The following is a 72,089-nucleotide window of genomic DNA, read 5'->3' as shown; positions in this document are numbered from 1 at the left end:
ACGTCCACTGTTTAGGGCTGTGACATCCATTTTACAAAGAATGTTGTTCTCAGGGTGTATATTACCCTGTTTAGAGTATATTACCCTGTGTAGAATACCCTGTTCGCAGGGCCTTAGCAACCAATTTACTCACAGTAAATTTGCCAACTTTTCTCCTGCATTCTTTAGTTTGTTCTGTTGAAATGCAATGTCAGAGTAGCAGGAATTTTAACTGGGATGTTTTGGCACCCCACCCCTATTTAGTGAGTTACTGGTAAATTGTGGGTTAAAAGTGTCGTTTAGGACAGTGGTAGCCTAGTGGGTAGAGCTTTGGGCTATCAACCGGAAGATTGGTGGTTCAAATCCAGGCTCTGCTATGCAGCCACTGTTGGGACCTTAAGCAAGGCCCTTATCCCTGTCTGCTCCAGGGGTGCCGTGCGATGGCTGACCCTGCGCTCTGACCCCAGCTTCCAAACAAGCTGGGATAGGCGAAGAAAGAATTTCATTGTACTGTAAATCTGTATATTTATATATGACAAATAAAGGATATCTCTGATCTCTATCTCTAAAAATCTTTCATTCTTCAAGGTGGAGGCAGTCAGGTTAATTGCAGAGGGTAAAGCTCCTAAAATCAAACAGGTGGAGGAGGGAGCCACCTACGAGGGAATCCAGAAGAAAGAAAATGCAAAGGTGAACCTTCCTATTTAGTTTTGTAATATGTTACTGAATTAATTTTGTAGATTTTGTATTTAGGTTTAAAAAGGACTCGTCTGTTGAAAAGCTGTAACATGATGTACATGATGTTTGAGAAGGTTTTTGTATTGATTTGTGTGTTTGTGTTTAGATTGATTGGAACCAGCCTGCTGAGGCCATCCATAACTGGATCAGAGGAAACGATAAAGTTCCAGGAGCCTGGGCTGAGGTTGATGGAAAGGTTTGTCACAACACACACACACACACACACACACACACACACACACACACACACACACAAACATGCTATGCATTTTATTCATGTAGAAAAGAGCATTATAGGCTAAAACATTGCTATTTGCTATTGCTGTTACGCCCACTTCTACACATGTGGGCACACAGACACCCACTTTTATGGTCGTAAGCTAACCCAGCCACACATGGACCAAAACAAATACACAATATGGCCAAAATTATGTAGACACCTGACCATGAGATTTCTGGGCATCCTGTTCCAAATACTTATCCATTCATGTGAAGTTACAACAGTCTCCACTTTTCTGGGGAAGCTTTCCACAAGACTTTGAAGTGTGTGTGAGAATTTGAGCCTGTTTAGACAAAAGAGCATTTGTAAGGTCAGACACTAATGCTTGATAAAAGGGCCTGGCTTACAGTTCCAATGCATGTAGTGTGATTGAGGTCAAATTCTCTGCAGACCACTGTAGTTGTTCTTATACCAAACTCATCAAATCATGTCTTTGTGTATTGTAAACCAGGCTCAGTAAAGAGACTTCCCCAAACTGTTGCTACAAAACTAAAAGCATTTCATTTTAATTTCTCTGATGGATTTCAGTGGATGTCTAAAACACCTACGCTAAATAATTAGGAAACCCTTCACACAGTTCCATATAGTGTAATTGCATTCTGCCAATCAGAACATTTGCCATAATTGAATGTCAAAACATGCTGTGTAACTGTTTAACTAGCAAGTTGTTTTCTATTCTCTTTTCTTCCTGACAGAATGTGACATTCTATGGTTCAACATTGGTAGATAACGGTTCCTCGGTTAACGGCCAGCCTCTAGAGATTCCGGGAGCCAGTCGACCAGGCCTAGTCTCCAAAAACGGCTTGATTCTGTTTGGAAATGACAACAAGGCGGTGAGAACACACACACACCCCAGTGCTGATTTAGTTATTTAGAGTAAAGACAAGAAATAACTGGTTACTTGATTGTAATTCTTCAAAGGTTTGGTGTTCAGTGTTTTTCTTTGCACTGGAAAATTAAGACCAATGTACAGTGGGGTCAAAAAGTATTTAGTCAGCCACTGATTGTGCAAGTTCTCCTACTTAGAAAGATGAGAGAGGTCTGTAATTTTCATCATAGGTACACTTCAACTATGAGAGACAAAATGAGAAAAATAAATCCAGGAAATCACATTGTAGGATTTTTAAAGAATTTATTCGTAAATTATGGTGGAAAATAAGTATTTGGTCAATAACAAACAAGCAAGATTTCTGGCTCTCACAGACCTGTAACTTCTTCTTTAAGAAGCTCTTCTGTCCTCCACTCATTACCTCTATTAATGGCACCTGTTTGACCTCGTTATCTGTATAAAAGACACCTGTCCACAGCCTCAAACAGTCAGACTCAAAACTTAACCATGGCCAAGACCAAAGAGCTGTCGAAGGACACCAGGAAGAAAATTGTAGACCTGCACCAGGCTGGGAAGAGTGAATCTACAATAGGGAAGCAGGTTGGTGTGAATAAATCAACTGTGGGAGCAATTGTAAGAAAATGGAAGACATACAAGACCATTGATAATCTCCCTTGGGGTCAAGATCTCATCCCGTGGGGTCAAAATGATCATGAGAACGGTGAGCAAAAATCCCAGAACTACACGGAGGGACCTGATGAATGACCTGCAGAGAGCTGGGACCAAAGTAACAAAGGCTACCATCAGTAACACACTACGCCGAGATGGACTCAAATCCTGCAGTGCCAGGCGTGTCCCCCTGCTTAAGCCAGTACATGTCCAGGCCCGTCTGAAGTTTGTCAGAGAGCATATGGATGATCCAGAAGAGGATTGGGAGAATATCATGTGGTCAGATGAAACCAAAATGGAACTTTTTGGTAAAAACTCAACTTGTCGTGTTTGGAGGAAGAAGAAAAACCCAAGAACACCATACCTACTGTGAAGCATGGGGGTGGAAACATCATGCTTTGGGGCTGTTTTTCTGCAAAGGGGACAGGACGACTGATCCGTGTTAGGGGAAGAATGAACGGGGCCATGTATCGTGAGATTTTAAGCCAAAACCTCCTTCCATCAGTGAGAGCATTGAAGATGAAACGTGGCTGGGTCTTCCAGCATGACAATGATTCCAAACACACCGCTCGGGCAATGAAGGAGTGGCTCCGTAAAAAGCATTTCAAGGTCCTGGAGTGGCCTAGCCAGTCTCCAGACCTCAACCCCATAGAAAATTTGTGGAGTCCGTGTTGCCCAGCGACAGCCCCAAAACATCACTGCTCTAGAGGAGATCTGCATGGAGGAATGGGCCAAAATACCAGCTACAGTGTGTGCAAACCTGGTGAAGACTTACAGGAAACGTTTGACCTCTGTCATTGCCAACAAAGGTTATGTTACAAAGTATTAAGTTGAACTTTTGTTATTGACCAAATACTTATTTTCCACCATAAATTACAAATAAATTCCTTAAAAATCCTACAATGTGATTTCCTGGATTTTTTTTTCTCATTTTGTCTCTCATAGTTGAAGTGTACCTATGATGAAAATTACAGACCTCTCTCATCTTTCTAAGTAGGAGAACTTGCACAATCAGTGGCTGACTAAATACTTTTTGGCCCCACTGTAGCTAACAAGTAATTTGGACTTCATCACCTAAAATGTTCTGTAAACAAACTTGCTTCAATCTGGAATCACTTTAGCACAATTTGGTACAATTCTTCACGCTACTGACTGGTGCTTACTCATGAACCTTCTTCCACTCAAGCAACCCAAAGATTAAAGATGTAATTGTAGTCAATAGCTGTAGGTATACAGACGATCTTTGTTCTAAAATTCATCATTTATTTAACTGACTGATTAATATACATATTACCCCTGGGATTCCTGTACGAATGCTAATGTAAAGCCCAGTGCTGTGTTTTGTAAACATCTCTGGCCCCTTGTAGACCCTTTTATTCATAAGGAATCAAACAGCCAAAACGGGTTCTACAGAAAGAACTTTGTATTACTGCTTTGGGTAACAGGTAAACCAAATCCACTTATCTGTTTGATCCTGTTTCTGGCCAGGCTTTATGTTCTCTGGCATTAGTGATAGTTGGTGGTTTGTTCCTTCATGGACAACTGTTTGTGGGTCTAAAGATGGCAACCTGTGAGCACCTCATCATCTGGTTTGGGGTGGCTTTTTCTAAACCTGTCATCAAGTTGAAATTAGTGTGTTTTCAGGCCAATTTAAATGAGAAGAGACATTTCTCTTGAAGCAGAGCTAAGTGTAATTGTTTCAGCTCATCAGTCCGTAATGAAGCTCTACTCAGCCCTGGGTAGATAGTTGGCAGAGTGCAGGGGGTCCGACTGTGAGCTGTTTTTTCTGTTCTAACTGAAAAAGGGCCTCATATTTAGGCTACAATAATACCTCCAGAAGCTAGAGAGCAAGAATAAATAGAAAAAGGTTTAGTTGGAGTTGAAAACAGGAATTAAAGATCACAACAGAGAGGGGTTGTAAAGAATGAAGAATGTAAAATAGAGAAAGTGAATAAAGCAATTTCAGAGAAAAGAAGTATTTTTGTTCTAGGAAAAACAAAAGCTAAGTTGGATTATAGTTAATCCACATGAACTCTATTTTCATAGTGCAGTAAATTCTAGTCATATTTTATTCTCTATATGAGTGTGTTTCTATTTTTGCTTTTCATGGTTGTAGCTGCTGGTAAAGAACCTGCAGTTTGAAGATGGGAAGATGATTGCAGCTGCACAGTATTTTAAATCTGCTTCTAGCTCAGCAGTTGAACTCACAGAGGAGGAGAAAAGCTTTGCTGAGCAGATGAGGGTGAGAAACTATATTGATTTACCTATACAGAAATTATTTTTCTGCTCATATAAAATGAATAAAAATCCCAGTGTGTTAGCAAAAGGTTAAGCCACCACAAGATGCCAGAACAACTTTATGCACCTGTACACTTGGAGTCATTTGGATCGTTCAGTTGTAGATGATGTTGTGTGTGTATAGTAATTAGTATTGTGTGTGTTTTCCCAGGTGGTGTGGAAGAACATCTTGACCAATGTGGAGCAGATTGATGACTCCACTGACCTCTTCAAATCCGGTGCCGCCTCCATGGATGTTGTCAGGTATGTACAGAGAAGCTTGTATAAATTGTTTTCTTTTTTTAAACATTTCATTATTATTCTAGGGTTTAGATTTATGAGTTACCTTTAGTAGTTATGAGGTAAAAATAACCCACTTTTATCAGGCTTAACCGATGCAGACAGGCAACTGCATAACTGAAGCAGACAGACTCCAAGCAAAGAGAGGAAACACATGTTAAGGCACAAAAGGAAACTAAAGAAATTCTTCAATGCAACTCCATCCAATCAATCCAGCTGAAGAATGCTAGCAGAAAAGCCAGCAAAAGCAGATAGACAGAAGGTCCAGTAGTCAGAGGATTTAGCCCCAAGCTCAGCTCCCTGGTACATTTTGTAAAGCATTGACTCCCCTATCCTCTGGACATAGTAAGTGACATTTTATTGGGCACAGGGAATGCTTTCACACAGGGAAAGTGGATTTCAAAGAGCAATGCATTATCCATCCAACTCCACCTGCCGGGCCAAAGTGAGCATGGAACATTGGGACGTTACATGTTATTTTTTGTTTGTTTGCTTGTTTCTTTTCCTGCAGGCTGGTGGAGGAGGTGAAGTTAAGAGCAAGTCAGTTGCAGCTGCAGAATGAGGATGTTTACATGGCCACGACCTTTCAGGAGTTCATCCAGATGTGTGTGAGGAAGCTGAGAGGAGAGGATGCTGAGGAAGAACTTGTTGTAGACTATGTAAGGGTTTACACAAATGAATTATCCAGTTTTAAGGGCCTTTTCATTGTTTATACATTTTCATTGCATTTAATGCTTAGAAGTCACATGCTGAAGATATTCTTTGAAATGTGTGTTCTAGGTGGAGATGAATGTAAACAATATGACTGTCCGTATGCCACACCAGCTCTTCATTAACGGGGAGTTTGTTGATGCCGAGGGAGGCAAGACTTACAAGACCATCAATCCCACTACTGGACAGGTAGAGAATAAAGGTTTCTTGGCTCTTATTTAAGTACCATCACTATGTAGTTGGACCACACAGACTACAGGTCTAGCTCCTGTGTTTAGAGCTACGTTTCAAAAGCTATTATTAAATCCTGATTGTGAATCCTCTGCCCCTTGCACAACCCCGATCTGATCAAGATGACGCCTTTTCCAACATGTATCCAATTTGTGGCTGCTTCTTATCACCTGCCAGAGTTGGGTTCTCTCAAGAACTGTTTAACACCACCCGTCCTAAATCCCAAAGATTGCATATCACACCGACCAACTGTGTTTGTGTGGATGCCCAGCCAGATTGGTGGCTCTGCTAAGATTTAAACTCTACAGTGGAAACTCGTATATCAAGGACAAATGGCACAATGAATGGAACTTACACCAGAATAATAAAGTATATAAAGCAAAACCCACTAAAAGAATTACAGTCTACCTCAAAAATCGCTGGGACCAGGCAGTGTAAACAAGATGCTGTATCGGACACACCAGAATACAACACGTTATTTGATACAAGGTGAATGTGCGGCATCCCAAACACAGATTACAATCACTTAATGCTAGAATGTGTCATGTGTCTCTTTTTTGGTGACCTATAAAAGACATATCACAGTCTTTCCTGCCATGAACATGACCCAAGGCCGCTCAGGTGGTGGAGCGGTAAAATACGCTAGCACATCAGAGCTGGGTTTTCGAATACATTGTATCGAAACTCAGCTCTGCCATCCTTCTGGGCTGGGCGGCCACATGAACAACGATTGGCTGTTGTTCATAGGGTTAGCGTCAAGCCGGATCATGGGTCCTTATAACTGGTGCAATTACGACCTCTGCTGGCTGATTGAGGGCGCCTGCACAAGGCTGAGGAATAATGCTGATGAGGATGTGGCTCTCCGTGCTGATCTGTATATATGAACTTGACTCGTGCAGGTGAAAAATGCAGTCTGTACTGAGCACGTGTTGGAGGGGGCGTGTGTCAGTTGAGAAGCGTCCTCAGTCAGCGGTGGAGAGTTGAATCAGTGGAGGATGCAGTCGGTAATTGGACACGACTAGATTAGGGGAGAAAATTGGGGGGAAAAGGTTGGAGAAAATAGAAAATTATATATACAGTACTTTACATTATCCTTCCCCACAGTATTAATGCTTGTTTTCTATACTTTTTTTTATACTGCTCGTTTGTAGATGGCCCATTTGATATCATTTAGGAGGAAATGAACTGTGTTGTTCTTCTTCACCATATATTTCCCATGTCCTCTAGTATTGTCAGATTGTCCGTTCCTAAATTTAATAACCGCTCTCTACCTCTTCTTATTTGTTCCTGTAGCCGATCTGCGATGTATCTCTAGCTCAGATCTCGGATGTGGAGAAGGCTGTGGCAGCAGCTAAAGAAGCTTTTGAGGAGGGGGAGTGGGGCAAGATGAACCCCAGAGACAGAGGCAGACTCATATACAAGTATGAGAAAACTTACTTAAATGTAACTGTGCATGTATGAAAGTGATGTGTTGAAGCATTTAAATAGAGGAGCACCTGTGAATGATAGTGGCTCTACAAATTGTGTTTTTATGCTGTTGCAGACTGGCAGATCTGATGGAACAGCACCAGGAGGAGCTGGCGACGATTGAGTCCATAGACTCAGGGGCCGTCTACACACTGGCCCTCAAAACTCACATTGGCATGTCCATTCAGACTTTCAGATACTTTGCTGGCTGGTGTGATAAGATCCAGGTCTGTGTTGTTCTTTCATTGTGCAGGATGAATGATATGCATTAGGACAGGGTTTCCCAGGGTTCATGGTTGCATTGCAAGGGGTTTATAAGCATGTAAATAAAATGCCATATGTTTAATGTACAATATATGGTCAAAAGTATTTGAACACCTGACCATGAGCCTGTTGGAAATCCCATTTAAAATATAAAATATATTGAAATAGAGTGACCAATATGTTATCTTTTTAGCTACTACAACAGCCAGATAATGCTTCTCAGAAGACTTTAATGTATTTCTGTGGCAATTTGTGCCCATTCAGTTAAGAGAGCATTTGTATAATTGGGCGCTGATGTTGGTCAAGAAAGCCTCAACTGATATTCCAGTTCATTCCAAAGCTGTTCAGTGGGGCTGTGGTCAGGACTCTTTACAGGCTACTGTAGTTTCTTTAAACCACACTTTTCTTTATGTCCTTATAGAGCTTGCTTTGTACACAGAAATGGGCTTTGCGTTTCTTAGTAGAATTGGGCCTGCTGCAACCCAGGCCAGATTAAAGCAGTTGATGGAAATGAAATGATCAACAATTTAGAGGTGCTCAGGTGGTGCAGCGGTCTATTAAGATACCCCACCACTGCTGAGATCTGGGTTCTACATAGACATGATTGGCTAAATGTGGGGTAATGGATTGGTGTCGTGTCCAGGTTATTCTAACTCTGTGCTCAGTGTACCCTGTGTTCCATAACCAGACCCACTGTGAGACCAACTAGGATGAAGCTACTGATTAACATGGAGTGAAATACAAGTTTTATTATGACTTTGACAAAGATCAGACCACATTAAAATTGTAAGTGGTGCACTGAACTGTCTTGTTTTTACCTCTACAGGGTAGCACCATCCCGATCAATCAAGCTCGGCCGAATCGCAACATCACCTTCACCAAGAAAGAGCCGATTGGGTAAAGCTTTTTACAATTGTACACACATGCAAATTTTGTCTACATGGCTACAGATGTGCTAATTCACAGGAATCAGTATAAAATAATAATAATTAATGGATGTCCATGGGTGTGTTGCATTAACAGAAGAGTTTAAAATTATTTAGTAAGTCTGCTCAAAAATGCCAACATTTCATTGTTTGACCAGTCTGAGACCCTTCTGGGCATGGCCAAATATTTTAATGGTATCAACTTCATCTAGCTGTGTCACAGAATTATAAACAGTGGTGCATCATGTGAAAAGAAGTTTAATATCCCAGCAGGCTGCATGTGCTATGTTACAGTGAAACTGAGCAACCATGCACAGGGTGTAATCATGATGCATTGGGTAGTTGCACAACACCAGGGTTCTATGGACCTGGTGTTTCTCCAGTCACTGTTGAGAGATTTGTCATGTTTTTCTCATGTCTGTATAGTCATTCTTCAGATTCTTTGATTTTTTTCTACCATTTAGAAGCATACAGAGTGAGTGAATGGATGCCTTAAGATTGATTGGCACCCTATACAGGGCGTATTCTTTCTTCACACACAATGTGTGTTTGTTTGTTTATTAGGATTTTAACATCATGTTTTACACTTTGGTTACATTCATGACAGGAACAGTAGTTACTCATTACACAAGATTCATCAGTTCACAAGGTTATATCAAACACAGTCATGGACAATTTAGTATCTCCAATTCATTTCACTTGCATGCCTTTGGACTGTGGGAGGAAACCGGAGCACCCGGAGAAAACCCACACAGACACGGGAAGAACAAGCAAACTCCACACAGGAAGGACCTTGACTGCCCCACCTGGGGATAGAACCCAGGACCTTCTTGCTGTGAGGCGACAGTACTACCCACTCAGCCACCGTGCCGCCCACACCCAATGTTATGTTAAGTATCGTTGGACCTATTGCATCCATGATCAGAATAAAATAATAAAAACGAGTTGAGCTAGCCTATTAAAGATCTGGGGAGGTCTGGGGTTCAAATGTGAGCAATCCTGTTGGGCGTTTACTCAGATATGATGGGTTATGTATGGCGGAGGAAAGCCTAGCCATCTGGATATGTATTAGTCAGTGTTCTCTTAGTGACGGTCCCAAGCCTGGATAAAATAAAAAGGGTTGTGTCAGAAAGGGCATCAGGCGTAAAAACTGTACTATATCAGGTATCAAAACCAGAATGATCCACTGTTGCGACTCCTAATATGGGAGCAGCCAAAAGAAAAAAACAGTTACATTAATAAGCAGTTAGTCAGTTATATGAAGAGTAATCAGTTTGTGTTTGTGTATTTTCAGCGTGTGTGGCATTGTGATTCCATGGAACTATCCTCTAATGATGCTGGCCTGGAAGACTGCAGCCTGCCTGGCAGCTGGCAACACTGTGGTACTGAAACCTGCACAAGTAAGACTCAGCAGCTCAAACAAACTACAGTTAATTGCACAACACTTTTTTGAAACTGCTTACTCATTGACTAATTGGGTTTAAGCCGCGTCCTGTTTACTTAACTCTAGGTGACCCCATTGACTGCAGTAAAGTTTGCCGAATTGGCAGCGAGAGCAGGTTTCCCTAAAGGAGTCATTAACATTCTGCCTGGATCAGGTATGCTCAAAAGTTGGCCTGGTTAAGTGAGTTCATTCTCTTTATTATTTTGTAGTAAATTGAGTAGCATCAAACAGTATCAAAGAGGATTTTATCTTTAAAGTTGATGTGTTAGAAGCAGGAAAAATTTGACAAGGAGCGAGTTTGACAAGGGGACGACTGGGTCAGAGCATCTCCAAAATTGCAGCTCTTGTGAGGTGTTCCCGGTCTGCAGTGGTCAGTATCTATCAAAAGTGGTCCAAGGAAGGAACAGTAGTAAACCGGCGACAGGGTCATGGGCGGCCAAGGTTCATTGATGCACGTGGGGAGCGAAGGCTGGCCCATGTGTTCTGATCCAACAGACGAGCTACTGTGGCTCAAATTGCTGAAGAAGTTAATGCTGGTTCTGATAGAAAGGTGTCAGAATACACAGTGTATCACAGTTTGTTGCGTATGGGGCAGCAACAAGGGGACCACCACAATATTAGGAAGGTGGTCATAATGTTATTCCTGATGGGTGTAATCTATACTAAATAAATGGGTGTTTGTTATTTTTTTATTTCATTTGTTTAAAAATGTACAGTTTTTTTAATGAATTTACAAGAACTATGTTAGATTAGAAATACATTTCAATTAGGCAGATGTGAGGTTATGTACCTCTAGTGTACTGTGTAATGTATAAAAAGTAATCAGTGTAATTAAGCCAGTGATTACCTCTTTCAACTTGTGCATGTGGATTTCAGGCTCTTTGGTTGGCCAGCGATTATCAGATCACCCTGACGTGCGTAAACTGGGCTTCACTGGTTCTACTGAAATTGGCAAACAGATCATGAAGAGGTTGGTGAACTCTGAACTTCAGCTTCAGATAGTGACTACAAACAAACACTGATTTTGCAAGTTGTTTTAACTTTTTTTTTATGGTTTTGTGTTTCAGCTGTGCCATCAGCAATGTGAAGAAGGTCTCTCTGGAGCTGGGTGGTAAATCACCTCTGATTATATTCAGCGACTGTGACCTGGATAAAGCAGTCAGAATGGTCAGTGCCTCCAAGTTTATATCCACCCTGAAATATGGCAGTATTGTATGGTGGATATACAGCGGTAGAGTTTTGATTCAGGGTCATAATACTCACTCACTGTGTCTGTGCAGGGAATGAGTTCAGTGTTCTTTAACAAAGGGGAGAACTGCATCGCTGCCGGCAGACTGTTTGTAGAAGACTCCCTTCATGATGTGTTTGTCCAAAGAGTGGTAAGATAGCAGCAATGATGTTTAATTTCCTTTGTTTTTACATGACACACTTTTGCACACTTCATGCAAGACTGGAAAAATCTCCTAAATCATAAATGAGTTTAAGTTGCTTTTTAGCTGAAGCTGTAGTTCCCAAACTTTTTTGTAGTTCTGAACTCACTCGGATGACTTTAAACCTTCTCCTGGTTGCCCCCTCTTAGCTCTGTACGCACAGAAGTACACATAGTGCTACTTTACACACTTAATACAAATACAAATAACCTTGTAATATCAAGACCTTACTTTCTTATACACATCTGAATGCCGTTTATAGTGAGGAGGAGATCACCTGCCTTATCTAAGTCCAGTGGTGAGACAAAGTAAGGAATACTGGGGACAAGGTTGGGCGCCCACAACCTAATGCGTAATTCACACTACACAGTTTTTACCCTGATTTTCACTCGCCGACTATAAATATCTAGCTTGATAGATATCTGGATATGAGTCGGCCGACTGGCAATAAGTGCTGTGTCGAACAGCCAACCAGAACGCAAGATACGGGGTGAGGGGAAATGCAGGAGAGGAGTTGTAAACAGGTGGGACAGAAGCAGGGACATTCACTCAAGTTTACTGTATTTCTGACCATATCGTTTTCTACAAAACATAACAACAACGTTGCATTGCAAGTGTGAAACCCCCTATCGCCGATCAGCCGTGGAGTGTGAAAGCCACACCGACTTGAAAGACTCCCAATTATAAGAAGTGAATTTGGCATAAGGTGTCACATAATGCACACGTGTTTCCTCAATCAAAATAGCCCCTGTTTTGGTAATAAAGTTGTACTATTGCTTTTTTTTGCACGTTAAGGTAAAATTTCACCCTGTGAATGGCTGCTGAACCACTAGGGGGCACTGCTGCTCTGCTAAAATAATAACATGATCACGCTCTTTCTGACAACACAGATCTACAGTACTGTCCTTCTGTATGTAATTAGGCTGAAGAAGTGAAGAAGATGAAGATTGGTGACCCTCTGGACCGCTCCACTGACCATGGCCCCCAGAACCACAAAGCTCACCTGGACAAACTGGTAGAGTACTGCGAGAGAGGAGTTAAAGAGGGTGCTACGCTTGTGTTAGGAGGGAAACAAGTTAATCGGCCAGGTAAGGATAGGCGTGTGTCTGCATAACAGTGTTTACTTAAAACATGTTTTAAGCAAACACTTTGACCACAGCTTGAATCTGAACAGTTTTAGACTATTGAAAATAATAAAAACAATTAAATGTTTTATTTATTTACAAACCCATTCAGTGAAAACAAGAATCTCTTGGACTTTTGTAAAGTACCAAAAGTACAAAGAACCGAGTTCCAATGTTTTTACTGATCAACTGCATTGTATTTTGTAAATATAAACAAATTTAGAAAATTTTCACCCAATCCAGTTGTGGCTAATTGGAGCTTAAGTCTGTTTTGTCACTGCTGCCACCCTTACCCCTGTTTGAGGAGTGCCAAGGCTGTCACATGCCCCCTCTGACACATGCGCAGCCGCTGATTACCTCTTTTCACCTCCCGGGGTGGGTCTTACAGAGGGCAGTATTGTGTGCGTTGAGCCATGCACTGCCACCTGTAATCAGACACCCCCATGCAGGTGCCCCGACTGGTCAGCAGAGGTCATAATTGCCCCAATGACAGCTGATGGCTAAACTGAAATGCGAACTTGAGAGCTTGAGACCTTAACACTGGTGGGCTAGCGTGTTTTACCAGTGCGCACCTTTAGAATTTAATGCCTGCAACCTTAAGTTGGGACAAAGGCACATCTACCACTATGCAGAAAAGACTGTTGGTTTAATAGTAAAAGAGTAATTTGATGTTTTTTCTCCCTCAGGTTTTTTCTTTGAGCCCACCATGTTTACTGATGTGCAGGATCACATGTACATTGCTATCGAGGAATCGTTTGGTCCTGTCATGATTATTTCTAGATTTAAAGATGGGTGAGTACAGGTTATCACCTGCCATCTTTTTAAAGCTAATCTTATTAAAACCTGGTGTAAAAACATAAAAGTTAAGACTCGGCAAACATTACACAGTCATCTACATGGTAAATACTGTTTGTCTCAGGGATGTGGACGGAGTGCTGCAGAGAGCTAATGCTACAGAGTATGGTCTGGCATCGGGTGTGTTCACGCGGGACATCAGTAAAGCTCTGTATGTGAGTGAGAAGCTTCAGGCTGGAACCGTGTTCGTCAACACTTACAACAAGACAGATGTGGCTGCTCCGTTCGGTGGCTTTAAGCAGTCCGGCTTCGGCAAGGATCTGGGTAAAACTGAAAAGCTTTTGTTTGTGCCAAAAGTATTTGGACACCTGTACATGAGCTTGTTCAAAACTAGTGGTATTAAAATAGAGTGATGTCTATGTGATCTTTTTAGCTGTAACAACAGCCACTCTTCTGAGAAGGCTACTTACTAGACTTTGAAGAATGTTTAGGGGAATTTGTGCCCATTTAGTCAAAAGAGCTTTTGTATATCTGATGTTGGTCAAGAAAGCCTCAATTGATGTTCCAGTTCATTCCAAAACCGTTCAGTGTGGCTGAGGTCAGGGCTCTGTGCAGGACACTGGAGTGTCTTTATAGATCTTTGTCATGCTGGGAGAATAAACTGGTCCCTAAACTGTTGCTGCAAAACTGAATGCATATTATTTCCTTTTAGTTGTTGAGGCTAAAACACATAAATTCAATAACTAGAATGGGTGTCCCAATATTTTTGTCAATATACAGTGTATCACAAAAGTGAGTACACCCTTCACATTTCTGCAAATATTTCATTATATCTTTTCATGGGACAACACTATAGAACTAAAACTTGGATATAACTTAGAGTAGTCAGTGTACAACTTGTATAGCAGTGTAGATTTACTGTCTTCTGAAAATAACTCAACACACAACCATTAATGTCTAAATGGCTGGCAACATAAGTGAGTGCACCCCACAGTGAACATGTCCAAATTGTGCCCAAATGTGTCGTTGTCCCTCCCTGGTGTCATGTGTCAAGGTCCCAGGTGTAAATGGGGAGCAGGGCTGTTAAATTTGGTGTTTTGGGTACAATTCTCTCACACTGGCCACTGGATATTCAACATGGCACCTCATGGCAAAGAACTCTCTGAGGATGTGAGAAATAGAATTGTTGCTCTCCACAAAGATGGCCTGGGCTATAAGAAGATTGCTAACACCCTGAAACTGAGCTACAGCATGGTGGCCAAGGTCATACAGCGGTTTTCCAGGACAGGTTCCACTCGGAACAGGCTTCACCAGGGTCGACCAAAGAAGTCGAGTCCACGTGTTCGGCGTCATATCCAGAGGTTGGCTTTAAAAAATAGACACATGAGTGCTGCCAGCATTGCTGCAGAGGTTGAAGACGTGGGAGGTCAGCCTGTCAGTGCTCAGACCATACGCCGCACACTGCATCAACTCGGTCTGCATGGTCGTCATCCCAGAAGGAAGCTGACGCACAAGAAAGCCCGCAAACAGTTTGCTGAACACAAGCAGTCCAAGAACATGGATTACTGGAATGCCCTGTGGTCTGACGAGACCAAGATAAACTTGTTTGGCTCAGATGGTGTCCAGCATGTGTGGCGGCACCCTGGTGAGAAGTACCGAGACAACTGTATCTTGCCTACAGTCAAGCATGGTGGTGGTAGCATCATGGTCTTGGGCTGCATGAGTGTTGCTGGCACTGGGGAGCTGCGGTTCATTGAGGGAAACATGAATTCCAACATGTACTGTGACATTTTGAAACAGAGCATGATCCCCTCCCTTCGAAAACTGGGCCTCATGGCAGTTTTCCAACAGGATAACGACCCCAAACACAACCTCCAAGATGACAACTGCCTTGCTGAGGAAGCTGAAGGTAAAGGTGATGGACTAAACCCAATTGAGCACCTGTGGCGCATCCTCAAGTGGAAGGTGGAGGAGTTCAAGGTGTCTAACATCCACCAGCTCCGTGATGTCATCATGGAGGAGTGGAAGAGGATTCCAGTAGCAACCTGTGCAGCTCTGGTGAATTCCATGCCCAGGAGGGTTAAGGCAGTGCTGGATAAAAATGGTGGTCACACAAAATATTGACACTTTGGGCACAATTTGGACATGTTCACTGTGGGGTGTACTCACTTATGTTGCCAGCCATTTAGACATTAATGGCTGTGTGTTGAGTTATTGTCAGAAGACAGTAAATCTACACTGCTATACAAGTTGTACACTGACTACTCTAAGTTATATCCAAGTTTTATTTCTATAGTGTTGTCCCATGAAAAGATATAATAAAATATTTGCAGAAATGTGAGGGGTGTACTCACTTTTGTGATACACTGTAGTGTATTAAAACATTCATGTGATACCTTCTGATAGACATTAAAATTAAAGCTTCTGTTTCTCTCCTCAACAGGTCAAGAGGCTCTTAATGAGTATTTGAAGACTAAAGCTGTGACGATTGAGTACTAATTCATCTTCAGCGAGAAGGAAGTTTCACAGATAAACACTGACTTCGATAAAATACTCAACTTTTTAAAAGCACATTACACCTCTGTTGTAACTGAGCCTTTTATACACGTCTTTTACATTTTTCATGCTTGTTCGGACATGGTTTGAATGTTAATTCATTTAGTTATATTATAAACCACATTCTAACTAAAGCTGATGTTAAGAACACTGGAAATACATTAAAATAGAAGTGCAGATATTTATATTGCAAATATTGCTGTCAGTGTTTGGCACATTGTGTGACCTTTGTGGCCATTTGTATGTAGATCTGTGTATTTTTGTTATGGACAGCACAAATACTAAATTGAAGCTAATATTTTCTCAGTGTCTAATATTTTCTTTTGTGATTTAGCTGTTTACACTTGCTAGTACTATTTACTGCATCATTGACATCTGCACTCTGGTCAAGATGCTGGCACTAGTGGCAGAAGAACATTTGAAGTCTTGGAGCCTGACGCTGCATTTCAAGTTTACCTGATTAAATTTTGATCCAGTTTGCCACTGACATTTTCAAAGTGCCTCAAAAGAGATGAACTGTGTGATATGAGGTGGTAAAAGTGACCCAGAAAGTACGAACAACGCTTAACATTAAAAAATAAAACGTGACGTGGCTTGTTTAACTAAAACGAGTGATGAATTTGGGCAGTACAGAGCACTTATAACCAGTAATAACGGAGAGAAATGTAGTGTTTCTATGTCGTACTTTTAGTACATTAAGCCACGTTACGCTTTTTTACATGAGCTTTTTCAACTCTCCCGAGAAGCGGCTTCAGAACCACTACACGTGAAGTTAATACAGCTAAACACAAATACATGTATTGTATTTTAGACTGGGTTTGATTGTTATTTAATGTATCCATGTGTATCCATGTACACACATCATACAGTTTCTCTCTCAGCTCAGAGATTATCTAGTCTTGGTGTAAACATATAAACAATAAACACTTAGACCAAAATAATAAAGTGATTCATTGCAAATCTTAATTGGCAAAAATTAACATCAACTATAGCTTTTTCTTTATCTCTTTTATTTCTTAGGGTTCTTTTATAGCCTTTTTCCTTTATTGTGGGCTCCTTTTATAGCTCTTCCATTCTGGTTCCTTTTTTCTTTTCAAGACAGCTAAATATAAAGCTATTGTCTGGTGCTGTCTCATATTGTTTGGTTTCTTACTGTCATAAGCTAGCTTCTCTCCACAAATAACACATATAACACATGGCCGAGTTCTGTCCTGTCCTCCAATTAAACCACAGTGAAGGAAACTCTTGAGATATAACCATGTTATTTTTTACTTTATTGAACATGTGCAGACAGATTTTCTGCTGCATATTTGATTTTGCAGTTTTTTTTTTTACGCTGGATACCCTTCCTGACACAACCCTACTATTTATCCAGGCTTGGGACAGGTAATAAGGGTGCACTGATATGTGATCACCAATTGCTTGGTTTACATAACACCATGCACCTTCTGCATAAGAGCAGCATGGGATTTAAACCCCCAGGAACTCGGGCAGCGTGGCTTTTCCTATTCAGCACAAAAACTTTATACACATACAAACACACAATGGTGTAATAGTTGAATTGAATCTAGAAACACTTTTGATAACTTACAAACCTTTTATTTTCTTTTAAAATCTATATAAATAATACTTAGAAGACTTTAATAATTTTAATAATTCACGTCTATAAATGTTGACTTAAATCTTTACTTTAAAGAGATATGGATCCTACATTAAAGCAGCATACTTTTTTTTTTAAATGATCAGATGTTTTGTTTTACATAGGCACTGCAGAAAGTAGAATTTTCTTTTTACATTCTCTTTCTCTTTACATTTTTAGAACCTTACATTCACCGCATTTACCGTATGCTTTTACCCAAAGTGAGTTAAATATATTTACCAAATGTATTGCAAACTATTGAGGGTCCCAACAGTGGCAAACTAGCAACCTTTCAATTAAATGGCCAGTGCCTCAACTACTAAGTTACCTCTTCCCTTTCGAAGTGTGGAGGTGTAATACAATGTTCCTGGAAATGTTCCAAAAGGTTCCAAGCTTTAATTAAAATGTTGAAAGCAGAGATAATTGTCAAAAACACTCATCCTTATCAGTAAGCTATTTTAACCCATATGTATAATTTATCCCACTATATTCTTGTACACACACTATGGTTTTACAAATATTCTAATAATAGTATTTAGTTACTTTTTTAAATTTCTTAACAGGGACAAATTATAGGGACAAATATTATTGACAAATGGGTGTGCATAACGCCAGTGCATGGACAAGCCTTCTCCCAGAGACTGCTGTCCACTACACAACAGACAAAGCATTTAGCTTTAGCTTAGACTGAGGGCTCAGGTGTTACATTTAGGGGCATTAATTTAACTCTATCAAAGGTTTATAGGATTCTCACTTTACTGTATTAATACTACAGTATATTAATGGACACTAATTTTGGAGTTTTCTACAGAAAATATGAGCAGAATGTTCTATGCAGAGTTCCAGATCACTGGAAGAACAACAATCAATATTATTATTTATTGGCCTAAATACTGGATTCAGAACAGGGCTAGTTTGAAGGTTTGAGGGCCTGTTGATTTTTAGAGATGTTTTAATTTTACAATGCCTGCGGAGTCATCCTCAACCATTGGTCAGCAGGTGCTGATGCCTTTTTTATTTGCAGGATTAGGAATGGTCATGGCTGGGATGGTGCTGGATGTTGTACAGGTTAGTCTTTATTCATTTATGTATTTTATATTTAAATAGTACTTTATTTGTCTGTTATATTAAATTCAGATTCTTACTGCAATCATAATGAATTTTGGACACTACATGTACTGTTGGCAACTTGGCATGCCAGTGTTTATTCAGAGAAAAAAGCACAAGATGTCATGATCACCCTGACATGCCGTCCTGGTGTGACCCAGTCTGAGCAATTCTGTCTTACAGACAAACACTATGGAAACAATTTTATAACTTTTATAACAGCTGTAATGGTTTATTTGCCTGAATTTATGCATGAGTTACTTATAAAATGTGGTTTGAGTTTTTTTCCCAGTCATAATAACAGGCCATCAGTTGTACTTACTGCATGGGCAGTGGAAGCTCAAAAGCTACAGTAGCTATTTAAGCTCCACCACTGCCAGGTTGTCTTTGTTGGGCCCTTAAGTAAGACCCTCTATAATTGCTTGAATAGTATTCGGTCACAAATGTAAACAGCCATAAAAGTACTGGTATAAAAGTACTGGTATAACAGTACTGGTAGAACCTTTTTTAGTGGCAATATTCTTTCCCATGGCTGCAGATCAGACACAACAATGAAGAGTTAATATTTAGGAGACACTTTCTTCCCACAAGCCATCTCCCTCCTAAACAAATAAATAAATGACTGATAATACAGACTTGAACGCAACAATATTCACCTGCTGCCAACTGACTAAATATTGTACTCATCCTACATGCTGTGCACTGTGTTATTTTTGTAAATATTCCACACGCTGCTTACTTACATCTGTATATCACAGTATATTGCCATTGGTATGTTACCATATATTGTGTACCTCAGTGACATTGGTCACTGAATACTGCACATACATACATGCACACGTCCATACATTTTTCTATATATTGCTTGTATATAGTCTTATAGTTTGTATATTTTTGTGTTTAATGTATACATTGCTTGTATACTGTATTTCAACTAGGAAGATAAGGAACTAAATTCCTTGTGTGTATGTACATACTTGGCCAATAAATAAATAAATGATTCTGATTTAGGTCGTGCCATAGCATCTCGGTTGGGTAAAGATCTACACCCTGACTTGAGCCTTGTTTTTTGTAAATACAATAAATAGCTTAGAAATTGCTTAAGCAACACCCAATAACACTACTTATTATTTATTTACACTAGAGAATAACCATTAGAATTGTAAGTAACTTTAAATATGAAATGACTTTATTACTGTTGGAATTAGCAGTAGTAGTGATATATGGTGCCATGATGTTACTGGTTCTTTAAGGTTTATTAACTCCTGTACATTGTGAGTTGGGTTGTCCTAGGATAAAACAGTATTTGTTAATACAGGAAACAATTTACATTGTTTTAATGTCCAGTTTTAACACTCACATGCTTATTGTTGGTGTTCAACAGTGGACTGAGGTCAGTATGGGCACTTTTACTAGCCTATAACTAATTGTAAATATGAAATTGTAAATATTTACTGCCATCTCGGATAAGTTTGAGTCCCACATGTCTGTGACGTTTCTGTATGTTGTTGATAAATGGGTTCCGCCTTTCATATTAATTGATTTGTAGATGCAGGGTGTTATTTTTTCTATTTTATTTATGCATTTTCCGCTGCTGGGGGATCCCCGATTGCAGTCGAAGTGGGTACATTGCTGCTCACGCCTCCCCCGACCCTCATGCAGCCCTTAACTGAACCCTTTTTTACCCATGCATTCTGCACAGGCACCTCTCTATCTGCCAATCATGGTTCTTACACAGCATTTGAAGACCCCACCCACATAGTCCGGGCATCCCTCCCTGCAGGCACTGCCAAATATGCCCGCTAGATGGCGCCCAGCCGACCGGTGGCAACGGCGAGTTTCGAACCGATGCGTTCAGAATCTCAGCGCAGGTGTGCTAGCGGAATATCCTGCTGCGCCACCTGGGCGCCTGGCAACAGTTTTTACAGACTAGAGTTTTACAGGATTTCCAGGTATTTCTGAGCTAATGCGTTTATATTTATTACAGAGCCACGTCAGTTTTTTAGATCACATTTCCAGCTACGGAATCAAACTGAATACTGAATATTAGTTTTCAGCCTTGCTATTAATTCAAGAATTTTTACTATGGGCTGTAGATGGTGATGTCCCAGTCCTTTTAGTGTGTTGTGGGCATCAGGTTGCAGTGGACATTTGCAAAAGCTTTTTGTTTTCATTTGCATTTTTTCACTGTTCCCAACATTTTTTTATTTGACATTGTACTTAGTGTGTACTTAGGATAGGGAAAGGAACGGACAGTCTGTGTGCATAATGTGACCTACAACAGCATCTGCGTCGTAACAGGTGTCTTTGGTGCAGTTTGTCTTATTACGTAACACATCCTGACAGTACCAGTCACCTTCAATAAACCTGCACATACTGCATTTGGTGATCCTTTAAGATCATTTAGGAGTTTCTTAACAAATGCATTTAGGTGAAGTGGTGAGCATGGAACAAGGTTCCGAACACACAATCATCACATCTGCAGTGGGAGAGAACACAGCTGGCTGTGACTCATGACATATCTGCTGAATCACTCTCTGTCCTATAGTCGTCCTTTGTGTTCAAGTGGGGAGAGTGTCCTTGTTTTATCTGATTATGTGTTAAATAAATGTATAAAAATAAATAGGTGGATTGAAGGAAACGTAAAATGCGGACTAATGAGATGTATCCACTTAAGGTGGATGCATAATTATGTGCACACTTGTGTATGCACATGAAGTTTCACACATCCCTGAAGGACAAAATGTAGAGGACACTATAATACTGTTGAGGTGGGTGGGGGTTGGTAATACATAGAACAGAAAAAGCTGTCTTTGGAAAATGAGGCATCAGTCAACAGTTTGCTTCCACACACACACACACACACACACACACACACTGACATATAGGTAGATTGAGAGAGGAGAGAGAGGCACTGTTCAGAAATTTCTGGAGGAATAAACCAAGCAGCATTCTCCCACCTGCATCACAAAATCAACCCCTAATAGAAGATAACCAGTCCATTAACTAAGAAGAAGTTTTACTTAAACTGCTGGATTGTTTAACATCTGTACTTACTGTATTGTGGCTGTACGAAGATGAGGGGAGACCTGCTGCAGAGTGTGACCTCACAGCACCAGAAGACGCACTCGTCAGAGAAAAAGCTGGCAGCCTTTTGGGTGTCTCTTTCCCAGCGTACCAGAATGTTTTTCAGACTCGGACAACGTGGTGGATTTCACAGGAGTCCGTCGGTAGCAGGGCTGCTCAGGGGTGAAGTATAAAAACGTATATGCATGGGAGAGAGGTTAAGAGGACGATCGATGCTGTAGTAATTCTTGTAGTAGGATGCTTTTCTACATAGACACCTGTTTGTGTGTAGATGTTTTTGAGTGTGTGTCCGCTAGAGAAGGATCTTTACTGCTCAAAAACAAATCTGCTTAGACACAATGACATTGAAAGAGATGGAAAAAGGATGAAGACAACAGGACAGGGAATCAATAAAAGCACCACTTATGTGTCATCTCATCAGCAGGATGTTTCTGTGATTCTCAGCAACTCTGCATCATCCTGCATCAAAGTTTCAGCAGATCTGGATCTTATTACAAAATATGCAGCAGATGGAAATGTGACATCATAGTTTTGATCCTAGGACAGGTTGGACTTGGAACAGAAACCTGGGAATATCTTCACGTCACTGACTGTGGCTTTTGTGCACATGGACCTAGAGATTTGTGCAGGGTTGACGACTAATTTTCATATAGCTCCATGCACATCAAAACTCAGGTGCTGCTATCTTTACCTTTTGGCATGATTTGGTGTGTGCGTGTGTGTGTGTGTGTAAGGGAGAGATTGTTTGTTTGTTTATTAGGATTTTAACATCATGTTTTACACACTTTGGTTACATTCATGACAGGAACGGTAGTTACTCATTACACAAGGTTCATCAGTTCACAAGGTTATATCGAACACAGTCATGGACAATCTAGTATCTCCAGTTCACCTCATTTGCATGTCTTTGGACTGTGGGAGGAAACTGGAGCTCCCGTAGGAAACCCACATGGGGAGAACATGCTCCACACAGAAAGGACCCAGACCGCCCCACTCTTCTTACCCCTTAATTCTGCACAGGCATCTCTTCCGCCAATCAGAGTCCTTACACAGCATATGAAGATCCCACCCACACATAGTCCGGTCATCCCACCCTAGCAGATACGATGGCCAATTAGTATCTGCTGCAGACACTGCCAATTATGCCCGCCACATGACGCCCAGACGACCGGTGGCAACGCCGAGTTTCAAACCGAAAAGTTCAGAATCTCATTCATGACAGGAACGGTAGTTACTCATTACACAAGGTTCATCAGTTCACAAGCAGTGATGGCATAGTTACCTTGAAAAAGTAATCTGATTACTGATTACTGATTACCCCTTTAAAAAGTAACTTAGTTACTTTATGGATTACTTGATTTTAAAAGTAACTAAGTTAGATTACAAGTTACTTTATTAGTTATATAATGCGGAATATTTCAAAGATATTCCTTTGCAATACTTTATCATTTGGCTGCCAACTTGTGTGTACTGATGAGACTCAATTGAATCCCAGAACATGCTAGTGTGAATGCATGGAAAACAAATTTTAATTTTCTTTCAAGAATATGATACAGACTGACCAACACTATTACGCTAAATCAGCATTGAAAATTGACTTTACTTTTAATAGCCTTCTACAATGCTGGAGCTTCTTAAAACGGAAGATTTTCTTTTAAATAGAAGTGTTATTTACCTGCTATTAAATTGTTTTCCAACAAAATCCGCCCAATTTGGCGGATAATCCCCCAATCTGGCAACACTGGAATGCGCAGAGCCAGCTGGCGCTTTTACTCGTAGCACGCCACGAATACTACTAAATAGTACTACTGTACTTCTGTAATGGTGTTGGTGGTTGACATTTATGTTGAGTGTATTACTGCACTGTTTTGGTGAAGAACTACTCATCTGAGGTGCGCTGCTCCTGCGTGCAGAAATGCTTCCGCAAAAAAATCGGCAAAGCGGTGGTGGGGGGGGCCAGAGGGGTGGCCGAAGATTACTTTATGGTGGCCATGGAAACCACTGGCCACCCCCTGGCTCCACCCCTGCCAAGAAGAAAGCAAAAATATCTTTTCACTAAGGAAAATGACAAAAATAGTAACGCACAGTAACTTGGATAAGTAACTTTAATCTGATTACTGGATTGGAAATAGTAACGCGTTAGATTACTCGTTACTGAAAAATGTGGTCAGATTAGAGTAACGCGTTACTAAGTAACGCGTTACAGACCATCAGTGTTCACAAGGTTATATCAAACACAGTCATGGACAATCTAGTGTCTCCAATTCACCTCACTTGCATGTCTTTGGACTGTGGGAGGAAACCGGAGCTCCCGGAGGAAACCCACGTGGACACGGGGAGAATATGCAAACTCCACACAGAAAGGACCCGGACCGCCCAGGACCCAGGACCTTCTTGCTGTGAGGCGACAGTGCTACCCACGTAGGTAAGGGAGAGAAAGAAGAGAAAGTTGCTATTTCATATTACAAAAAATATGGGACAGTAATAAAATGTGTGCATTACAATAGGCACTGATAGTTTGCAAATCCTATTTATTTTATGAAGCATCTTTTTCTTTGTCATCTGAATGAGATGAAGATCACAAGCATTCAAATTTGGTTTTCATACAGGGATTGTATGAAATTGTCAAAATCTTTTAATACTGTATGTACCGTAGATGGTGAAATCCCTACAGTAGTTGCATGTGTGCATTATAAAACATTATTCTTAATCTGTTAGATTATTTGCTTACATAGATTTTAGCAAAGTGGCAAAGCAGACCCTTCTGTTTGTACTTCTTTTTAACCATTTATGAAAGCATCACTGGACTTAATTCATCTATTAAACTGTGCAAAGTTCCAAAACAGGTGTTTTTATGCATTTTCCTCATGATTTAGCACAGTCAATTTGTCTTCCACTGCTGAGGGATACCAGATTGCATCCGAGGAGAGCACGTCGCTGTACACGCCTCTTCCGACACGTGCACAGCCCTCCTCTTCTCGCCCCTTCATTCTGCACAGGCGTCTCTTCCGCCAATCAGGGTCCTTACACAGCGTATGAAGATCCAACCCACACATAGTCCGGTTGTCCCACCCTAGCAGATACGGTGGCCAATTAGTATTTGCTCCAGGCACTGCCAATTATGCCTGCCAGATGGCGCCCTCTGACTGGTGGCAACACCCAGTTTCAAACCGAAAAGTTCAGAATCTCAGAATATCCAAACAGGTGTATTCAATCCTTTACCAAACTTAAATTGCCCCTGTCCCAGCTTTGATGTGTTGTAGGCATCAAATTAAGAATTAGCGCACATTTATAGAAATAAATTGATTAGGTCAGTTGCAATAAATATCTTCTTTGTGCTATTTACCAACTGTCCCAACTTTTTTGGAACTGTGTTTGTAGCATTTGTTGTTCTTAATCAGTTAAATTTTAGCCAGCTCTTTCACTAGCTGGATGTGCAAATCAGTTGTTTTATCTGCTCCTTAATTTTCCACTGAAGTCAAAGTCAAAAGTTTATGTACACTTGTAGGAGACATTTATATTATAGCAGTCTTGGGATTTTATTTATGTTTGTGACTACTGGTTATAAGTTCAAAATCTCCTTTGCTCTGAGAGAAATGAATTATTTCTAAAATTATTCATAGTTTTTTTTATTTTATTATTATTTTTTAAATAAATTTTCTCCCTTTTTCTCCTGATTTTTTAGCGCATCCAAATTTTACCCAATTGCGTTATGCTTCCTCTCTACTGGTGCTGACCCCCACCCCGACTGAGGAGCACGAACTGACACACGCTCCCTCCGATACGTGTGCATTAGCCGACTGCATCTTTTCACCTGCACGAGGCGAGTTCATATGCGATCAGCCTTGTGCACGGAGAGCCACACCCTGATCATTGCATTATTTCTCGACTCTGTGCAGACGGCATCAACCAGCCAACAGAGGTCGTAATTGCATCAGTTATGAAGTCCCTATCTGGCTCCCTCCCTTGATGAACAACAGCCAAACGTTGTTCATATAGCCGCCCAGCCCAGCCGGATGGCAGAGCTGAGATTCGATACGATGTATTCGAAATCCCAGCTCTGGTGTGCTAGCGTATTTTACTGCTGCGCCACCTGAGCAGCAAATTATTTATAGTTTTGAAATATTCATTTTGAAAATGTTTTCTTATGTTTACTTACAGTGCCATAGATCAAACCCCTGTGGTGTTATACAGGGACGTTTTACAACATTTCTGAGGCACAAGAGGCATTTGTTCACGGTTTTGTTCATTTCTAACCAGATCACGTCTGGAACGATTATTCGTAATAGTCAACCCCTTGAGACTAACTTTATAACTACATATTTATTGATTCAGGCTTTATGTGTCTGTGTGTGTTTCAGCACTGGGAAATGTTTAAGGAAATCTCTGAAGTGTTTATCTTGATTCCTGCTCTAGTGGGATTAAAAGGAAATCTGGAGATGACGCTGGCATCCAGACTCTCCACCGCAGTGAGCAAACACACACATACATTTACAGAATACATATCTGGAAAACTAGTACTGACACTGTCATTGTCAAATGGAACATTTTTAACGTGTTGTTTCCCCTTTAAGCCTAAGCTATAGTAATGTTTCAGCCAGTACTTCTTGCCTGCTCCTTATCCAGGCCAACACAGGCCAGCTGGACAACCCTAAGCAGCAGATGCTGATTGCCTCAACCAATCTGGCTGGAGTACAGGTTTGTTTTTTCTCTTTGACTGTTACAAAAGAGGGTAAAGATGATTAGAATTCTTTTTTTCAAAATGCTACACAAGTCATGGCCGCTCAGGTGGCGCAGCGGTAAAAACACGCTAGCACACTAGAGCTGGGATTTCGAATACATCGTATCGAATCTCAGCTCTGCCATCCGGCTGGGCTGGGCGGCTGCATGAACAACGATTGGTTGTTGTTCATAGTGTAGGATGAGCTGAATAGGGACTCCTCATAACTGAGCGAATTACGACCTCTACTGGCTGGTTGATGGCGTCTGCACTGATCGGTGTATACTGTCACAGTACTGTGTATTTCTTCGAGTCGAGGAACAATGCTGATTAGGGTGTGGCTCTCCGTACACAGAGCTGATCCGCATATGAACTCTCCTCGTGCAGGTGAAAAGATGCAGTCGGCTACTGCACACGGGTCGGAGGGGGCGTGTGACAGTCTCGCTCTCCTCAATCGGGGCGGTGGTCATCTCCAATGGAGGGGAAGCATAACGCAATTGGGTAAAAATTGGACATGCCAAAATTGGGAGAAAATGCTATTTTAAAAATGCTACACAAGTCATTAATAGGTAGATATTATAGTGCAAATATTTAGGCTGTTTGTGCTGCCATAGACAATTCAATTGAGGTCACACTGAATAAACCTAAATCTCCCACAATGCAATGTGCCAGACTAGTTCTTTAAAACACAGCAACCCATTAAGGTTTTCGTGTAAGTGCTATTAACAGTATTAACAGCAGTCAGAACTACAGAAAGGATTATTCAGATTGTTTTGAAATGAGAGAATTGAGAGTTCATACACAGAGCCTGGCACATTTATAGACCTCAGTCAAGTAAAATCAAGCGTCGTCTAAGCAGTTGTGTGATCTTACTGTTGTTTGTGTGGCAGGTTCAGGCCACAGTGATGAGTTCTCTGGCTGCACTAGTTGCAGTAGGGTTGGGGGCATGGAGTAAGGGCAGCGTGGACCTTCAGCATGCCGCTGTACTGTCTGCTAGTGGTGTGACCACAGCCTTCGTTTCTGCACTCAGTTTGGGTCAGCTTAACATCTTATTAACTTCTTTTTTGTACTGCAACCACATCCTGCTCTAAATCAGATTTGGAACTGGCCTTTTTCTTTCTTGTGGCTTGAACAAGACTGCAGAGATAAATTGAACAATTAGCACAGCAAGAATTAGTGAAGGTAAAAGTCTGAAAACCAACTAATATGTCACACACTACTTTTTCTGTACTGTGTGTAGGATTGGTGATGGTAGGGGTAATTATTGGATCTCGGAAGCTAGGCATCAATCCTGACAATGTGGCTACACCCATAGCTGCCAGCCTTGGAGACATCATCACACTTTCACTTTTGGCAGAAATTGGCAGCTTCTTCTACAGATTTAAAGGTAAGCTCTTTAAACAGGTCTAATGTCTTTCCTTTAAGGTTTAGATGTTTAATCCAATCTTTTATTTCTTAAGATTTTTGACCTCTGGAGATCACAATATATATTTATTAACATATAAATCCTACATGTTGCACTTATAATGTGGACAAAATAATATAATCTGACTGGTTCCACTGTTTTATCTGTATTTAACCCACAGTTTCCTGTTCTGTTTCAGACATGTGGTATGTTCTCCTGCTGATATGTGCAGTGTTCTTCTTGCTTATACCTCTCTGGCTGGTCATTGCTTGTCGAAGTTCATCAATCAGAGAGTTACTGAGGTCAGGCTGGTATCCTGTAATCATCGCTATGCTAATCAGCAGGTAACTGTTTAGTATAAATAATAGTAAAATATAATAATAGATATTTCCCAATTGAGTCTATAGTAAATCATTTCATTGGTAAAATGTGTAAAAGCGTCTAGACTTACAGTTTTCAACCTCATAAATACTTTTCCTATTAGTTTTAACATACTTACCTAATAATGCATGATTTTTACTAAATAATCTGCCTAAAAATACTAATATAATAACTAAGATTCGCCACTCAGGTGGCGCAACGTTAAAACACGCTAGCACACCAGAGCTGGGATTTCGAATACATTGTATCGAATCTCAGCTCTGCCATCTGGCTGGGCTGGGCGGCTATATGAACAATGTTTGGCTGTGGTTCATTCAGGGTTAGGAAGCCGGAGAGCGACCTCATAACTGATGCAATTACGACCTCTGCTGGCTGATTCGCATATGAACTCGGCTGGTGCAATTGAAAAAATGAAGTCGGCTACTGCTCACGTTTCGGAGGGGACGTGTGTCAGTTCGCTCTCCTCAGTCAGGGGTGGGGGTCAGCACCAGTAGAGAGGAAGCATAATGCAAGTGGGTAAAAATTGGACGTGCTAAAAAATTTGGAGAAAATGCAAAATTAAATAAATAAATAAAATAAAATAATAACTAAGATTCGAGGAGTTTGAGATTACCCAATTATTAACCCAATTATAAAGCATCACAAATCAAGCTGGGTGTAAAGTGTCAGCTGTATTGTTTACAGCACTGGAGGACTGATTCTGGATCACACTGTAACAGACCCTCGGTTTAAAGGAATGGCCATGTTCACGCCCATCATTAATGGTAGGTCCACCAGCCTTGGAAAACATTTTCTTTAAGCTTTGCTAAGTAGACATTGATATAAAGAAAGAGTGCAAGATGTTTAGGACAAGCCTGGTCAATAAAAATAAATCTATTCCATTATCACATTGACTAATTTTTGTGCTTTCAAAAAATACATCTTAAAATCTGGTTTTCCCGGACTGCTTGGGTGGTGCAGAGGTCTAATACACTAGACTGCAGAGTATTTTAATTATGCTGGAAAGAGTTCAGGCACTGTGTCTGAGGGAGGGAAGGTAAAACATTTATTTAACTGACAAAAGTACAAATCACAGATTCTTGTTTGTGTTGCATTTTACAAAATCTCCCAACTTTTTTAGAAATGGGGATTATAGACATGAAATTATCTAAGCTTTTATCCTCACTGAGCTATCTTTGTTTGAGGCGTAACTCTAGGCCCAGAATTAAAAAAGAGAAGTCAGTTTAAATTTAAAGCAATTCTTTAAGGAAGCTCCCACAAATATCACATTTTACATTTGAGTGTGTGAAGGAGATGAGATCACAGATCTGGCATTGTAATTCTGGCTTGTGAAGTTAAACAGCACAGCTGGGAAAATATTCTTTGTACAGTACAATTAAATTCTTTCTTCGCATATCCCAGCTTGTTAGGAAGCTGGGGTCAGAGCGCAGGGTCAGCCATCGTACGGTGCCCCTGGAGCAGACAGGGTTAAGGGCCTTGCTCAAGGACCCAACAGTGGCTGCAAAGCAGAGCCCGGATTTGAACCGCCAATCTTCCGGTTGATAGCCCAAAGCTCTACCCACTAGGCTACCACTGTCCCTTTTAACCAGAATTATGGTATTTCCTATTTTTTATTATATTTTATTAATATTTAGGTTCATGATGTGCTTGCCACTGTCTGAAAACACTGGCTGCAAAGCAGAAATACATCATGGACATTGTGCCTGTCATTTTCTGTGCAACATTCACTTACTCATTCACACCTAAATAAAACCTAATATGCTGCCACTACTTGGACAATAGAATAAAATATGATCTTTATTATTTTTTAATGAGATGCATGTTCAGGCAGGTCATGCAGGATGTAATATCATCAATATCAGAAAAGGGAAAAGCAGTCTTGGCTGTCATTGCCTCAACAACATTGGACAGCTTTATGATAAACATTTGTATGTATGTCATGGTGGATCTGGTGGTAGTAATTCAGTAATGGACAGGACATCAATCCATTGAGGGGTCTCAGCCACCCTCCTCAGACATAACTTTTGTATGTAGATGCCTGACTGGCTGAAAGCGCCGCTGTGGATTCGAACCCTGGATCCCGGCGTTAGTGAGCTAGCTTGACTTATCACTGCACCACCTGAAATATGGTCACTGGCTTAGTAAGGTCAGCTGGTTTGTTCTCCAAAGAGCAAGCAGAAGGTTGATTGGTTTTTAATTGTCACCTAGGTGTGTCTGTCTGAGTAATTTAATAGCTAAATGTGTTTATCTCTGCAATACAAATGCACACTGTCCTGGGTGTTTTACTGCCACACACCCAATGTTTCTGGAAAGGTTCCAGACAGCGTCACTCTGATAAAGATGAAACAGTTACTGAATATAAATGAATACTGATTTTATATGAAACTTTAAACACTCTATTACTTGACCTATTTCAGGTCTTGTTTACATCCGACAGCAAACATCACAAAACAGGACAGAAATGTTCAGAAAATTAGGAACAATTCAATTTACCAGGCAGAATGCTGGGTAGCAGTATTCCTGATTAGCATTTTAAATCCTTGATTTGTAATTTGGATTAAGATGTGTTTCCAGGTTTCATTCTTGGCTCTGCTTACTGTCTGTACTTGTACTGGTTTTCTTCTCCTCCCAAAAACACTTACAAGAGAAATGTCTACTGTAAATTGCCTACTGGTAAACAGCAAACTGGTGCCTGTCCATAGTGTATTACTATCCTACTTCACACACAGTGACAGACTGCAGAACCACTTTAACTCAGATCAGGGTAAAAGGTTTGCTAAATATGAATGAGCTGAAAAAAGGTAGATAATATTTGGTAGGAATATTATTAATACTTTTTTATATGTGTGATATTTGCAATGCATTTGCATACATGATTATAATGCTGTGTCTCAGGTGTAGGTGGGAACCTAGTGGGCATTCAGACCAGCCGTATTTCTACCTACCTGCACTGCATCAGTGTGCCTGGAGTCCTACCCATCAGCACTAAAGCGCTCTGCTCTCATCCTGTAATCACCTTCTGTTCCTCAGGTCAGAGGGCAGTCCAAATAATCCTTTGTTACTGAATATCACTAGACAAACGCATTAAAGCATGATTTTTAAAGTACAGTACACTAGCATCTGAAACCTGATCTTAGTCTTAGATCTACAGCATCTGTAATTATTATTATTTTTATTTTAATATAAAATGCTAACCTAAAATCATCCATAATGAATGTCTAGAAATGTTTGGTTCAGTCAAAAATGTTTTTAGAACTATAATGAACTATATGCCTAGGGAACTGCACTTAATCAAAACCAGTAGATAAAAAATATCCACGGCCTGAGGTGGGAGTTAATACAATGCCCTAGAGGGTCGAGCACACAAACGCTACAGAGAGCACCAGCCAACAAGCAATCCGGCAAACAGATAGATCAGGCAAATCCAAAGCCTGAAAGCAAACTGGTGGCCTGTCCATGGTGTATTACTATCCTACTTCACACAGTGACAGGCTGCAGAACCACTAAAAAGGTTTGCTAGATAAGAGCGAGTGGAAAAAATATATTATTTGGTAGGTATATTATTAATACTTTTTAAATGTGTGATTTCGAGCGGGGTGAGCCAACTTGCAAATCAAATCAAACAAAAGGCTAAACTAACTGAAGCTATTAGGAGAGAGTGCTAAATGGAACTACAACCTGGATCTGTACATCAGGTACTCGGTCCACCAGTGCACGACACAGATCACAGCTCGATGCTTCACCCCCGGCCCTAACTAACAACATAGTTAGGAATTGGTTAGAGTCGGCTCACGGAAATGACTCTGGGAGTCACTGAGAGAAATGGTGGATATTTAAACAAAGGCGCAGCACCCAGATCCAATTTCTTATTAGTCGGTTATAAAGAGAATTCGATAATTATATTAGCCAGAAAATGCAACATCAACTGTAAACCTTACCTGATGGGGCTGGCACAAGGCAACGACTCAGTGTCAGCCTGATCGCTGGGCTTTTTTGACACAGGAGTTAGCTGACGGGTTGCCAGATTGCAATAGTGGTTTCCAGCCAAAAACCTTTTCAAAATCCGCCAAAATGCATGAAGAACTGTCCAAAACAACACAGGATAAAAATAATAAACCAGTTAAACCACCATGACCCACAAATTAATATCTTAAAATGTACAGATCAGTAATTATAAAGGACAAATTATTTTTGCTTGAATGTCTTTGAAGTGGCCTACCAACTTTTTAAAATGCATTATATATCATAGGAGACACCACCCTTAGTAAGTAAATAAGACACCACCAAGTAAATAAGAATAATGAAAGAAGTTTAACCTCTCGTACATATAAAACTTGCTTACCTTCATATTCAACTCAGCATCACTTGTCATTCCAATTTCCAACAGGAGAACTATGTACAGTTATTATGATATAGCTATGTACACAAGTACACAAGCCAGGTTAACTATAAATGGATGAATCAAATCTGCCAAATATGCAATTGCCGTCTAACATATGAATCACTGTATTGATGGGCATGGTAACGATGTCTTTTGGGTTGGAAAGAATAACCTGTCAATCAAACTTTTGACAACGGAATGGATGTGGTGGGAGAAGGTGGGCTGATTTATATTCCAGCTGCTTTAAAAAGCAAAAGTTTTTATTTATATTTTAAGCCACCAAAATTATTACAAACCAGCCCAAATGTTGTCCACCCACCAAAGGGGAGTGGGATTTGCAGTTCTAGTGGAACTACTACTGGTTGTCCTGCGCATCTCCCTGGTGGTGGTAGACGGTATCGCAAGACAGTTTGTTACAATTATTCATGTAATTTTACTTTGCTTCTGCTTCTACATATTATAAGATTTTTCTACAAGTGCTTTAGATTTATGAGAAACAAAAAAAGCTGGAATGTTTTTTAAGCTAGCTGTTGTGTGTTGTGCATTGATGGATGTGTTTAGGAGTGAATTCCAAGTCTGCCAGAGTTCTTCTGCTGCTGGTGATTCCAGGCCACCTTCTCTTCCTTTATACAGTCTACCTGCTGCAGGGTGGCCATGCTGCCATCAATGCTACTTTCATTTGCTACTACCTGTGTGCAGCACTACTGCAGGTTTGAGTTTAAAACACACACACACACACACACACACACACACACATTCAGAATATTCCATTACATCTTTGAAAAACATTAAATGTCGATTCCTAAGAGTCTTTTTTTTATCTTCATTAACAATAGAGAAATGTGGGTAGAGTGAGTTCACAGATGGATACACAAAGCTAGGTTTGGTCCTTCTGCTATGTGCACCACTAATAAAGGTGTTACTGTTACTAATGCCTGGCGCATATTCAGCTGCAAACAGAAGCCATATGCAAGTGAAACTGGAGGCTTGTAGCCCTTTACAGCAGGACACAGAACTCCACTGTCTGATTCCTTCCTTCTGCAGGTGCTGATACTGCTGTACGTGGCAGATGTGTTGGTGCGGCTAATTTGGCGACATGGTCTGGACCCAGACAGTTTTGCCATCCCCTGTCTGACTGCACTGGGAGACCTGCTGGGCACCAGCTTTCTTGCGCTGACTTTCAGAGCAACCTAAGCTGAGATTCCTGTGACTATGCTGATTAAAATAGTGCACATGTTCAAATACAGATGTGAATAGGATTTTACTTTTGTTCTTTTGAAACTTTTTGCTAGTCAATTATCACATAACCAAAATATAATAATCTAAAGTATCTTAAAGGTTTCCACCTAATGTTATGTTACCACCAGCACTACATACTGTAACTTTAATTTTGGTAAATGTAGAGTGTTCGTGATTAATAAAAGTAATTAATATTTAATTCAATTACTAAACCACAATAATTAATATAAATGTTGTCCTGGAAATGTAGCTTAAAGATATAACCCAGACTATATTGGTATTGTCCACAATGTCGGCTCTGGTGTGCTAAAATATAACCTCACAAAGAGCTATGACATTAATCCCATCGAATACTGGGGATTAAAAGAATCTCAGACTGCTGGCAGATTTTATCACTCAACATCAGTGCTCACATTCACTAATGCTTTTGTGCAGGCTGTTATAGCAGCAAAGGGGGGATTCCCATACAATGCCAATGATTTTAGATGTGGTGTACATTACAGAGTCTGAAAGTAATTAAAAACTAAAGTTGTCTCATTCCTCTAGTCATGTAAAATGGGAGGTCTAGGGATTAAAATGCTGCAATTTTGAAACTGATATTTATATAAATTAGAGGTGAATGTCTAATGTCTAACTTTGTCTGCTTCATTTCAAAGCCAATGTACTGTATTATAAAGAACAAACAACGAAGATTGCTACTTTCTTATTTTTTATGAATGGCACCACAGTAATGATTATGATGTAGTATAATGTAGTATGATTATGATGTTTAGTGGAGCACATTTCCTGGAAGTGAATTAGAACAGGCCTTACATATGGCAATGAAGGTAAAAAGTTACTCATCCAAGCTCCACTGTGAATAGCTGAATAAAAGTTATGAACTACACTTAAAAACAGACAGCAATCATTTGCTCCAGTAATTTTAACTGTGGACCAACCAGTCTACCACCTGTACTGTCTTACTATGAAGTCAGAACGCTTAGCCATTTATAGTATCTCATCTATTAAAATGTTATGTAAATGTTAAGTCTGTAAAAATGCTTTTCCAATTATTATAAACTTAAATGGGTGACACAATGGTGCAGCAATTAGTGTTGGTGCAAGACAGCTTTTCAAGACCAATTATATGAAATAACATAATCAATAGTGGTTAAATACTTATCTTTTACAACATAAGCCTGTTATATTAATGTATTAATCTTCCCTCATCTGTGTGTAAAATATCTGATTTCACTAAATGTGTATGTACTGGGCGGGACAGTGGCTAAGTGGGTAGCACTGTCACCTCACTGCAAGAAGGTCCTGGGTTCGATCCCCAGGTGGGGCGGTCCGGGTCCTTTCTGTGCAGAGTTTGCATGTTCTCCCCGTGTCTGCGTGGGTTTCCTCCAGGTGCTCCGGTTTCCTCCCACAGTCCAAAAACAAGCAGCTAGGCTAATTGGAGACACTGAATTGTCCTCTAGGTACCTAGCCACTAGGATGCATAAACCAGTGCCCCAAGGTCCCAAGCCCGGATAAATAGGGAGGGTTGTGACAGGAAGGGCATCCGGCACGCCGGCGACCCCTAACTGGAGCAGCCGAGAAAATAGAGACTAAATGTCTATGTAATAGGTTAGAAAGTGATTTTTTTTGTAGTATTTCATTTCTTTATGAACTCATACACACACAATTCTGCTTGTTTGGTTTATTTGTAGAAAAAAATAATCAATTGTATGTTGATTCTGGACTGGATTTTGGAGTGGTTCTCCAATCTTAGACCTTATAATAAATAAGGGTTATACAGATAGTACAGAGTGTGTATCACTGTTATTTTAAACAGTAGTTGCTCTCTTTCACAGTTTCTTGTGCTTTAAATCCTCCATCTTTAAGGCCCTCACTGTCCCTTGTTGCTTTTTTTTTTTTGCATTTGTTAATGGCAGTCAGTAGTAGCAACATGAAAACGCTCATCAGTCAAGCGTCAAGCTTGGACTGTGTATTTCCCTTCATGTCTTAATCCTGTGTAAAGCACAGACACTTTAAAGGTGGAAGACACTCTTCAGGTGACAACACGATGGAAAAGTGCACAACAAAGCATTCTATTCTTCACTTTTTTAAAGGATGCCCCAAAATGGTTTTCTTTTCATCTGGAGTTTAAAGGGAAGCATGATGTGTTCTCTCAACGTAAGTCCAGACAGAATGAACTGACTATCAAAACTTAAACAGGAGAATTTCCTTATCATATTAAAATCCAAATTCATTTAAAGACAGACAATAACTGACTTACAATGAACATGAATGTCATGCAACGTTAAATCTAGTGCTACAGGCAGGCATTGCTCTCTTATGCCTAGTTCACCCTACACTATTTTTGCCCTGATTTTCGCTCGGCGAGTGGTCGGCGCTAGATTTGCCGGCTCGGGAGCAACTCAGCGTTTGCTTGGCAATCGAAACTCGGCTCTCAATCGCTATGTGTGAACTACTCAACAACTCGATCCGAGCGGCTTTAGTTATATATCTAGCATGTCAGATATCTGGATCTGAGTTGCCCGACTAGCAATGAGAACACAAATACGGGGTGAGGGGAAAAGCTCAGGAGCAACTCGACGCTCACTCGGCAATCGAAACTCGGCTCTCAATCGCTATGTGTGAACTACTCAACAACTCTACCGAGCAGCTCGCCGAGCGCTCGGTGACCGAAGCGAGATTTCTAGCATGTCAGATATCTGAATCTGAGTTGCCCGACTGGCAATGAGTGCTGTGTTGAACAGCCAGTGAGAACGTAAGATACGGGGTGAGGGGAAACGCAGGAGAGGAGTTGTAAAAAGGTGGGACAGGGGCATAATATAGTTTATATCAGAATACATCGGCACACACACACGTTTTACAGTATTTCTGACCTGATCGTTCTTTACAAAACATAACACCAACGTTGCATTGCAAAAAATATTTATTAACCTCCAACTCACTACAGAGCAATCCATGCTGCTCGCTTAGCCAAATCCACTCAGATTCATTTATTTTTTTCTCCTTGATTTTACGCTGCACATCAGCGCACAAACTTTGAACGCTCGCTACTTGTTGACGTGCATTTTTGGACGTGGTATCATTAAACCTTCCGTCACTTCTCACAATTGTTGTGACAAAACGTAGTTTGGGAGACCAGAGAAGCTCGCCTGCGATTCCAGTTGGTGATAGATGGTGCAGTGTGAAACCCCCTATCGCCGATCAGTCGTGTAGTGTGAAAGCCACACCGACTTGAAAGACTCCCGGTTACAAGAGATCCAGTTGTGTAGTGTGAACTGTACAGCGACCTGATGACTTGGAAAGTCGTGTAGTGTGAACTTGGCATTAGGCCAAACCCAAAAAATCCTTAATATCAGAGTGTGAATTATACAGTAAAAATTTTGGGAATGATGTGTTGGAGTGGGAGTCAACCTTATATATATTTGCTAACTAACAAACCCCCTAACTGTTGTTTAACCTTTTTGGGGGGGTCCAGGTATTAATTATTATTACCTCCCTCAATTCATACCATGCTTAAAATTGTCCAAACAACAAATAACTTGTAAGACAACTGCTGGCTGCATCCCAAACTGCATTCAATATCCTACAAAGTGTGGAACTATTTTTAAGACACAACCGTTTTGAACGCCGGTGATATTTTGAGCTCCGGTTGCAGAAGACACAAATTGGCTTTTATAATTTAAACAGAATGTTTTTTCGCTAATGAGTCTTTTTTCACACAACTTATGTCCAAAATCACATCTTTATTAAAACGTGGTCACATTAGAAACTGTTTTTGCCTTTTCCTATACCTGTCACATCCAGTTTTTAATACCAATCATTTGTTACATCCACTCACCGAGCAGTTTATTAGGTACACCTAACTGATATGTACATTACAAATGCACTTTTGACTAAATGGGAACCAATTTTAAGAGATACAGTTGTAAATATTGTGGTCTGAATGGCAATAGTTTTGGAATGTGATCTTTTAACAAGCTCTCGGACAGGTGTCCACATACTTCTACCTGTAACTGACAGCATATTGGTATTGGTTGTGGTAAAATTTTCTTTTATAGCAAAGCTGCTACGATCAAATTTGTAATCTGCCTAGTTGATACATTTTGAGTAATAAGATGAGCTACACTGGTTTCTGACTGACTTAACAACCATAAACAGTAAAAAGCACAAACATACAAGACTTACGTCATGAAATTTATTGGGTAGTTAAGTGGGTAGCACTGTCACCTCACAGCAAGAAGGTCCTGGGTTCAATCCCCAGGTGGGGTGGTGGGGCATGTTCTCTGCATGGGTTTCCCCGTGAATTGGAGACACTAAATTGTCCAAGACTGTGTTTGATATAACCTTGTGAACTGATGAACCTTGTGTAATGAGTAACTACCGTTTCTGTCATGAATGTAACCAAAGAGTGTAAAACATGACGTTAAAATCCTAATAAACAAACAGTCTACAAGTGAATTGTTGCCTACAAAAGAGGTATTAAAATTTGCAGTCAAGATTGTATTTGTATGTAGAGCTTCATTGATTGTTCTTTTTATTGATCATTATTTTTTCACTTTAATAAATATGGTTTGCTTCTAAATTATACTGACAAAAAGTTAGTATGACCACGGGCTTAACAGTACGATAAAATAGAAATAAAAATATTTTAGTATAAGACTGAAAAACCAACAACACAAAATCTCCTTTGAACTAAAACATAATGGATAAATCAGCATTCACAGATACCATAAAAAATAAAAATCTAATAAAACCTTTTGGTCTCTTTGTGCTGGTAAAAGGCACCAGGCCTCATGTGAGTGTTAGGTAGTCAGGCATCGAGTAGTTAAAAAGTAGAAAATCCATCTTGTAAAGGTTGTACAGCCTTTTCTGATAGACTGGGCTGATGTCCTTAAAATAGCTGGCGACCACATCCGCCGTTGTTCGTGTGTTTTTGGCCGAGCTGGGAAACGTGACCTCATCATCGACACCAGCCAGCTTGAGTACGTATCTGGAGTCCTGCTGCAGCGTCTCGTACTTGCCCAAAATATTGTAGCGTATGAGGCAGGGGTGGCATAGTGAGTACACACGCTCCCAGTGCTCATTGAAAGGTTCCTCGCGCTGTGTACCCGGGTCTACCAGGTACCGTACAAACTCAGAGAACGAGACGTCGTCCCCGCGCTCCAGCGCCTCAGGACTCGCCTCGGCCCGGTGCCTCCGGATGATCTTGGTGCCGTAACGTTTGTGAAAGGCCGTGTTGTAGCTGCGTGTGAACTTGTTACGGTATGCCGAGACCAGTCGCTCAAAGGGCTCACGCACGAACACGAACTTCAGGTAGTTTCGTAAGCGGTAATTGATCTCAGAGGTCGAATACTCAGAGAGAGTGCGCAGGGTGCCGGGGATGTGCGCCTCATTAGCGGGAATCTGAAGTGGGTCTCGTCCTGAATCACCTGTCAGGACCATCAAGACACGTTTCCAGTTCGTGCAAGCGACTTTAGGCACATAGCAGTAAAGCAGACCATGATTATCATCAACAATCAGGTGCTTTAGGTCCTCTGGAACTAGGACACGGCGTTTACGGATGTAGGATTGGCAAACATCTTCTACCAGCTCGCGCCGACCTTGGTGCATCAGCTGAAGTGGAGACAGTTCTGTCTGAGAAAGAAAAGTCCATAATATAAATAAAAGATGTTTTTGAAGGCGGTTTTTGAGATAATGAACATGACTGGACCTAAGATACACACTTTAAGAACAAAAGAATTGGGACACCCATTCTAATTATAAAAATTATGTTTTTGAGCCACAAAGATTGCTAACAGAAGTAACATAAATAAGTTACATAAAATGATATGCTTCCAGAAACTTTGCAGCAACAGTTTAGGGAAGGCCCTTTCCTGTGCCCCTGTGCACAAATCAAGCTTTATAAAGACATGAAGAACAGCTTGAGCCCTGATCTCACCCCCACTGAACAGCTTTAGAATGAAATGGAACATCAGTTGAGGCTTCCTTGACCAACATCAGTGCCCAACCATACACATGCTCTTTTGACTGAATGGGCACAAAAATTCCCACAGAAATACTTCAACATCTTTTGAGAAACCTTTATAAAAGAGTGACTGTTCTTATAGCTGAAAAGATCACATAGGGGTCACTGTAGTTTAATAGTTTTGAAATGGGATGTCCAACAAGCTTATGATCAGGTGTCCAAATACTTTTGGCAATATAGTGTATAGGCAGGCATTTTAGCTATACGGACAACTGCATTTACTTACTCATTGCTGCAAAGAATTCAGCTATAACAGCAGCCACTTTTCTGAGAAGGCTTTTCACAAGACTTAACACATTACACCTATACCACGGTTCTGTTCAGGTTTCTCTGAACCTTGGTGTTCTGTAGGGAACCGACGCGCGTTTCCACCAGTTTTTGAGAACCAAGGCTGCGTCATCAGCGGTGGGCGTAACTTAACAAAAGTTAAGAGCAGTAATATCATATTGTACTCCCTACTGTGCTGTTGGTGTTCAGTATTTATGCACTTACAAATGTTATAAGCAAAGCAGTGAGGCATTCACATGATGACTCTCTAAACTCACTAACCTTATGTACACCGTCAGCCATAACATTAAAACCACCTCCTTGTTTCTACACTCACTGTCCATGTTATCGGCTTCACCTACCCTATAGAAGCACTCTGTAGTTCTACAATTACTGACTGTAGTCCATCTGTTTCTCTGCATGCTTTGTTAGCCCACTTTCACCCTGTTCTTCAATAAGGATCCCCACAGGATCACTACAGAGCAGGTATTATTTGGGTGTTGGATCATTCTCAACACTGCAGTGACACTGACATGGTGGTGGTGTGTTAGTGTGTGTTGTGCTGGTATGAGTGGATAAAACACAGCAACGCTGCTGGCGTTTTTTACAAACAGCAGCAATAAATGAGCGATCGTCTCTGACTTTACATCTACAAGGTGGACCAACTAGGTAGGAGTGTCTAATAGAGTGGACAGTGAGTGGACGCGGTATTTGTCTGATCCACTCATACCAGCACAACACACACTAACACACCACCACCATGTCATTGTCACTGCAGTGTTGAAAATGATCCACCACCTAAATAATATCTGCTCTGTGGTGGTCCTGTGGGTGGTCCTGACCATTGAAGAACAGGGTGAAAGCAGGTTAAAAAAAAGTATGTAGAGAAATAGATGGACTACAGTCAGTAATTGTAGAACTACAAAGTGCTTCTATATGGTAAGTGGAGCTGATAAAATGGACAATGTGTGTAGAAACAAGGAGGTGGTTTTAATGTTATGACTGATCAGTGTATGATATTAACCATACCATGTCATTTTATTTATTACTGTTGTTTTTGACTGCACAGTAAACAGAAGGGAGTTTCACAGATTGTAAAATACAAACTGATCCTGATCTCTTCATTTACTTTGCAGCTTTGTACACAAATGAAAGTGTTCATTAACATTAATGACAGTCATGATTACTGGGAAATTCCCACATTAGTAGCAAGCCCAGCTGTTACCCTGTCATAAATGTCACCACGCATCTCTGTGGTAGAGCGAATAAATTATAGCGAATAAATTATAGCGAATAACAGCTTTAAAGTGAAAACTAACCCAGTCTGTCATTATCTCAGTGAGATGCTTTATCTTTAATTTGTGTGTTTCCCCTCAGTTAGTGAGTTTAGGTCAGAAGACTTGCTTTCTTTCTTCATGGCTACTTAGAGCAAACACGTGCCTCTCAACAGTGTGTGTGGTAATATGAAAGAACCAGTCATTGCTTGTGTAAAGGTGGAGGAAAAAGTGGCCACGTGGGAAAAATACTTCCCTTATGTGCTGTCTGGCGTGAAAGTACAGATGAGTTTGCTATTAAACGGTGCTTATTAGGCATTGGTGAGAAACCTGAGAAGTCGGTATAACTTTTTCCTATTCAGACTGAACAGCCAGATAGAGGGCGGGATGGAAAAGGCCAAGCAAGCTTTAGCATCTTAATGAAACCTAAAAATGTCATCAAGATAATAAAGGATGATTAAGTTTAATAAACTTCGTATTTTGTTCCTCTTTGCACCTACTGGTGCTATGTTCCTACGCTTTTCTGGATCTCATGAACATCATGCACGTTTCCGTCTTGCTTTCCCCCCCCCCCAATTTTCTCCCCTAATCTAGTCGTGTCCAATTACCCTGAATGCGTCCTCTATACTGATTCGACCCTTCACCGCTGACTGAGGACGCCTCACAACTGACATACACCCCCTCCGGCACGTACAGTCAGTACAGACTGCATTTTTCACCTGCACGAGTCGGGTTCATACACCGACGGGCACTGTGTATGGAGGGCCACACCCCCATCAGCATTATTCCTCAGCCCTGTGCAGGCGCCATCAGTCAGCCAGCAGGGGCCGCAGTTGCACCAGTTATGAGGACCTATGATCCGACTTTTTACCCCTAACCCTGAACAACAGCCAATCGTTGTTCATGCTGCCACCCAGCCCAGTCGGAAGGCAGAGCTGAGATTCGATACGATGTATTCGAAACCCCAACTCTGGTGCGCTAGCGTACTTTACCGCTGCGCCACCTGAGTGGCTCCCGCTTGCTTTTAATTTTGGATGTGCTAAATTTACCTGTGCACGCTGGCAACCTCACGGGTGGTCTTAGCAGGGCCACGTTTTCTCTCAAATGTGTAAAACCACTGCATCTTTACACCTGCCTTACACCTGAAAGAGACTTTCAGCCTGTACAAACAACCACGCTACTATTTCTGTATTGTAGCGCCACTCATGCCGGAACCTCAGACAGACAGTAGGAGTCACTGTTGCAACAGCAAACATATGAATCACCACATGGCCTCGTCTGCTTCAAAAATGGTTACTTGTGTCTGTTGAGCACCCGGACAACTCAAAGATGGTAGGCTAAGATAATAGACCATGTTTTTTTCTGGATTCCACCTTCTTATCTCCCAATCTAGACATTTCCAATTCCTGCTTGTGAATCAGCTACCGTGTTCAAAACCCCCGACCTGATCAAAGAGAGTCAGATCACAGCATGCCCGCTCTGACACGTCAAATCAGAGGGATTTTACGTCAAGCCAGAGTTGGTTCCCACACAGAGCTGGAGAGCCACGCTAAGCTCTATGTGACCCTCCACATCCCGGACCAGTCCTGGAGATCGCACATCTCAGATGCAGCAGAAAGTAGTACCAGCAGATTGTATTTGTGTGACTGTCCATTGTACACTGATCAATCATAACATTAAAACCACCTCCTTGTTTCTACACTCACTGTCCATTTTATCGGCTCCACTTACCATATAGGAGCACTTTGTAGTTCTACAATTACTGACTGTAGTCAATCTGTTTCCCTGCCCCTTTTGTTAGCCTGCTTTCATGCTGTTCTTCAATGGTCAGGACTCTCCCAGGACCACCACAGAGTAGGTATTATACACTGACATGGTGGTTGTGTGTTAGTGTGTGTTGTGCTGGTATGAGTGGATCAGACACACCTCACTGTCCCTGCTGGACTGAGAATAGTCCACCAACCAAAAAATATATCCAACCAACAGCGCCCCGTGGGCAGCGTCCTGTGACCACTGATGAAGGTCTAGAAGATGACCAACTCAAACATCAGCAGTAGATGAGCGATCGTCTCTGACTTTACATCAAGGTGAACCAACTAGGTAGGAGTGTCTAATAGAGTGGACAGTGAGTGGACACAGTATTTAAAAACTCCAGCACCGCTGCTGTGTCTGATCCACTCATACCAGCACAACACACACTAACACACCACCACCATGTAAGTGTCACTGCAGTGCTGAGAATGATCCACCACCTAAATAATACCTACTCTGTAGTGGTCCTGTGGGGTCCTGACCATTGAAGAACAGCATGAAAAGGGGCTAACAAAGCATGCAGAGAAACAGATGGACTACAGTCAGTAATTGTAGAATTACAACGTGCTTCTATATGGTAAGTAGAGCTGATAAAATGGACAGTGAGTGTAGAAACAAGGAGGTGGTTTTAATGTTATGGCTGATCGGTGTACATTGGTGTGCTAGTGCATTTGACCGCTGCACCACCCAAGTGTGCCACTCTGTCTTTTTTGTATTATTAAAGTGAATAAATTTTTTCCATTACCAGTTTAGAAGACTATTATTATATTCAGGCTCTTTTTTTAATGATTTTAGAAATATACACCGCTTTGTCATTGTACTTACAGGGTCAGTGGTGTAGAGGGCTTGAAGGGGACTCCTGACTGATTTCCTGGGTCCTCTGGCCTGCCCACTGTCCTGTCCTAAACCTGTACATAAACAAAGATCTTATTAGCAAAAACACTGTGCTGAAATGGACTAGCTAAAACATTAAAATCAATATATGAAGTGAAGAATGTAGGGTTGTGCATATTCCAAGCAATCCATACATATTAGAGGAGAATTTGATCTCATAGGCCAAGAAACTATTCTGGATGTTCAACAAGATATCTATTGTATACTCTTTAATAACCCACATACACAAAGTTTAAACTTCTCCCAAATGATGTTATTTATTTTTCTCTATATAAAAATATCTTAACGCTGTCTAAGCATCATGAGTAATGGAAAATAACGAGTGTCTGAAAATGTGGTGTATGAGTAAGAGTTTACCATGAAACAAACTCACCACAAACGCTCACTCACTCTCAGACTATGTGTCTCATACACACAGTCAAGGAAAAAATGTAAGTTAGTTTAGGAGCGACAAATACCTCAGATCTCCTCCGAACAGAATGAAGTCATGGAAAACAGGAGCAAAACCATGAGGTTTGCAATGGGGTGGACAGATCGGACCTAGCAATTTTCCCTCTTTTCTCCAAATATAGTCATTTCCAATTCCATATTGCAATTCCTCTGCCACTTACACCATCCTTTCACTGGCCAAGAGGGACAGTAAATTAGCACCTGATTCCTGCATATTTTAAGTCATCGGATGGTTCTTGACACCAGTCAGTGGTGGAATCTCTGAAGTATCACTGTCTTGTGTGTTTCTTCATCACTCAGTGTGCAAAATGAGCCTGTTTCTGAGTTTCTGATTTCCAGCTGGATACAAGATGCATAATATTCAAAATCAATTACATGTCCGACTGACTCTTGATATGTACAGTAAAAAAATTTGTTAAACGACGTCACAAAACGTATTGCTAATTATACTTTGTGCTGAAGTAAATCATGCTAGGTGTAAACCTACAGTGTGAATACAAAAAGTCAGGAAGAAATTTTAAAAAAGCAACAGCAGAAGCACAAAAAACTAAGTTATCATGGTCCTAATATCAGGACTACAAATTAAAATAGCTATAATTAATAATAATAATAATAATAGTGTGTCCTAAATTTATCAGAACCTATACTCGAATTATCCTTCTACTCACATTCACATGAATAAAAGGGATTTGTAACTTTTAAGAACATTTAAACATTATTAATTACAACCCCAAATCAGAAAAAGTTGGGACAGCATGGAAAATGCTAATAAAATAAAAATGCAGTGTTCCTTACATTTACTGACTTTTATTTGATTGCAGACAGTTTGAACCCAAGATTTCATGTTTTGTCTGCTCAACTTCATTTTATTTGTTAATATACCTCCATTCCTGCATTTCAGGACTGCAACACATTCCAAATAAAGTTAGGACGGAGCAATTTAGGGCTAGTAATGAGGTGAAAAAACTAAATAATGATGCGATTCCAAACAGGTGATGTCAACAGGTGATTGTAATCATGGTTTGGTACAAAAGCAGCATCCAGGAAAGGCTGAAATGTTTAAAAACAATGAACCTCAAAGAAAGATTGGAAGGGATTTGCATATTTCTCCCTCTACAGTGCATAATATCATTAAACGATTCAAGGAATCGGGAGAAATTTCAATGTGTAAAGGCCAAGAGCGCAAGCTTAAGCTGAACGCCCGTGATCTTCGATCCCTCAGACGACACTGCATCAAGAACCGCCACTCAACAATAGCTGATATAACCACATGGGTGAGGGATTACTTTGGCAAACCTTTGTCAAGCACTACAATACAGAGTTACATGCACAAATGCCACTTAAAACTTTACTGTACAAAAAAGAAGCCTTATGTTAACCATGTCCAGAAGCAGCGTCGACTTCTCTGGGCTCGGAGGCAAATAAATAAGTAAATGTAAGACACTCTGTGTTCTTTTATAATTTGCATTTTCCATGCTGCCCCAACTTTTTCTGATTTGGGGTTTTAATTAATTAATGACTTGCTAATGACTAGCTGGAAATTGCTAGTGCACACTTAAAGTAACACCCAGCGTGACCGATGCAAGGCGACAGTGGCAAAAGCTCCCCCTCGTGCCTTGCTAATCATTAGCAAGTGACTGTAAGTTACAGACCCAGTTATATTAAATGTTCTGCTGCCTCACAAATCACACTGTTCATCCATGCCTTTATAGAAATACCATTTTTATGAATCAGAATCGAGCACTGCTTATGACCAAAAGCAGAAAGCGTTAGCGCTGTGAGCAAATCCCTGAGCAAGCAGTAATCACTTCTCCAGGAATCTCTGAGCATGAGAATGTGTGTGAGAACTGAATTCTGCATTATTTCCCCTGTGAATTGGCTCTTGGCTGGAATAACACTCCTGAACATTCCAGCTGATGTCAGTAAAGAATCTTTCCAACTTATTCACAAAGAGAGAATTCGGGATTCAGTTTCACCAGAACCCAAACTGTGACGTTCCCACTTTCTATCCACACTGTCTCTTTCAGGCTTGCCCTTTCTACCTGCTTTTATACACACATGCTAGGCTGTCTTGCTTTCTCTCACTGGGCTTAGGAGAGGATAATGTGGGTCCCTGTGTCTGCTATGAAGGCCCCGCTGTACAGAGACTCTGAGGGCAGGAAGGGCCTCTGCTAAGCAGAACAGCTACTGAAGGACTAAGGACTACTTATTGAAGTATGTGCTTTTTGGCATCTCTAAAATGTTTCTATTTTTTGTTGTAGCGTAAGTTGTCATGTGTAATGTCATGTCTGGTGTCAGACTCTATAACCAGCACCGTCTCAAGCACAGACAATCATCACCATCACAATAATTATATGGTTTTTATATCTGCACTCATTTAAAGCATACTTGAAGCATGTGCAATACCTGTTTAAAACAGTGAAACATTGTTGAACTTTGTGCAATACCGGTCAATATGCGCAATATCTGTTAACTTTAGTTAATATATTCTGTTAATTATAATTCTTACAGTTCTATTTTTAATATATGTATAAACTAGGGATGTAACGATGCACCACAAGACAGTTAAAAATCGGTGCACATGTGCCACGATTCGAATCAGTTAATAATTTAAGATGAATCGATATTCACTTTAAACAGCAGAGGGCACTGGCGCTATTCACCTTGCCTGGTTGACGGCACTTCACAAAGTTGCCAGGTAGGGGGATTTCCAGCCAAATTTATTTATGTGAGGATACTTTATTTGTATTATTCATTTATTTATATAACATTGGACTTGTTTTAAAAATTCATTTCAGTTTTTTTTTTACACAATAAGCATTATTTGGCAGAAATAAAAGGGCATTCATTATTTAGATAAATAAAAGATAAGCACAAATACAATATATATATTTTTAAAATATTTTTGCTTATACATTTTCACCCCTTTTTCTCCCTTTTAGCGCGTCCAATTGCCCGATTGCGTCATGCTTCCTCTCCACCAATGCCGATCCCTGCTCTGATTGAGGAGAACGAAGCTAACCCACGCCCCCTCCGACACGTGGGCAGCATGCCCAATGCATCTTATCATCTACACTTTGACGAGTGCAGTGCAGCTCAGCACTGTGTACGGAGAGACACACCCTGACAGCACTCTTTTCTCATCTCTGTGCAGGCGCCATCAATCAGCCAGCAGAGTCGTAATTGCATTAGTCATAGGAGAGAGACCCCATCCGGCTTAGTCCCGCCCATATCTGAACAACAGGCCAGTCATTGTTCATGTGGCTGCTCAGCCTAGACGGCAGGCAGAGCTGAGATTCGATACGATGTATTCGAGATCCCAGCTCTGGTTCCAGTGTGTGTTTTTACCGCTGCGCCACCTGAGCGGCCCTTATTTTATTTTTTAAAGAGAAATAATAAAAGGAAACTTAATTTGTCTTCAATTTCATTTTGTTTAAAAAAATCAGGGAAAAAAATCGTATCGTGAACCCAGTATCGTGAATCGTATCGCATCATGAGTAGAGTGTATCGTTACATCCTTAGTATAAACACTTACACTTACAGTTACATGTAACCCTTAGCTTACAGTTTTCTTGGGTTGTCTGTGAAAAATGAAAAAAAAAAAAACTAGAAAACATGCCGTCACACGTTGTATGTCAGGGGAGCAGTGTAAAAACAAGATGAAACTCCCAAGCGGTACCGCTGCACTTACAACTAACAGCATAAAAAAAGAGTCATGTCAGCAGCAAGGGCCAAATGTTAAATGAGAGTAGTAGGAACCAGTGGAGGAAAATTACACAAAACAAGTGTAAAAATATCAGACATAATCTAGAAGTGCTTTGCCAGATGGTAAGCACATACTTGTGAAGTAGACGGTTAAATCAAAACTAAAATGATTTTCTTTTAACAAATGCAATGCTGCAGTGCAGTCCAGAAATAACATGAGTGAGTGGACACGGTATTTAAAAACTCCATCAACGCTGCTGTGTCTTATCCACTCATACCAGCACAACACACACTAACACACCACCACCATGTCAGTGTCACTGCAGTGCTGAGAATGATCCACCACCCAAATAATACCTACTCTGTGGTGTTCCTGGGAAAGTCCTGACCATTGAAGAACAGGGTGAAAGCAGGCTAAAAAGGTATGTAGAGAAATAGATGGACTATAGTCAGTAATTGTAGAACTACAAAGTGTTCCTATATGGTAAATGGAGCTGATAAAATGGACAGTGAGCGTAGAAACAAAGAGGTGGTTTTAATGTTATCGCTGATCAGTATATACTGTATATGATAAATAAAGGCATTCCTCTTCTAAAAGTGAATGGTCATACTGATTATTCTGGGATGTGATTGTTTAAAACTTATTACTGTACCTTTCTGGCTAATGTACCAATTAATAGAATCCTTTGGCCACCAGTCTAGCATAAACTTTTCTTGAAGCTCCAGCCTGATCCTAAGGTCCATTTTTTTTGCTTTAAAGCTACATCCAGATGGGTGTTTGTTAGATTTAAGGAAGGTATAGTGAGCACCACAAAGTGTGGTCACTTTGCTGATTCTGAATAGAAGTCTACAGAGAAACAAGCTTAATACAAGTCTATGATTAGAAATCTATAGAGACGATGCTTTATTTTACACTGTTTGACTGTCTGAGGCGGTCACGTTCACCCATTTCAGAAAGAACCTGAGTCGTGCTGATCGAATCCTGTTAACATCAATTTGACATTTTATTATCAGATCGTTGCTCATACATTTCCCCTCAACATCTTTTGCTGTATTTCTGAGGAGCCCGGCATTTTAACAACCCTGAGAATTGTCGGTCAGGCCAGCGTAGAGGCCATATCATGATGAAACACCTGGCTGGAGGCCTGAATTACAACCATTTCATCACGCTGATCACTCCAGTCACCCTCATAAATCAGTCCAGCTTTCAGGCTTTGTTTTGTCCCTCTCTCCCCTCAGCCTGTCACATAATGCAATAAGGCTGTGCTCAAAATACGATTTTGAAAATATTAACTATTCATAGACTGACCTTATAAACCACTTTATGATCACAATAGAAAATGAATTGAGACCCATCACATCCTAACAGCTGATTAAAGTTTATGGCTGTCAGTGTTGGATATAAACATTGACAGAAAAGGTCAGCAAAAAGAATGGGGTCTGTGAAACATCTAAGCTCTCAGTTGTTTTACTACTTTCTTTTTATAGTTTTACCAGCGGATGTGTCATAAACTACAGAATGCAAGTTGGTACATGTTTTGGATATATGTGGTCTCAAAATGGTATGCATATTTCTAATTTATTTCAGGTAAGATACTGTATTTAAAACTAGCAACATGATGCTTCATACTCTTCTGTTTGGCTTCATGCATTGTGCATTTTAGGCAGCACAGTAGTGGGTCTAAGGGTTTAAGGGTGGGTGGTAATAGAATGCAAGTATTTAAAATAATGATTCAGAAAATAAAAAGTTTGTATTCAAGGCCTATACAAAGATAATTGAAAAATACAGTGGGGTCAAAAAGTATTTAGTCAGCCACTGATTGTGCAAGTTATCCTACTTAGAAAGATGAGAGAGGTCTGTAATTTTCATCATAGCTACACTTCAACTATGAGAGACAAAAAGAGAAAAAAAATCCAGGAAATCACATTGTAGGATTTTTAAAGAATTTATTTGTAAATTATGGTGGAAAATAAGTATTTGGTCAATAACAAACAAGCAAGATTTCTGGCTCTCACAGACCTGTAACTTATTCTTTAAGAAGCTCTTCTGTCCTCCACTCGTTACCTGTATTAATGGCACCTGTTTGACATTGTTATCTGTATAAAAGACACCTGTCCACAACCTCAAACAGTCAACCATGGCCAAGGCCAAAGAGCTGTCAAAGGACACCAGGAAGAAGACTGTAGACCTGCACCAGGCTGGGAAGAGTGAATCTACAATAGGCAAGCAGGTTGGTGTGAATAAATCAACTGTGGGAACAATTGTAAGAAAATGGAAGACATACAAGACGATTGATAATCTCCCTTGGGGTCAAGATCTCATCCCGTGGGGTCAAAATGATCATGAGAACAATGAGCAAAAATCCCAGAACTACACGGAGGGACCTGATGAATGACCTGCAGAGAGCTGGGACCAAAGTAACAAAGGCTACCATCAGTAACACACTACGCCGAGAGGGACTCAAATCCTGCAGTGCCAGGCGTGTCCCCCTGCTTAAGCCAGTACATGTCCAGGCCCGTCTGAAGTTTGCCAGAGAGCATATGGATGATCCAGAAGAGGATTGGGAAAATATCATGTGGTCAGATGAAACCAAAATGGAACTTTTTGGTAAAAACTCAACTCGTCGTGTTTGGAGGAAGAAGAATGCTGAGTAAACACCATACCTACTGTGAAGCATGGGGGTGGAAACATCATGCTTTGGGGCTGTTTTTCTGCAAAGGGGACAGGACGACTGATCCGTGTTAAGGGAAGAATGAACGGGGCCATGTATTGTGAGATTTTAAGCCAAAATCTCCTTCCATCAGTGAGAGCATTGAAGATGAAACGTGGCTGGGTCTTCCAGCATGACAATGATCCCAAACACACCGCTCGGGCAACGAAGGAGTGGCTCCGTAAAAAGCATTTCAAGATCCTGGAGTGGCCTAGCCAGTCTCCAGACCTCAACCCCATAGAAAATTTGTGGAGTCCGTGTTGCCCAGCGACAGCCCCAAAACATCACTGCTCTAGAGGAGATCTGCATGGAGGAATGGGCCAAAATACCAGCTACAGTGTGTGCAAACCTGGTGAAGACTTACAGGAAACGTTTGACCTCTGTCATTGCCAACAAAGGTTATGTTACAAAGTATTGAGTTGAACTTTTGTTATTGACCAAATACTTATTTTCCACCATAATTTACAAATAAATTCTTTAAAAATCCTACAATGTGATTTCCTGGATTTTTTTGTTCTCTTTTTGTCTCTCATAGTTGAAGTGTACCTATGATGAAAATTACAGACCTCTCTCATCTTTCTAAGTAGGATAACTTGCACAATCAGTGGCTGACTAAATACTTTTTGGCCCCACTGTACACAGATCAGCCATAACATTAAAACCACCTCCTTGTTTCTACACTCACTGTCCATTTTATCAGCTCTGCTTACCATATAGAAGCACTTTGTAGTTCTACAATTACTTACTGTAGTCCATCTGTTTATCTACATACTTTATATGTATAGGCACACTTTAGCCTGCTTTCACTCTGTTCTTCAATGGTCAGGACCCCCACAGGACCACCACAGAGCAGGTATTATTTAGGTGGTGGATCATTCTCAGTACTGCAGTGACACTGACATGGTGGTGGTGTGTTAGTGTGTGTTGTGCTGGTATGAGTGGATAAGACACAGCAAAGCTGTTGGAGTTTTTAAACAACTTACTGTCACTGCTGGACTGAGAATAGTCCACCAAACAAAAATACATCCAGCCAACAGCGCCCCGTGGGCAGCGTCCTGTGACCACTGATGAAGGTCTAGAAGAACTCAAACAGCAGCAATAGATGAGTGGATGTCTCTGAATTTACAACTACAAGGTGGACCAACGTTTCCCGGTGCCCAGGTGGTGCAGCGGTATATTCCACTTACACACCAGGACTGACATTCTGAACTCCCGAATTCAAACCTCAGCTCTGCTACCGGTCAGCTGGGTTCCCTCTAGTGGGCATAATTGGCAGTGCCTGCAGCAGACAAAATTGGCCATTTAAAGTCTGCCGTGAGGGTCAAAGACCGGACTAAATTGGGTGGGGTCTTCGACGCTGTGTAAGGACCTTTACAGGACGTGGAGGAGTGCGGGGATCAGTGAGTGGCTCTCTTTGCAATGTTTTATTACAAGCACTAAAAAATATTACTGACTACATTTCCCAGACTCCATTGCTTTGTTTACCCTTTACAAGACAGCTGATAAGTGAGTAATAAAAATTACTTGTACAAAGAATTTCCTAATAATTCTTGATAATAATTTACTGTCCAATAGTTTAAATATTAATATATTTATAGCTTTTTTACAGACTGTGGATTTATTTTGTGTGAGTAACTAGGTCTGTGTTTGTTGAGAAGTGAGTTCTGTTGGAAATGTGATAACTGTGTTTACTGTTGCGTTTGTGAAGGTTCACCAGACAATCAAATAACACTGAAAGAACTGAAAATGGTGTAGAAAAGGTCAAACATCACATATGTTGGGTTTGTAAAGGGTTTAATTTAATACCAGTTAAAAATAATGTCCCGACTTTTTTTTCTTTATTCCAATGTATTCCAACACAGCATGTTATACATTTTAGGACACTTTATTCAGCAGTCAGTCAGCAACGCATGTTTACAGTATTTTGTCCAGATCTGATTACGCTTATCCCTGCCTGCAGTAATAACCCAGAATAAACGAATAAATGCCTCCATGCAGAAGGTTAGACTGAGGACAGGAAAACTCACTGACTATCAGCTTCCTGTCTTGCCACTCACTTGTCACATTTTCAAATAATACGAGCTCTGCAGTGAAGGGCTTCTCAGTCAGTGCTGGGTTTACGAAAGCAAGCAACAAGCTCGATCTCAATGGCTGGCACTAAGAGCATCAATTCACCAGAATCCAAGGTGCATCAAGGTCAAACTAAATAAGCAGAGGCATTTTTTTTCTTATTCTTTGTTTTAAAGCAGGTATGAAACACTTTTACCTAAAAGAACCTTTTAGTGAATGTTTTTTTAAACAACATTTGGTAGCTGCCTCAGGAACAACATTTGGCTTGACCAAGAACCCATTAAAAGGAACTTAAAAGAGTTCTTTATCACCTGTTTAAAAAGGTAGTTTGTATATTATTTCATTTAATACAGATCTGTCTTATTATTGATCTCTAACTGGTTCTTTTAGGAACCAACCCCACAAGGTACTTCAGATTCCAGATCCTTCTTTAAAAGCTTTGTTATGAAACAATGCACTGGACCTTAATGTAAGAATAATAAATAAATAATACATGGTCTAAGGTATGTGCAATTTTTTTAATGCATTTTCTCCCCATTTTCCTCCTGATTTAGCACACTCAATTTGTCTTCCGCTGCTGAGGGACACCCAATTGCATCCGAGGAGAGCAGGTCGCTGTACACGCTTCTTCCGACACGTGCACAGCCCTCCTCTTCTCACCCCTGCCATCTGCACTTCTGCGTTCTTCCGCCAATCAGGGTCCTTACACAGCATATGAAGACCCAAGAGTAACTCTGGAGTAACCGGAGTAAAATACCCACACATAGTCCGGCCCCCACCCTGCAGATACGGTGGCCAATTAGTATCTGCTGCAGGCACTGCCAATTATGCCCGCCAGATGGCGCCCAGCCGACCGGTGGCAATGCCAAGTTTCAAACTGAGGAGTTCAGAATCTCGGTGCTGGTGTGCTAGTGGAATATCCCACTGCGCCACCTGGGTGCCAAGGTATGTACAAATTATGTGCAAAAAACAATAACTTATTGCATATGTAACATAGGGTGTCATGTTGGCTCAGTGGGTAGTGCTGTTTCCTCACATCAAGAATGTCCTGGTTTCATTTCCCAGGTGAAGCAATCTGGGTCCCTTCTGTGTGGAGTTTGCTTGTTCTCCCTGTGTCGTGTGGGTTTCCTCCGGGTGCTTCGGTTTCCTCCCACAGTCCAAAGACATGCAGTCAGGTTAATTGAAGCTACTAAAATTGCACTAAGTGTGTGTGTGTGTGTTTGCCCTGTAATGGACTGGCAAATTGTCCAATTGTACCCACTGCGACCCTGAGTAGGATAAAGCATTGGTAAACTACATGATGAATGAATGAATATGTAACATAACAAAGAGGCCCTGTTGGATTTAAACCTGTGGCACCCTCACTTCTGAAATGTGGAGAACAATGAGCTATCTGTAACGGGGCAGGTCACGCCTGGCCACTGAGGCGCCAGGTGAAGTTTCTGCATTGGCAAGAATTTAAAGTGAACCCAGTTTGCAGGATGACTAATCAAGGTAGAAAAGGATGAAGCGGAAACAGAAGCAGCGGCCAAAATAACCAAAACAATATAGTAACAAATTCAAAACACAAAAACATTCGCAGCCCGCAACAGAGAAAGTGGATAGAAAAGGGAAAGAGCAGAAAAGAAAACTAGTTGTCACAATATGGCAAACTACTCAAAGCACCTGAGACAACAAGTTCTGGGAAATAAGATGAAAGGAAGCCCAGAACAAGCCAGGGATGGCAATGTACAAGTAGCACCCCACCCTACCAACTACATTCTCAGCATGGATCCACACATGGGTCCCGCTCTGGAAAGGGCCATAACACCACAATTGGGGCAGCTCGCTCATTCCTCATTACTTCATTGCCAGCCATAAATGGCAAGTGACTGCCATTTATACCGTGTCCACCTTGTGGATGTAAAGTCAGAGACGATTGTTCATCTATTACTGCTGTTTGAGTTGGTTATCATCTAGACCTTCATCAGTGGTCACAGGACGCTGCCCACGGGGTGCTGTTGGCTGGATTTTTTTTGGTTGGTGAACTATCCTCAGTCCAGCAATGAAAGTGAGGTGTTTAAATACTCCATCAGCGTAGCTGTGTCTGATCCACTCATACCAGCACAACACACACTAACACACCACCACCATGTCAGTGTCACTGCAGTGCTGAGAATGATCCACCACCCAAATAATACCTACTCTGTGGCGGTCCTGGGAAAGTCCTGATCATTAAAGAACAGCATGAAAGGGGGCTAACAAAGTATGCAGAGAAACAGGTGGACTACAGTCAGTAATTGTAGAACTACAAAGTGCTTCTATATGGTAAGTGGAGCTGATAAAATGGACAGTGAGTGTAGAGACAAGGAGGTGGTTTTAATGTTATAGCTGATTGATGTATAATACTTTAATAAATGTTTTCTTTCACCAAAGAACCCTCAACAAAATGAAGGTTCTGTAACTATTAAATGATTTAAAAAATAATTTAGCCACTCTTTTAAGAGTACAGAAAGTATTTTAATTGGTAAGTCATGTTAATTAGACCAATTGAATGTGCCCTGTATTTCCACACTGTCTGCAAGGGCAAATCCGAACATTATACCCCTTCTATTTGAAAGCTTTCATTGTGTTAAATTGATGTGACTGCAGACGGAAGCAGGTTGACAGGAAAAGTCTGCACAAAGACAAACATGAAATATCTCATATCTCATCCAATAATGAATTTATTGTTAGTCAGCTCAGAGCCCTCAGTATTACAGAGTTTAGTACACATACCCTCACACACAGCAGTAAGAGAGAGAAATACCACACTCATTAAACAGAACTCCACCCTCAGAAATTTCCACATGGGAAATGCTCCAGTGAGGTGTTGGCCGCCTCTAGTTCCACTGCATTCAATTAAACACGAGAGTAAACAGTGGTCTAAATCACTAGTTCTACAACTGTGGTATGTATACCAATGGTAATATGTAAGTCATCTACAGGGCTTACTCCAGAGTTACTCTTGGAAAAGATTTAATACATGTACTAAAATAAAAAGAGCAGTTTTAAATGTATGTGTGTTTTTAATCTGTAATGTAGATCTATTTTGACAAAATTAATGTGTCACCATGTTTTGTTATAAACCAAGACTCAGAGACTTCGATTTTTCAGAATAAATGAACACAACACAAAAAACAACAACATTGAGCCGCTCAGGTGGCGCAGCGGTAAAGCACACGCTGTTCACCAGAGCTGAGATCTTGAATACATCGTATCGAATCTCGGCTCTGCCTTGCCAGCTGAGGCTGAGTGGCTACATGAACAACGGTTGGCCTGTTGTTCAGATAAGGGGCAGGACTAAAGCCAGATAGGGACTCTCTCTCAGACTAGTGCTATTACGACCTTTGCTGGCTGGTTGGTGGCACCTGCACGGAGATGGGGAAGGAGTGCGGTTGGGGGTGTGGCCCTCCGTGCACAGCGCTGTACCTGTTTTTACATTTACGTTTACATTTTCGGCATTTAGCAGACGCCTTTATCCAATGCGACTTACATTACAGTTACAATTGAGCAATTGAGGGTTAAGGGCCTTGCTTAAGGGCCCAACAGCAGCAACCTGGCAGAAGTGGGGCTTGAACCAGTGACCTTCCGATTACTAGTCCAGTACCCTAACCACTAGGCTACGACTTGCCCCACAGGATGGGGCGGGTAGAAATTGGATGCGCTAAAAGTGGGAGAAAAAGGGGTAAAATAAAAAAACATTTTTAAAAACATTGGTCACCCAGGTGGAGCACCGGGATATTCCGCTAGCACACCAGTGCTGGGATTCTGAACTACCCGAGTTCAAATCTCGGCTCTGCTACCAGCAGAATGGGAGCCCCCTAGCAGGCACAATTGGCAGTGCCTGCAGCAGACAAGAAATTGGCCACAAAGCTACTGGGTGGGAAAACACCGGACTAAAAAAAAAAGAGGGTGGGGTCCCTGGTTAGTAGCCTGAGATGCCTGTACAGAAGTGAAGAAACACAGAGCAGAGTGTGTGACTCTCTGTGCGCAAGACTGGCCTCACATGTGAATCTACCAAAGTATGGGCAAATAGGAGGTATGTGGACTGATGCAAATATACTCTCCTCGGACGTGATCGGGGTCCCCAGCAGCGGAAGAAGGGAAAAAATGCAGACATGATGACATAAAATCATACTGGAAGAGAATGATACCAGGAAGAAGGATGCAGCTCTGATAGATTAGTGGAGTTTTACATTGGCTGCTTACAGACATCTCATATTCTCATCACATAGCCTTCTAGTGTTAGCAAAAGCTGAGAAAAGGCACATACATAATGTTAATCATATACCAAACAATAGACCAGTATATCAAAATGTATCTACTGTAATTTTGGTATTTATACCATGACTGAGAAGTAACCAAACCGCAATGCTAAACCGGCTACTCACCGAAATTCGAGCTTACAGCACATATGGTCTATAGTGTGAGTGTGTGTGTGTGTGTGTGTGTGTGTGTGTGTGTGTGTGTGTGTGTGTGTGATGCCTCTGCTCCTATAAAAAGAATTATGGGTGGTACTTGGATGTTTTGGTTTGCCCAGGGGGTAAATGATCTCAAAAGTTAAAAAACTTCCAGACTAAACAACACAATGGCAGAACAGGTCGCCAATCCATCACAGGGTTTTAGCCATCTCTACCCCCCTCGGACATAGGCATCAAGTCTGTGTAGACGCCCGGCCAGCCAATAACACAGATGGGATTCAGATTCTCTGGTGGGCTAGACAAAAGGAATGCTAATGTTTATTTTTTCATATGAAATGTGTACAAAACATGACTATGCTCATTGAAATGTGGCTCAGCTTTATATGGACACCAACACAAACTACTGCAGTGCTAATTTTTTTTCCCTTTTGTGAAGAAACGTTTACCTGCTAAATGTGAGCACATTGGAATGAGAGTGAGTAAGGGAGTGAGTAAAAGACTCATCCATAAGAAACTTCTAAGCATTTTAACAAATGAAGATCAGCTGTTACTGTGATTAATGAAGCTGCCAGTGTTAGAGTGTTGGCACGGACCATGCTACTCCCTCCGTATTTTTCCACCAATGGTGTCAGTGCCTTGACCAGACAGTAGGAGTTTCTGGTGCAGATCTTAAGTCTAAGCTCTAATACCAACTATGAAGTGCAAAAGCCCTTAACATACCTAAATTTCCATGAGTGGCTTAGTTGATTGAATTGCTTGACATGGGCCACTGTAGCTTAGCGTTTAAAGGTGCTGGACTAGTAACTAGAAGGCCACTGGTTCAAGACCCACCACTGCCAGGTTGTCACTGTTGGGCCCTTAAGCAAGGCCCTTAACCCTTAGTTGCTTAGACTGTACAGTGGGGTCAAAAAGTATTTAGTCAGCCACTGATTGTGCAGGTTCTCCTATTTAGAAAGATGAGAGAGGTCTGTAATTTTCATCATAGGTACACTTCAACTATGAGAGACAAAATGAGGAAAAAAAAAATCCAGGAAATCACATTGTAGGATTTTTAAAGAATTTATTTGTAAATTATGGTGGAAAATAAGTATTTGGTCAATAACAAACAAGCAAGATTTCTGGCTCTCACAGACCTGTAACTTCTTCTTTAAGAAGCTCTTCTGTCCTCCACTCGTTACCTGTATTAATGGCACCTGTTTGACCTCGTTATCTGTATAAAAGACACCTGTCCACAGCCTCAAACAGTCAGACTCCAAACTCAACCATGGCCAAGACTAAAGAGCTGTCGAAGGACACCAGGAAGAAAATTGTAGACCTGCACCAGGCTGGGAAGAGTGAATCTACAATAGGCAAGCAGGTTGGTGTGAATAAATCAACTGTGGGAGCAATTGTAAGAAAATGGAAGACATACAAGATGATTGATAATCTCCCTTGGGGTCAAGATCTCATCCCGTGGGGTCAAAATGATCATGAGAACGGTGAGCAAAATTCCCAGAACTACACGGAGGGACCTGATGAATGACCTGCAGAGAGCTGGGACCAAAGTAACAAAGGCTACCATCAGTAACACACTACGCCGAGAGGGACTCAAATCCTGCAGTGCCAGGTGTGTCCCCCTGCTTAAGCCAGTACATGTCCAGGCCCGTCTGAAGTTTGCCAGAGAGCATATGGATGATCCAGAAGAAAATTGGGAGAATATCATGTGGTCAGATGAAACCAAAATGGAACTTTTTGGTAAAAACTCAACTCGTCGTGTTTGGAGGAAGAAGAAGAACCCAAGAACACCATACCTACTGTGAAGCATGGGGGTGGAAACATCATGCTATGGGGTTGTTTTTCTGCAAAGGGGACAGGACGACTGATCCGTGTTAAGGGAAGAATGAACGGGGCCATGTATCGTGAGATTTTAAGCCAAAACCTCCTTCCATCAGTGAGAGCATTGAAGATGGAACGTGGCTGGGTCTTCCAGCATGACAATGATCCCAAACACACCGCTCGGGCAACGAAGGAGTGGCTCCGTAAAAAGCATTTCAAGGTCCTGGAGTGGCCTAGCCAGTCTCCAGACCTCAACCCCATAGAAAATTTGTGGAGTCCGTGTTGCCCAGCGACAGCCCCAAAACATCACTGCTCTAGAGGAGATCTGCATGGAGGAATGGGCCAAAATACCAGCTACAGTGTGTGCAAACCTGGTGAAGACTTACAGGAAACGTTTGACCTCTGTCATTGCCAACAAAGGTTATGTTACAAAGTATTGAGTTGAACTTTTGTTATTGACCAAATACTTATTTTCCACCATAATTTACAAATAAATTCTTTAAAAATCCTACAATGTGATTTTTTTTTCTCATTTTGTCTCTCATAGTTGAAGTGTACCTATGATGAAAATTACAGACCTCTCTCATCATTCTAAATAGGAGAACCTGCACAATCAGTGGCTGACTAAATACTTTTTGACCCCACTGTATGTTGTCACACCTCCTTGTATCTACACTCACTGTTCATTTTATCAGCTCCACTTGCCATATAGAAGCACTTTGTGGTTCAACAATTACTGACTGTAGTTCATCTGTTTGTCTACATACCTTTTTAGCTTGCTTTTACTCTGTTCTTCAATGGTCAGGACCTCCAGAGGACCACTACAGAGCAGGTATTATTTGGGTGGTGGATCATTCTCAGCACTGCAGTGACTATGACATGGTGGTGGTGTGTTAGTGTGTGTTGTGCGGGTATGAGTGGATCAGACACAGCAGCACTGCTGGAGTTTTTAAATACCGTGTCCACCCTACCTAGTTGGTTCACCTTGTAGATGTAAAGTCAGAGACAATTGCTCATCTACTGCTGCTGTTTGAGTTGGTCATCTTCTAGAGCTTCATCAGTGGTCACAGGATGCTGTTGGCTGGATATTTTTGTTTGGTGGACTATTATCAGTCCAGCAGTGACCGTAAGGCATTTAAAAACCCCATCAGCGCTGCTGTATCTTATCCACTTATACCAGCATAACACACACTAACACACCACCACCATGTCAGTGTCACTGCAGTGCTGAGAATGATCCACCACCCAAATAATACCTACTCTGTAGTGGTCATGTGGGGGTCCTGATCATTGAAGAACAGCATGAAAGGAGGCTAACAAAGTATGCAGAGAAACAGATGGACTACAGCCAGTAATTGTAGAACTACAAAGTGCTTCTATATGGTAAGTGGAGCTGATAAAATGGACAGTGAGTGTAGAAACAAGGAGGTGGTTTTAATGTTATGGCTGATCTGTGTATATTAGGTGTTTTTGGTGAATGAGTTTCCATTAATAATTAAGTGTTCAATGTTCCCAGGTTAAGAAGACAAACATTTTACACTCTAAGTTGTAGGATGTAAAATGAAGGTGTTTTAAGCAAGGAAATGGACATAATAGGATTCAAATCCCTGCCAGAGAGCCACTGAAATGGGCCCCCTTGTGAAACACTCATTTGTATTCATTTCTGAATGGGATCCTGTCTCAGAATAATGTGTGAATCACTGAATCGAACACAAAACTCACCTGGTTTCAAATGACTCTGAAAGTAGAATATGAGCATGACGAAGGATCCCAAGCACATGGCCAGAACCATGCGGTTGATTTTTGGTTTTCTCATGTTGCACCCCCTCTAAACCTCTGTACTTCATGCATAAAGGTCTGTATACGGCTTCCCTCACTGTCTGGATCGAGTCCGGGAGTCGCGTCCCAAAGCGAATCGACTTCTCTTGACTCTGAACGGTCTGGATTCACTTCTGCAGTCCAACATCGCGCTGTTTGTTCATGTGTGTGGTCCGAACCGGCCGGGATCCGAACATAACAGCAGTAATGCGGAATGAAGACGCAGCAGCAGCAGTCGATCAGGAGTGTTCTCTCGGTACGGACAGATGTGTGAGCTGGCTGTAATGTGACATGGCAGCTTGCTGGAGCTTCTCGGGTTGAAGTTGGAGCTGCTGAATGAATCGGGCTGTTGTTTGGTGGTACAGTCAGCGGTCTGTGTTGCGCTTTTTCTTCCTCTCTCATAGCTGAGGCGGAGACCAGATTCAGACCAGCCCAGGACACCCACTACTCCATATAAGACATGCCTTCCACACAAATAATAAAGATTACATTCATTTCATCTATTTTTAGACATTTCTGTATTCTGGTCAGGGTCACGATGGGTTCTGTACCAGGGAATACACCCTGAAGAGGGAACCAATGTATTTTTGGAATCAGTCATATCAAAGCTGTTTATATATTTACAACCAAAATCAGAAAAAGTTGGTACAGTATGAAAAATGCAAATTAAAAAAAAAACAGTGTTCCTTACATTTATTTTGACTTTTATTTGATTGCAGACAGGATGATCTATCTATCTATCTATCTATCTATCTATCATCTATCTATTCTTGTATATAATAAAGTTCCATTCCATTTGTTTATATAATTTCATTCCATTTGTTTACTTATACTCAATCCATCCCCATCATTAATAACTGCTCTGTAGTTATGCAATTTATGTAAAACTCAGGTTACCTCCAATCTTGGTTATGTTTGTGCTGTTTTTGAATTTATATTGTTGAATTTATGTGTGTATTTGATATGTAATGCTACTGGGACTAATTTCCTTTGGGATCAATACAGTATCTATCTATCTATCTATCTATCTATCTATCTATCTATCTATCTATCTATCTATCTATCTATCTATCTATCTATCTATCTATCTATCTATCTATCTATCTATCTATCTATCTATCTATCTATCTATCTATCTATCTATCTATCTATCTATCTATCTATCTATCTAATCAGTATACCTCCATTCCTGCATTTCAGGCCTGCAACACATTCCAAAAAAAGTTGGGATGGGGCAATTTAGGGCTAGTAATGAGGTGAAAAAACTAAATAATGATGCAATTTTAAACAGGTGATGTCAACAGGTGATTGTAATCATGGTTTGGTACAAAAGCAGCATCCAGGAAAGGCTGAGTCCTTGATGAGCAAAGATGATCAGAGGATCTCCAGTTTGTCAACAAATGCTTGAGAAAATGATTGAAATGTTTAAAAACAATGAACCTCAAAGAAAGATTGGAAGGGATTCGCATATTTCTCCCTCTACAGTGCATAATATCATTAAACTATTCAAGGAATCGGGAGAAATTTCAGTGCGTAAAGGCCAAAGGCGCAAGCTTAAGCTGAACGCCGGTGATCTTTGATCCCTCAGACGGCACTGCATCAAGAACCGTCACTCAACAATAGCTGATATAACCACATGGGTGAGGGATTACTTTGGCAAACCTTTGTCAAGCACTACAATACAGAGTTACATTCACAAATGCCAGGACCAAAAGACCAAAAACCCCAGTTGAGCGAGCCAAGTGCGTCAGCGGCAAGGAAAAACTTTAAATTACAGGAAGACACCTTGAGAGGAAACAGACTCAGCAGGGACCCATTCTCTACTTAATAGGATCTCTAAAGTTGTTTTGAAATCATTTTTATTGTAAAAAAAAAAAAAAAAAAAAAAAAAAAGAACAGAAATACATTTGATATGCCTTGTACACTCAAGATTATTGGAATGATTGTAACACAGATTTCGTAATATGTAATATCATGATGGGCTAAAAACTGGCATGACATGGCATGTTATGAGAGCAAGACACATTATATATTGTTAGTGGAGACATAAGATTTGTAATAGGCTACATTCTGACAGTCACTGTTGTGACCTTTCACGGCAGAACATGACATTTGTCTTGATAGGTTTATGGCTTTATGATGTCACTGTTTTGATGGACAGTTCAGGTTTTACTATTTTTGTATGGTGCCAGTGCATGCCAGGCTCAGCTGCCTTCTTCTTGCTTTGGATTTTTTTGACTTATCTGGACTTATCCGCTATCTGTTCTCTCTAGTACATGTTCTTCTCTCTAAGCAGTAAATCTCCTGTTCATAAATTTCATATTCTTTTCTATTTTGCTAAGCACACTTCAATCATACTACTCCACCCTACTGAAATACATGTTTCATTTACTAAATATATCTTTTAGGGGATGCAGTTTTATCACATAACAGGAGCCTTTACTGGAGTTGTGTTACATATACATTTTCAGCATTTAGCAGATGCTTTTATCCAAAGCGACTGACAGTATACAGTATACTCTAAGCAATTATGTGTTAATGGCCTTGCTCAAGGGCTCGACAGTGGCAACCTGGCAGTGGTAGGGCTTGAACCAGCAATCTTCTGAATACTAGTCCAGAGCTGCGTCCGGAATCGCATACTTCCATACTCAATAGTACGCGAAATGAGGACGCGAGAGCAGTTAGTATGTCCGAATACACAGTATACAGAAAGAGGTACGCGAGAAGTACCCGGATGACCTACTTATTGGGCAGCCATGTTTGAGTATGCAAGCGATGCACACTTGCGGTCCGCTAATGTATCCCATAATGCAACTGGAGCTGCGAAAGAAAGATGGCGGAAAACATCTGAAAAGTCCTCTGTTCACAAGTGTAAGTAAGATAAATAAAATAAAACATTTTAAAGACGAATAAATAACAAAAACACAATAAATATCCAAAATTTTGGCGAGTGGGGTTTGTAATGAGTCTGTAACTATGGTGATATTACGTCATCACGTCCTTACGTCATGACTTGACGTTGGCAAGATGGCGCATGTAGTACGTAGCGGTGTTGTGTGCATACTGCATACTTCTGTACTGAAAGTATGTACTTTTTTACCGGCCGAGTAGTGCATACTTCCTCCAATCTAGTACGTACTCTGTAAGTATGCGATTCCGGACGCAGCCCAGTACCTTAACCGCTAGGCTACAACTGCCCTGCACTAAGTTGTTTTACAGTTGTTTAAGGATAGGCTGGGGTAGCACTGTCGCTCACAACAAAAAGGGCCTGGGCTCGATTTCCCAGACTGCACGTTGTTTCCTTCGAGTCTCTGGTGTCCTCCTAAAATTTAAGACGCGCAGTTATGCTCATTGGAGCTACTAAAAATCCCTAATTGTGAATGTGTGTTTGTGTGTCTGTGCCAGGAGATGGACTAGCAACCTGTCTGGGGTGTTTCCTGCCCTTCACCCAATTAATCAGACCCACCGCGACCCTGACCAGGATAAAGCAGTGGTGAAAAAGACAATTAATGAAAGGATAGGCTGCCATATTGTGATACCGAAGAAGCATGACAAAGAACGTTTAAGATGTATGACGTGAGCTTATGATATCAGGGCGGCACAGTAGGTGGCGCTGTCCTCTCACAATAAGAAGGGCACTGGTCCTTTTGCATGTTATACCCATACTTCACCACAAGATGTCACCATTTGCTGATGCGTTAAAAATGCACGTCATGAATGTAAGCTTTCGCTCTCCATAAATGGTGTGTGTGTGTGTGTGTGTGTTGCAAAGAGGTTGCCAGTTGTTCGTTACCCAGACTCCTATGCTCCTATGAGTACACCACCAATATTTTGCCAACCATTTTTACTATGTCCCAGTTTGAATATACTCAGTTTCTCTGTGTGCTCTGGTTACCTCTGACAAATTCACAGCACTCTTGCTGGTCAAGGGCCACAGGCTAGCACACACCTCTTGTAATGCGGCGTGTAAAGCTGTTGGCTACATCTCCTTACACCAGTCAGGAGCAGTTTCTTCACCACGCTCCATCTTTCCACATCCTTCTGCCGCTTGTGTCCCAGTGTGCGACACTGGGTAAGGTCTCAGAAAGAGCAGACCACACCAAGCAGCCCAGTATCACACCTTTAGAGAAATAACAGTTTGCCAACAGAGGAGCTGGCGAAGGTGAGAGGGAGAAATTAATTAAAAGGAACCGACACATTAATCATCTGTTTCTCTAGTGCCCCTTCTGCTAGCCAAAAATGGCAATGCAGAAGGACACTACTCTTAACATGGCTCACTGTAGAACTACTGTACTTAAGCAGCTGTCATGTTACAGAGGTAAAGGAATATGATCCTTGTAATGTATATTTCCCCCAGAATTTGTTTTGATGATGATGTTAGTGAGTGCTGTCTTATACTGTATATCTGTACAATAAAGTTCAACTAGGCTGAGATCTGGTGACCGCTGGGGCCATAGGATCAGAGCCGTAGAGAGAGAGTTGCGACACTCCTTGATCTCGCCGCCACGCGGTCACGTGGTTCATGTAACCCTCCAATAGTTCCAAACAAACCCGGCCCTGTCATGTTCTCATATGGGACAGGCAGCAGTGCATGAAATATTCAACGCTAAATAATAAACATTTGTACAATTTCTGGGTATTTTCAACTGCCTTTACATTTACTGCATCTGCTTCAATGTCAATGTGGTATATGAAGTGGAAGATTGATGTTTATAATGACTTGTTAATAGGTCGTTCTTGTTAACACACAGTACATTATATTAGCATACATTACATAATGCAATATCATTAAGTAGTAGAGACAATATACAGTACAGAGATTAAAGAGGTTTTTTTTTTTTTTTTTTTTTGCATAAACTAATCTCCCTTCACTTTCTTGAGGATTAATAATAATAATCATTTTGGTTAAACACTAAGCCATGTGGCTGGATTCATAAGGTTTGCCTGCACTGAATGAACAGATTCATAAACACACTACCGTACCTTTAACATTATAGTGCAGGTACATGAAATAGCTTCATTCATGTCTTATTTCATGAGTGATTAATAATTGATTCCTACATGTAATACATTAATGAATTATTTATGAATATGCACAAGTTCATTTTGTCTAATGTAAGTGGTGGACAAGCTACACAAACCATGCAGTTGAGTTGAAGTAGAGATATCCAAGGTAAAATATTACTCCAGTAAAAGTAGTAGTAAAAGTAAAAATACTCTTTACCTCCACTTGAGTAAAAGTACTAAAGTATTTACCTTAAGTATGAGAGTAAAAGTAGCATGATTTATTATGGCTCTTATGTTTTATTATCATTTCTGTAACAAGACTCTTGATTAATCAACTCATTTTGGGTGAAAAGACTCGTGTGTCATTAATTAAGCTTAACTGACTAAGCTAAATTGGGTTATACCTATTAATTCAGATAAACATGTAACATTTAGTGCTGAGCAAAAACAATAACAGTATTAAGTATATTAATGACATCAAATTCTTTTTTTTTTTTTAAACAAAGCAACAAACAGCTGAAAATGCTTGATAAGTAGTGGAAATGAATGGGGCTCTATGGGATGTTTGGAACTTTTCAGAGCTCCACAACCCGGAAGCTGCGCAAAAAAATGTCCCGCCCCCGTTACAACGGGATATGCATGACCTCCTTTTAGTGACCACTTGTGTCCTGTAGATAGAAGCATTGTCGTCCTAGAAAGGACAACTTCTATTTAATGGAAATGTTCCATCATGTTGGACAAAGCATTGATTTGCACTGACCCTTCCTTTTAAGGGGACAAGTGGACCCAAACCATGCCAACAAAACATAGTTTGTGTCATATCAGTTATTTTTCTATTTTTTTATTTATGCATTTTCTTCCATTTTCTCCCAATTTAGCGTGGTCAATTTGTCTTCTGCTGCTGGGGGATCCCTAATTGCAGTCGAGGTGGGTATATTGCTGCTCAAGCCTCCTCTGACCCACACGCAGCCCTTAGCGGAACCCTTTTTTACCCGTGCATTCTGCACAGGCGCCTCTCTATCTGTCAATCAGGGTCCTCACAGAGCGTGACCCCACCCACATAGTCCGGTCATCCCGCCCTAGCAGAAACGTGTCTGCCGAAGGCACTGTCAATTATGCCCGCTTGATGGCACCCAGCCGACCGGTGGCAATGCCAAGTTTCGAACCATGGAGTTCAGAATCTTGGCTCTGGTGTTTTAACGGAATATCCCGCTGCGCCACCTGGGCGCCATAATATCAGTTGTTTAACTGAAATCTGATCGTCTGACAAAATAACGGAAGAATTTCTAGCATCAGCCAGAGCATGAATAAGGAAGAGAGGCAGTGTGTGCTAATATCTAATTGTCACAGACATCAGGATTTCATTACAAGATACATTACCCAATTTGAAACAACATAAGACTTCCCTATTGAACTTCCTTATAGGATTACAATACTTGTCTGTCCAACCTTTTTAATGCTCTTATATGAATGTTCTACTTACTAAATGAGCTATCGTAGTTAATAATATGTTAATGAAGGTTGTCCGTGTGGTCAGTGTGGGTTTTTTTCCAGGTTGGCTGGCTTTTATCCCACATTTAAAAACATGCTGAGAGAAAAGTTGTGAGGAAGTAAGGACTGTGCCAGCAGGTAGGAGTATCCAGTGTTTCCAGGAAAGATGATGAATAAGATAAGGTGGCTCTGTTTGGGTATTCTGCAATTCTTTCATTTTCCAAGACACCTCCAAATAAGAAAAACATGTGAATTACCACCTAGCTATAAATCTAAATGTAAGAGTATGATGCCCTGTAATGGACTGGCACACTGGTTAGGGCGTATTCCCATCTTGTGCTTAGTTTCCAGGAATGTGTCTAAAGAAGGAATGTCTAAAAGAAACACTGCATGTTTTGTAAAGTCATAGTTACTTTGCATTCAAAAGAAGACTGCTCTTGATCAGCAGGTGGAGACAGAGATTCAGTCATGGTACACTGGAGGAGAATGAATTTGCAAAAAAAAAATACAATTCTTAAACCTTATTCAAACTCAGTGACGAAGGCTAAAGTTTATTTTATAACAAATAAATCTTGGAAACACCTCATCCTGACTGAAGCTCATTTCTTACACACCCTGATTACCAGCAAACTGCAAAGTCATTGTGTAGTTTCCTCAAATTGCAAGCTACTAAGGAAGTTCAAACTTCCAGTTGAGATTTACTCCACTAGGTACTAATGAATAATCTATTGTGACATTCTGCCTGGGCAGATTGCCCAAGCACTGCCTTGGTTAGATTGCAACATTTGTCTAGTCATTAGTGATCTGGACGTAATTCATTGTGCGCTAGGGCTGTAAAGAACACCTTTGTTGCGACAAAGTACAAGACTATTGAATTAATATTTAAAATTAAGTCAGGACTTAAAAAGTTCTAGTCTAATGGGTCGATTGCAAGCAAGAGTCAAGATCAAGTCCAAGTCTACTGTTGAAATGTTTGGCTGTAGTACATACTGTACGCATGTACATTGTTCTAGCACAACAGTCTTTAAGCTTATGGAAATATGAAGCTTGCCACCCAAATAGGATGGGTCCCTGCTGAGTCTGGTTCCTCTCAAGGTTTCTTCCTGTAATTTTAAGGGAGTTTTTCCTTGCCACTGTCGCCCTCGGCATGCTCAATAGGGGTTTTTGGTCTGTTGGTCCTGGATTCTGTAAAGTTTCTTTGAGACAATGTCCACTGTAAAAAGCGCTATACAAATAAATTTGACTTGACTGCTCACATTATGTTCTGTCTTATTCATGCTCCATGTTCTAGCAACTTTTAATTTATTTATGTATTTATTTATTAGAATTTTAACATCGTGTTTTACACATTTTGGTAACATTCATGACAGGACAGGTAATTTACTCATTACACAATATTCATCATTTCACAAGTTTAATGTCAAACACAGTCATGGACAATTTTGTATCTCCAATTCACCTCACGTGCATGTCTTTGGACTGTTGGAGGAAACCAGAGCTCCTGGAGAAAACCCACACAGATGTTTGTTTATTAGGATTTTAACGTCATGTTGGTTACATAACGTCTTTGGTTACATTCATGACAGGAACGGTAGTTACTCATCACACAAGGTTCATCAGTTCACAAGGTTATATCAAACACAGTCATGGACAATTTGGTATCTCCAATTCACCTCACTTGCATGTCTTTGGACTGTGGGAGGAAACCGAAGCACCCAAAGAAAACCCACGCGGACACGGGGAGAACATGCAAACTCCACACAGAAAGGCCCCGGACCGCCCTACCTCGGGATCAAACCCAGGGCCTTCTTGCTGTGAGGCGACAGTGCTACCCACTGAGCCTACGTGCCGTCCCGGCTTATAATTCATGATGACCATTTAGTGGTTACATCTGACTATCCAGTCAATTTTACTTTCAGCAAAAGGTAACAATTCGGGTTTTTTTTCCTCAACCTTGGTAAAAGACGACTCCGGTGCATTCAATCTAGCCCTATTTATACCACCACTGAGATTTACCAGATGTAGTTAATCATAATCACTAACAAGGAATCAGGAGGCCATCCAACAAAGTTAGGTAATATTATGAACTCTCTACACCACTTGCACCATGTGCATGTCATGGGAATTTTAAATGTACGTAGTAAATGTTGGGCTGACGGTAGTAACTCACAGTTCCTGTGTTGAGTGCAGTTGATATAATCAGCATACAGACCTGATTGACTTAGATAAGAGCCTAATCATTATGGCCAGAAAACTGGATCATAATAATCTAGAAACAGGAGGGTTGATCACAGGTAGACACCATGGCAACACCACGAATTTTAGACAGGGTGTTAAAACTGCCAAGTCTAATTAATGCCAGAGAACAACAATGGCTATGGTGTCTGGTATGGACCAACAGGAGGTCTACTGTGGCTTAAATAGCAAATTATTTTATAACTGGATATGGGGAGAACATACAGTGCATTCGAATCCTTCTGTCTTTAGGGCTGCACAGTCTCAGACACTAAGTGTCCACCATCAGAAGCAACAGAACTGGACATCAGAACCATGGAACAAAGTCGACCGGTCTGAAGAATCCTGTTTCATCCAAGATCATGTGTACAGCCAGGTGCGTGTTAATCATTTATCCGGGTAAGAGATGGCACCAAGATGCACTGTAGGAGGATCCACTTTGCAGTGTACAGATTTTAAAGGACCCACTGATAATTTCCTGGTACTTGATACAACAGGACTTCTTCAGAAGTGTTGTGGGGTCCATGTTTTTTTTGACTGCATGGAAGGCTGAAGATCCTAATGGTTTGACTCATCATTGTATATTCAGGAAACTCTGAATAAAGTTATAAAATAATTAAAATTTATAAAGTATTTTTATGACAATGTGTTCCAATCATTTAGTCATAGAAAAAAACAGCTGAGGAAAACTATAAAAATGTCAAGACTGCCAGAACTTTTATGCCTCTTGTGAACTTTTGACCTTAATGGCACATTTTAAATAAAAGGTCAAATTACATAATCATGTTTTATAGCTTTATTTCTAGGAAACTAAGTACTTAAACTGCTCTGCTCACCATGACCAGGCATATAGTATTGTACATAGTGTGTGGGTAGAGCTGGAGCAAATACAAAGGAAAAGTGCCAATTTTATCGTCTCCTATCTGTTTAAGATACCTTAACTGTAATACTGTAACTCTGCAGTCACAAGTGCTGAAAAAGAGGATGGGCAGGTAAAAAGTGAATGATAAGGCATAGAGAATATGGAATATATGGGATAAAACTGAATTAGTGATATTTGGAGGACAGGATTTTATGAACAAGCACAGTGAGTCTCTCGGCCCATTAGCTTGATACAATAGATCATGTGTTAGAAATTTAGGGGTGATTTTTGATAAGCAGATAAGTTCGGCTGTGAAAAATAGCTTCTTTCAGTTATGAATTCTAGCTAAGTTTAAGACCTATTTGTCTTTCAAGAATTTTAAAAGGGTTATACATGCTTTAATTTCTTTTCATTTAGACTATTGTAACTCTTTGTATGTGGGCATGGACCAATCATCCCTTCGTCGGTTGCAATTGGTGCAAAACGCAGCAGCCTGTCTTTTAACTGGGAGAAGGAAACGTGATTCAATAATGCCAGTCCTGGCTTCCCTTCATTGGCTCCCAGTGAAATTTAGGATTGATTTTAAGGTATTATTGCTGGCTTTTAAGGCTTTAAATGGGATGGCGCCATCATAAATTGCTGAACTTTTGCAAGTTCGGACTCCGCTAAAACCCCAAGGTCTGGTAACCTAATGCTTTTGGAAACATCAAGGTCTAAACTCAAGAGCAGAGGAGCTTAGGCCGATCGTCCCTTTGTCGGTTGCAACTGGTGCAAAACGCAGCAGCCCATCTTTTACCTGGGAGACGGAAACGTGATTCAATAATGCCAGTCCTGGCTTCCCTTCATTGGCTCCCAGTGAAATTTAGGATTGATTTTAAAGTATTATTGCTGGTTTTTAAGGCCTTAAATGGGATGGCACCATCATACATCGCAAGTTCGGACTCCGCTAATGCTTTTGGAAACATTAAGGTCTAAGCTCAAGAACAGAGGTGATCGAGTCTTTGCAGTAGCTGCCCCAACATTATGGAACAACTTACCTTCCTAGATTAGAACTGCACAATCATTTGGTGTTTTTAAGTCAAGGCTAAAGACACATCTTTTTACTTTGGCATTTAACATTGGTTAAAGGGGTGTAACACTGTAATTAATAGTTTTATTATGTATTATGTTTTAGGAATGTAGTTTATTATGTTTTTTTAATGGTATTGTAAGATATTTTTTGACATTTTTTG

At 40.8% G+C, this 72,089-nt stretch overlaps 3 protein-coding genes across 6 annotated transcripts in view; 2 read left to right on the top strand and 1 right to left on the bottom strand.

Moving 5' to 3' along the window:
- aldh1l1 (aldehyde dehydrogenase 1 family, member L1) overlaps window positions 1-16,321 on the top strand; it is a 19,902-nt gene extending 3,581 nt beyond the window's left edge. For both annotated transcript variants that reach the window (XM_062997391.1, XM_062997390.1), the window contains 19 exons: window positions 568-669; window positions 824-913; window positions 1,693-1,830; window positions 4,612-4,737; window positions 4,945-5,036; window positions 5,584-5,731; window positions 5,853-5,972; window positions 7,308-7,435; window positions 7,558-7,708; window positions 8,572-8,642; window positions 9,966-10,071; window positions 10,182-10,269; window positions 10,992-11,085; window positions 11,183-11,282; window positions 11,396-11,494; window positions 12,468-12,633; window positions 13,356-13,461; window positions 13,589-13,788; window positions 15,908-16,321. In XM_062997391.1, coding sequence (XP_062853461.1) covers window positions 568-669; window positions 824-913; window positions 1,693-1,830; window positions 4,612-4,737; window positions 4,945-5,036; window positions 5,584-5,731; window positions 5,853-5,972; window positions 7,308-7,435; window positions 7,558-7,708; window positions 8,572-8,642; window positions 9,966-10,071; window positions 10,182-10,269; window positions 10,992-11,085; window positions 11,183-11,282; window positions 11,396-11,494; window positions 12,468-12,633; window positions 13,356-13,461; window positions 13,589-13,788; window positions 15,908-15,963 — 2,181 coding nt within the window. In that variant the 3' untranslated portion in view covers window positions 15,964-16,321. The remainder of the gene's footprint in view (window positions 1-567; window positions 670-823; window positions 914-1,692; window positions 1,831-4,611; window positions 4,738-4,944; window positions 5,037-5,583; window positions 5,732-5,852; window positions 5,973-7,307; window positions 7,436-7,557; window positions 7,709-8,571; window positions 8,643-9,965; window positions 10,072-10,181; window positions 10,270-10,991; window positions 11,086-11,182; window positions 11,283-11,395; window positions 11,495-12,467; window positions 12,634-13,355; window positions 13,462-13,588; window positions 13,789-15,907) is intronic.
- A 7,695-nt stretch (window positions 16,322-24,016) lies between these two features.
- Window positions 24,017-33,986, top strand: LOC134316255 (solute carrier family 41 member 1-like). 3 transcript variants are annotated; one of them, XM_062996586.1, is made up of 10 exons: window positions 24,017-24,278; window positions 26,215-26,322; window positions 26,480-26,551; window positions 27,464-27,608; window positions 27,814-27,960; window positions 28,178-28,280; window positions 29,044-29,123; window positions 31,255-31,389; window positions 33,302-33,450; window positions 33,785-33,986. In XM_062996586.1, the coding sequence occupies exons 2-10, from the start codon at window positions 26,224-26,226 to the stop codon at window positions 33,932-33,934; spliced, it is 1,080 nt and encodes a 359-aa protein (XP_062852656.1). In that variant the 5' UTR covers window positions 24,017-24,278; window positions 26,215-26,223; the 3' UTR covers window positions 33,935-33,986. The 3 variants fall into 3 exon arrangements, with proteins under 3 accessions (XP_062852656.1, XP_062852655.1, XP_062852657.1); XM_062996585.1 differs by having other exon boundaries at window positions 28,178-28,322; XM_062996587.1 differs by lacking the exons at window positions 29,044-29,123; window positions 31,255-31,389 and having other exon boundaries at window positions 28,178-28,322.
- Window positions 33,987-38,564: 4,578 nt separating this feature from the next.
- Window positions 38,565-61,260, bottom strand: LOC134316253 (carbohydrate sulfotransferase 11-like). Its single transcript, XM_062996584.1, has 3 exons — window positions 61,167-61,260; window positions 44,183-44,265; window positions 38,565-39,613 (listed from the first exon to the last, which is right to left on the bottom strand). Exons 1-3 carry the CDS (start codon window positions 61,258-61,260, stop codon window positions 38,771-38,773), a joined length of 1,020 nt encoding a protein of 339 aa, XP_062852654.1. The 3' UTR covers window positions 38,565-38,770.
- Between the last annotated feature and the right edge of the window lie 10,829 nt (window positions 61,261-72,089).

This window comes from Trichomycterus rosablanca, chromosome 6 (assembly GCF_030014385.1).
Source record: "Trichomycterus rosablanca isolate fTriRos1 chromosome 6, fTriRos1.hap1, whole genome shotgun sequence".
NCBI classification, from domain to species: domain Eukaryota; kingdom Metazoa; phylum Chordata; class Actinopteri; order Siluriformes; family Trichomycteridae; genus Trichomycterus; species Trichomycterus rosablanca.
The sequence above is the reverse complement of the archived record's forward strand: the minus strand, read 5'-3'. Positions and strand labels throughout refer to the sequence as shown.

Excerpts from the sequence above, each read along its gene's own strand:
- LOC134316255 (XM_062996585.1), top strand. The coding sequence starts at position 26,224 with ATGTTTAAGGAAATCTCTGAAGTGTTTATCTTGATTCCTGCTCTAGTG. Across the intron at positions 26,323-26,479 it reads CATCCAGACTCTCCACCGCA|GCCAACACAGGCCAGCTGGA; the intron begins GTGAGCAAACAC and ends CTCCTTATCCAG. Across the intron at positions 31,390-33,301 it reads AATCACCTTCTGTTCCTCAG|GAGTGAATTCCAAGTCTGCC; the intron begins GTCAGAGGGCAG and ends GGATGTGTTTAG.
- LOC134316253 (XM_062996584.1), bottom strand. The coding sequence starts at position 61,260 with ATGAGAAAACCAAAAATCAACCGCATGGTTCTGGCCATGTGCTTGGGA. Across the intron at positions 44,266-61,166 it reads TCAGAGTCATTTGAAACCAG|GTTTAGGACAGGACAGTGGG; the intron begins GTGAGTTTTGTG and ends GTTTATGTACAG. Across the intron at positions 39,614-44,182 it reads CCCTCTACACCACTGACCCT|ACAGAACTGTCTCCACTTCA; the intron begins GTAAGTACAATG and ends TTTCTTTCTCAG.